The sequence below is a fragment of the Colletotrichum gloeosporioides genome (genome assembly GCF_011800055.1).
Source record: "Colletotrichum gloeosporioides strain Lc1 chromosome Unknown consensus_100, whole genome shotgun sequence".
NCBI classification, from domain to species: domain Eukaryota; kingdom Fungi; phylum Ascomycota; class Sordariomycetes; order Glomerellales; family Glomerellaceae; genus Colletotrichum; species Colletotrichum gloeosporioides.
The window spans coordinates 11,027-72,497 of NW_025544745.1; the positions used below are offsets into that span (position 1 = coordinate 11,027).

Genomic DNA, 61,471 nt, shown 5'->3' on the forward strand with positions numbered 1-61,471 from the left:
CATGTTTCTCCAGCCAGCTTTGAGAAGCGACGCCCAACATTACCAACGGCTAATACCAACAAATACGGGGCAAAGTTGGGATCGAACGTCGGTCGATGGATGATAGGTAAGATTTCATGAAACTCTTCGAAATAGAGCTGTATGAAAGCGTTCAAGGTGCTGAGAGGTGGGCTTGAGAATGAGTCGGCGGGCCTTGGAGCACGACTGATCATGCAGGCCCATGTACTCAGGCCCTCAAATGTCTTTGAGGTGAGCTCAGGTACGTGACCTAAGTTCTCCAAATCGGCGTCCAAGCTTGGAGATGCTGGACGGAGCGTTTGGTCGGACCGGTACTCGGTTGGAGATTGAAGTAAGAGAGTAGTGGACAGGGGGTCGATAGTGAAGGGTTCACCGGAGGTTCCCAGCGCTGGCCAATTTCCACACGGAAGATTTGAAAAGACCAAAGGACTTGCGAGGTTCGGCATTTGCAGTGCAGGATTGTTAACATGCAATTGTGCTTCGTCCCAAGTGGTGGCGAGTATCTCATCCCATGCAGTGGGAGAGGCGTCAAAGGTCGCGAGTGCCGCATCTGCCTCACCAACTGTATTCATTGTGTCAAACTCGGACAGGATGGGGGTTTCCAGTGAGCCTATTGAATGTGAGGATAAAGCTCCTACCGATGCCCTCTCCGACTCGGTGGCGGGTCTCGCGCTCGTTGATCTGAAGTCTCGTCCAACGTGAGACTTCAACCGCGAAGACTGAGAAGGGGCCATCAGTGATCAATGCTAAAAGATCGCTTTTGGGGGATGGAGAATTCTATAAGGCCTTACCTGTCGGGCGCGACGAGGTAAATATTGACATGGTCTTTCCTTTTGAGCACATCTAGTACAAGGTATGTGTCCGTCGCCATCGCATCTCTGTTTGGAGGTGCGACAAGGGACGCAAGCTTTGGCTCCCCTGCTCTTGTCGGCCACCTTCGACTGTTGGTTAATTGAGGGTTTGTGTACCAATTCGTGTCGCTCAAGGGTGTCTCTGTCAGGGTTCTCGCCTTCAGTACTTGCTTTAGATATATGGGAATACCTCTTGTCCCACGAAGTCAAACACACCTTCTAGTGAAATGACGCCTGCATTTGGAACAAGTGAAAGGCTTGTAATCCTCATGGAGGAAAACGTGCCTTTTTAGATGGTCTTGGCGCTGGAATTCCATGCCACATATCGGGCAGGGGAAAACCGATGTTGTTTTGTCCAAGGGTGACGCCATTCCGACACGATGACCGATGACAAAGAAGAGAACGGAGGATTTAACCAGATTAAGTCCAGTCGTGGGGAAGGAAATGCACCAGTTTACGATGAGGGCCGGCCCGCTTTGCATTGCCGATGTCCGTCACAGTGGGAGTTAGTGGCTTACTTGGCTTAGGAGCTCATGCACAGCAAACGCCAGGGACCTCCTTAACAGCGGAATTAGTTGACATGGGGCCTTCGGCGCGGGGGCGATTTAGCCCCCGAACGGTGGATCGTCGTTGAATCATCACCATCACAATTGGTCAGTTCCGACTCCATGTTCGCCAATTCAATTGTTCTCAGTCTATTTTTAACTTCAAGTTGCCTACATTATCCTATCAAACCAGCCGCGAAATAGCACTGAGTCCGAGGTCGTCGTAAACGGAAATAAGTTTCTTTGGTACGGTGTGCAGCATCCATGGATGGTTTTCACACCCCACAACTTCCGGGCCGAAATGTCGGTCTAAGGTCACTATTTAATACGGATTGTCTCTAGAATACGCTATACACCAAAGTATTCAGCTTCGTTGAATTGAAGCTTGGAATTGCCAGAAACAACGTTGCTGGCTCTATACAGCCACCGGCCGAGGGGTCAAGTGGACCATAAGAGGATGCTTAGCCCACACACTGAACGAGCGACCCTTCTGCAACCAGTCCATGCTCTCTGCCGCAAGTTCGATATCGAAGTTCCAGATCACACGAGCCAGGAACATGCGCATCTCAACATACGCCAAGCTAGATTCCATTAGCAAAATAATCGGTTGTTGAATACAACACTTTCCGAGTCTTACTTCTTTCCAATACAGTTGCGCGGACCAAAGGAGAACACATTCATACACTCCTTTCGGTCACTGGCGAACTGTGGGTCATCAAGCCACCGGTTGGGGATGAACTCGTCAGGTCGGCTAAAGTTGCTGCTGCTGTGATACATGGCCCAATGCGGAACGGACAGCACTGTCTGATGGATTGTCAGAAACAATGCATGTGAGCAATTTTGGTAATACTTCGAACTCACATTTCCTGGAATTCTCTTTCCCAGAACAAGATTGCCTTCCGGTGGGGTGATTCTAGGCAAAGCATTAGGTGCCGGAGGAAAGAAACGGAGGGTTTCCTCGAGAACGGCTTGGAGATATGGAAGATGCGCCGTGTTGATAGAATTCATCTCTGACTCGGAGGTAAATGCAGATCGAATCTCTTCGGCCAACGTCTTGAGGATCGCAGGGTGTGTCGTCAGCATGTAGATGGCCCCTGAAAGGGCGGTGGCTGTGGTTTCCGAGCCTGCAATGATAAGTCCTTCGGAGTTCTCATTCAACTCCTCACGAGAGACGGTCTGGGTACCACGTTAGCCTCAGGTCTTCAGTCGTGAAGTTTCAAATCATCACACATACCAGGCCACCTTTTCCAACGGTCATGCCATGCACCAGGTCAGGTCTGGCATCTGTCAGTGTCAAGCGCTTAGACACCTTCTCTCGTGTAAGTTCCTTGTGCTCAGCTGCCTTCCTGACAAGTTGAGGAGTCACGAAAAATGGAAGGAGATGGTTCGCGACTGGGAACCGTGCAAGTGCAGACCGCATGGCCGAAGTTTTGACATTTGCAAACACCAATTCGACCCATGGGTGCATAGCTGATTGTTGCAGACAGCCGAACGGCTCTCCAAAGGTCAAGTCTCCAATGATATCAAAAGTCGTGTAGTTGAACCATGCACAAATGTCAACCGCCTTACGGCCTTGTTGGCTGTTCTCATGGAGACGCTGGATCAGCAAGTCGATATAGCCCCTGATCATCGGTTCCTGGTCTCGAAGCGCTGCTGACGAAAATCCGTGGGACATGAGCCGCCGTACGCGTGAGTGGTCAGTTCGGTTGAGGCCGGTGATGAGTGGTGGGACAGCATAGAAAGGTGCCTTGCCGTTTTCCACTTCCCCAGACTTACGGTGGCCCATAATCGCTTGCCACGCCTCTGGTGAGGTGAAGGACAGCTCATTGGGACCAACTCGAATAACGGGGCCGTACTTTTCGTGCATATCGCGGAGCTTGACGTGGTAAAGCCCGCCCGTGTAAGAGCGAAGCCACGGGATTTGGGAAGCCGCCCATAGCTTTGGACCAGGATACTTCCGGAGAGGGTGTAGTAGTATGTTGTATAGCGGAAGGAGGACAATGAAGTATACGATGGCCTGTTCGAGGCTTCTGGTCAGCATGTATGATATGAATCATTGCGACTTGAGAACTAACCACACTGATTGCAGCAGAGACTGCCGCTACCACTGGGTAGGAGTCTGCGAGGCACGTGAGCCGTGTCGTAGGCAAAGCCATGTCCATATTTGTGAAAAGAGAATGAGTGAAGAAGCGCCTGCTCGATATATTTGGTGATGAGATGACACTAGAAACTTATATATCGCTTCTTCTCAGGTTCCATCTCCATCTCCATCTCGACCAAGCCCCCATCATGTACGGATAGCTCCAGCCTCCGAGTCAATATGCTTGCTTTTTCCCCACGACGTGAACTCTCGCTTCCACGTCATAAACAGGCCAATTGGGTCTATAACACGGCTGGCGAAGGCGGTATGTTGTGGTGCATTGCAGTACTATATGCGCCGAGGGTTTCAGTTACCACATAATTCCCCGTATCATAACGCGGCACTTGGAGCTGCGACGATCGCGGGATGGAAGGTGGGTGACATGCGGGAAGCATGCGGGCGTCATACGGCATCCGGCTGCAACGTGCGCACGGGTTTTCGGGCGGTTCGAGTTGCGTGGTCCACTGTAAAATTACTGGAGTGTCAGCTACCGCCACATTTTGAGCAGAAGTCGAGACTTCGGAGCTCCTCTTTCTAAGACGAACCAAGTCATGGGTGGTGAGCTTAAACGAACGGGGCAACATCGGGATAAAGCCGACCGGCAGTTGAATGATAGGCGAAAATGTGAGGCCGTGCCTACATGTTGGCAGATCATTCATGAAGAGGGTTCATATATCTTACCAATGTGAGCACCAGAACAGACGTCATTGTCGATCATGACTTCTTGTAGACAATCGGCAGCTCGAACAGCAAAAAGCTATCGCAAATTTGAGGTGCAACAGACAAACGTCAGCATTGTTCTCAATGGCAACGTGGCTCTACTGGGAAGATGTAAGCTCCCCCAGAGAAGCATCAGCATTCGCACTCCTAACCTTGCATCTACACAATGTTTCCACAATTCACAGAGCATCATACAGAGTGACAGGCTACAGAGTAGAAGGGCATGTTTTGCATGTGATTAAAGGCGTGGCTCATCAGTTACATGATGATAATCCAACAAGACATGAACAAGACATGTACTTTTACTCAGACCAATCAAATGGTCTGGAATCATCAAATTGCTTACTTTTCCGCCGCTCCGAATCCTTTCGGAAGCCTCGACCAGAACAGCTGTCGAGTGGGAGTGGGAGTCCCCGTGGTGGGGGCGGCTGTAAGCCACGGTTCCTCCCTAAAGTTTTGGGTACGCACAGCCACCTAGCATTCTATCCGAAGGTGTTCGGAACTTACAGTTCGTCGGAACGTTGACGCACATCCAGATTCACACACGCGCAACTTGGCTGAGATAAAAGCGAAGATATTCCCTATTTCCCAATTGCTTCTCCAACATCAAACTATATTACTAGATGGCTGGTTCAGACATGACAATCTCTACCTTGGTCCAATCATTTTCATCAACCATGGCGACTCTGTTAGCTCCTTGCCACATCATCTCATACGCAACTCTACTTGGCACAACCCTCTTCCAGACCTTCGTCAACACCAAAGTTTGTTATAACGAGCTTCCAAAGACGGCTTTCACAACACTTCAAAAGCGACTTTTCCCCATCTACTTTCGATGCCAATCTATGTTGCTCGTTTTAACGGCACTCACATTCCCGCCCCGTGGGCCAGCATCTCTACTGAAAGAAAAGCGGGATTGGGTTCCATTTGCCATTGCCGGCGTCACCGCAATCCTGAACCTGTTCATCTATGGCCCCAGAACGAAACAAGCAATGATTGATCGTATTCATCAGGGTAACAAGAAGCCGCATTCGTTCCGTCAAGACGGTTGTGCTGACACTCAATACAGAAACTCGCGACGCAAAACAGCCAGACGCCGTTGATGAAATTAGCCCAGACATGCAAGCTTGCCGGAGGCGATTTTCCCGAAATCATGCCATGAGCATTCATCTCAATTTGATTACAATCTTCGCCATGGTATGTTATGGCGTCAGGCTTGCATCCCGGCTGAACATCGAGATGGATTGAGTTCAGGGGCTTGTTGCTCCGTCAAACCCGACATGCACTTAGGCTACTCCAATTTCTTTTGGTTGACTCGCAGTCAACAAGGTGCGCGTCCAGGCGGCAAACTGCGAAGAATAAAAGTTAGAAGGGAAGAAATGTTTCTTTTTGGTTGGATAGACTGCATAAATACAGCTTCAGTACCGTTAGTATCAAATTCATTACTTCAGAATCGCCAGAAAGAACCTTGTTCAACCTCCTTTGGTCCACAATATGAATTATGACGGCGATTTCATCATAAACTCTTGCAAGATTTGAGATTATCGTTCTATTACTTCTGTTGTATCCAATATGTAATGCTTGAAGCTTTCACAGCTCCTCAAACTCTGGCAGCTGCCACGGGCTTTCAGCACCAATAGCTTTTCTATATCATTCATTATTCATGCTTTGTCATTGAACTTCAGTCACACATGACTCACGGGTCGTAGTGCAAGAGCTCCTGCGGCCCTTCGGATCCAATGTCGTAAAAGTCCTTGCAGTCCGAGAATGAAATCTTTGGCTGTCCGGCGTAGAAGTCATCGTACTTAGCATCCAGAGCATCGCGAAGGTTGTTGACTGTGCCATCGGGATGGATTTGACTCCAGGGAAGTCTGCAACTCTCCGCCTTGCAGCTTTTCAGGACTAGGAGAAGGGCATCCAGACGGTCCTGCACAGACGCCAAGGGCCTATCCAGGAGTTGGCCAGTTGCGCTTCCAGCCAGATTGTCCATCTGACCCGGGTCCTTCTGTTTTGGGTGTCAGTAACCATGTCACTTTTGTGGTTTCGGAGTTCAGAATGGCAACTCACCTTCATGTCGTAGAACTCGCGCTCATTGCTGCACCAAACGGAATAGAACAAACTGTAACCATCTCCAAGAACACGCATGGCTTTGTAAGTGTTGTTGGCCGAGACTGTAGAAACTCGTCAGCGAAAGCCCCATCTCGATTTCAAAGTTCTCCTTACCTCCTCCAAAAACATCATAACCGCGCTGCGTGCCCCAGAACTCGACGTTGACGTGATCATGCTTGGGATCATTCTGCGCCTTGGCGATACCGTCTTCCAAGAAAGGGATAGGTGACCCATCAAAGTCATCGCGGAGGGTAATGTTGGCAATCGAAAAGATGGTGGGGGCGATGTCAGTGTGGGTAGTGACGAAGTCTACCGTCTTTCCCTTGGGAACACCGGGTCCACGGATGAGGAACGGAACGTTGATGTCCTCCTCAATAGCGCAGGTCTTTCCCGGCTTCAGACGGTGCTGGCCAATGTGAAAGCCGTTGTCGGAAGTGAAAATGACGTAGGTGTTGTCGAGAACGCCGGCATCTTCGAGACGCTTGAAAACAGCATCGACCATTTCATCAACAGATTGCAGCGTCTGAAGGCGGCGGCGGTAGTAGTTGTCGCCGTAGGCAATTTCAGAGGAGTTGAGCTTGGGGATAATCAAGCCCCAGTTGGCCATGCTAGGCTTTTACATGAACAGGTCAGTATTCACGTTGCACCGAGGAATGGACCAGGATTCAAATCACCTTATCGGGGTTGAAGTTATATGTCCTGGGGACGGTGATGTTGGGGAAAAGGTTCTCATGTCTCTTGGCGGGGATCGGCGGCGTAGCTCCTGCGCTTGTCTCACCGCCGAGGCCGTTGTTGTGAGGCCCAATGGGTGCGATACCGACGAAGAAAGGCTTGCTGCCGTTGAACTTGAGGGCGTCATCCAGGAAACCAAGTGCTCTCTCGGCGACAAGATCATTGCTGTACTCCCCGGGGTACGTCTGTGGCGGGCTGTCGTTTCTTTGGAAGGTTGCGTTCAAGTAAAGGTAGGTATTGGGATCAAGCAGGACTGAGCAGCAAAGTTAGCTGATTTCAGAGCATATTTCGCTTCCCGAATGCTTACAATCACTTCCTGTCCAACCCTTAGGGTGGGGGTTGTTCCAGTTGTCGGTGCTATGGGCGTTGAAGAGCTTGCCCGTGTAGTAGGTGTTGTAACCAGCATCCTGCAGCCAGACAGGCAAATACTTCTCATTGTATCCCTGAGAGACGAACTTAGGATATCCACCTGGATAACATGCCGGTTAGAAAGTCTCGCGATGGGATGTGACAGACTTTGCTCACCATGAGGCGGAGTGACGTAGGTGACGTTGGTGTTGTGAGCAGCTTGACCTGTCAACAAGCTGACTCGCGACGGGCAGCAGATCGAAATAGTGCAGAAGTGCTTGCGGTAATATGTTCCCTCATTCACGAAGTGCTTTTGTACGAACGGCATGTAATCGAGTGAGCCGAGCTGTTCATCCTGGTCGTCGGTCAGAATGAACACGATGTTGGGTTGGCGCTGTTGAACGTTCTGCGCCACCACAGCGCTGGCGCTGAGCGCCGCGGTCAACAGCTTTGACAGACTGAGAAATGACATTGCAACGATCGACCTCCAATTCTGAGAGTGTCCAACGGCAGCAAAGATTCACGAGCAAAGCGCGGAAGAAAAAGAACCAAGCCCTCCCCTTTCAAGCTCGCCGTCGAGGCTACACCGACTACATATCCAGAATTTCATTACCATGCGCTAATTAGCAATGACGGACAAGTGCATCATTTCTCCGACCTCACACTCCCATCGGCTTCTACGCAGTACCTTTCGAATGTCACTCCAAAAGGGGGCCGGCCCCGACTCAAATGTGAACTAGACGGCGGTCCGGGGGGCCCCGTGGTAACGGGTGTGGATACTCGGCCGCCCATGCCCCTTCCATTGACCAACCGGGTTGACTCCATAGCAGACCAAATGGATACCAGAGCCATATCAACGGCTGTCGCCATCGGGTCTTTCGATTTCGTCATCCTGTCAGCTAGCCTAAAATCACTACGATCACCACTTTTTTAAATGGAAATTGGGAGATATTCTCGGACTTTGGCCCTGTTGTAGAAGAAAAAGCTCATGTTGTCAAAATGGGGCCCCCGCGGAAAACGTCCCTGGATCTAGCTATCTGTTCGTATTGACGTATGTCTGGTGAAAAGTCCGAACTCCGAGTAGGAATTGGGCCATGAGTCAAACTTGTTGTCTTCTCAGGGTCAGTCGGAGCTGTCCACCTCCTGGTTCTCGTACCGTAGAAAGTGCGATTTGATGCAGTTCATAGTTGACTCGTGTCCCCTACCCTCCTAGTTCCCACTCGAGGCTCAGCTGAGAGTGCTCAGAGGAGAAGGATTAAAGATATGGGTGCAGTCGCAATAGAACGTGCGGATAGCCCAGATCAATTGATTTGGGTCCAGAGTTCAAGCTTGCATGGCAGCTACGTTAAACGTATCACGACAATTAGTGTCCTATCGAGGTTTAAGGGATTTGAATTGCAAACGACTACAAGCATGACTTGCACGAGATGTGTTATCGGCACGGATACATTCGATATCACCGTCAAATGGGAAATGAGAGACTTCTGTGAAAGACTTCTGTTCATCATGGCGTTCAGCTTTGTGATCGAGGAGGTATCCGAAACATATTGTAATTGACTACTATTGATTCAGTGATAACAACTGTTTCTTAATCCAAATGCAAGCTTGAACATAGACTATCGATTCCTACTCGCGGCGTCAATACTTATGCTGGGGTTATTGATGAGGATATTACCAGCTACGTGTTGCAATATGTATGAGGGTTCTGCAAGGCAGCATAGAGCATGTCGACTCAGCGCCAAATCCAAAGTTTAAGAGTTCAATGGAAGGACGCAAGGTATGATCAATAGTTGTGTAGTCTAGATCGAGATGAAGTCTAAGCATTATGCATATCATCAAGACTCCCAATTTCCTATAATTCCCCCGGCCTAGGTACACCATCAAACAGAGCCAATCAGCTCAAACGACTCCACGCAACGCTGTGCCAACTCCCATCAAATGTAGACTCTTCCTCGGTTCGCTCATCCAGAGATAGCAAAGGTACTTCTGGCCCTCAACCTCGCTCCATAGAAGTAAAGCAGCCAGATTCCAATGATTCCAATCGTGCTCAGTCCACCGAGCAGACTCGTGCCCCTTGCGACACCAAGGTTGCCATACAACGGCCTCGCGAACAGGATGCTCGCAAAGGCCAGCGCCGACCGGAAGAAGTCGTTACCGGCAAACAGGCTGGCTGCATATTGCGGGTAGCTCAGCGGGACGTACACGAAGATGCACTGCATCACCACAAACACCGTGGCGCCGTAGACCGTGATTCCGATCGTCGGCGCAATCCAGTGGATCGCAGGCGATGCCGTCCACGCGAAGATGAATAGACCGATCGTGGGGCCAAAAGCCGCAGGCAAAGCAGGAACAAGGCGGCTCTCCTGCACGGGGAAGCCGAACTTGCGGATGCGCGGGATCATGTAGAAGGCGAGGTAAGACATGTACATGGCGACGCCGATCAGGCAGGCGACCAGGATACACAGGAAGACGAGACCGATCTGGCCGAGGGACATGTGGTAGTAGACCGGGTAGACGAGGGGGAAGACCTCGAAAAAGCTGTAGTAGATGCCGTAGATGATGGCCGTGTAGATTTGGACGAAGAGAATGGCCGGGTCCTTGAGGGTGATCTCGAGGGGCTTGATGAGGGCATCGATGACTACGGCCGAGGTCTTGAGATTGCGCTGGTCGATCTCGGATTGCGACATGAAGCGCGAGTTGCCGGTGAGCTTGCGGAGACGTTTGGCGCGGCGGAGGAGGATGTTAGGGGCAGAGGTCTCGGGAAGGAAGATAAACATCACGATGAAGACAGGGGCGGCGGCCCAGAGGATCTCCCAGAGGGACCAGCGCCAGCCCTTGGCGGTGACGGCGTAGCCTGAGAGGAGGGGGCCAAGAGCGGGACCTAGTTCAGGATCAGAATGATGTTGATAAGGAGTACGATCGGGAGTTGCTTACCGCAGTATGCAGAGCTAGTCCACATGATGAGTGCAAATGGGTAAGAGAGATTCATCATGGAGTAGATGTCACCCAGTGAGGCGGCTCCCGAGGCAAGGCATGGAGAGCCGAAGAGACCCTGCAGGAAACGGAGGACCATCAGGCCGGCGTAGTTGTCGACCAAAGGCGCAGGGATAGAGACGATAACAAAGAGAAGCATCGTGACAATGTAGATCGGGTTGCGCCCTATTCTAGGGATCTCGGAGAGGGGAGAGAACACCAGTGGCCCGATGCCGTATCCCAGGACGAAGAGGGCAAGGCCCAGTGAAGCTTCCGTGAGATTGACACCAAACTCGTTGACGACACCCTCGATTGAGCTCGTGTAGATTGCTGATGAGGTATACACAACAAATGTGTAGATGCAGATAATGGCGGTGATCAGGAGGCGCCTGTTGTTAGACCAATTCAAAGGATTGCTCAGGTCGTCGGAGAAGTACCAATCCACCAAAATAGCGCCATCTTTGGTCTTCTTTGGTGCGATAGGTATGCTCTTGGTCCTTTCAATCTCGTGAGCCTCGTCGACTTCCATGCGTTCCTGTGAGTACGGAGCCGTCTCCTCTCTGCTCCTCGTCCGGGTGGCCCCGACACCGTACGGTCCGGCGTCAGCTGTCTTCTCCTTGGAAAGGGTGTTCTCCTCATCGCTGTGGCTGGAAGCGGAGGAGCTGGCCGGCGCCGGTGATGTTACGGCTGGGGTGGCTTCGGCGGTGTCGTCCTTCTCATCGGAAGAATTCATAACGTCAAGCCATTGTTGCGGGAGCTGGAAGTCGGGCTCTTCTTCCGGGTAGCGGAGGAACTTCGTCCCTGTGAGGAGACGGATGAGCTGGCCCACCGGGGCGTCTATGATTAGGTTCGCCATTGAGACGTTATGTGATGATGTAGCTTGGGCGCTGGTATCTATGATGCAAATTGTGCGCTGGAGCGATGTTGGGTTGGTTGGTTCGCTGTCGCAGGCTCTAGACTTGGATGTGTCTATGCCTTCAGGTCAAGTATGCTTGATGTTGAAGCTGATGGAGTGGTGAGCAAAGAGAATTCTAGACATGAGATATTCAGGTCATCTATATAGCCATCATCATCTCGGACGAACAATGGAACAAGCCTCTAACATCAACACCAAAGGAACTAACATCGCGCCTAGCACGTCAATGATGACCGAGCAGGTGTCAACCCTTCGTCCGTCCGTGGCAGCCCGGGCTTACGAGCACCATTAAACGCGACGCGGAAGAAATCAAGTCCCCTTTCTAGCGCCTGTGAGCATCAATTATGAATCACACCGGATCGAAGCTTTCGAAGCTACCGGAAAGGGAGATGGCACGCATGCATGGTACCGCCTGTATGGGTTGCTGTCGTGCTCAAGCGGCGCAGGGACTAGGGCACTCGATTTCCCCAATGGGCAAATCTGATTACCACGTCTCAAATCTGCTGCGGTAAGATCTAACCGTGTCACCGGGCCATTGGACCCTCGTTTCGCGTCTGGACTTTGCGATTCAATCCGAGTCGTCTGGAGCAAGAGACAACATCATCTAGGGCTGACGTGACGCTGTGGGGAGGGAGATGGCTTGCGGCGGGCGCTGGAGTTTAGCACGCTAGGCCCGTGTGAGCAGTTGGCGGTCCCTGAATGTGTAGTGAGTGATAGTGCTGATGGTCGGACATTGGTGCTTCCGTGTAAGATCAGGATAACGAGCGGTACATGACAGAATCACTAATCCGCCCCACGGATTTTGGTGTATTTATCAGCGAGATCCGGCATCCCTCGTAAATCTGTTTGCAAGGCTGTCTGTGATTGGCTTGTCCGTAAGAAAGAAAGCTAATGTGCGGTTGGGGTCAAAAGTCTAAGCCCAATCGTCATCCCGCGCCGACTCACAGGTTACACCATTCTCGAATGGGAAGATGTTTTCCTCCGACTCTTATAAATCCGTATGCCGCCAAGCAATTAGAATGCCACTTCGATGTTGAAGCTTAGAGCCTGAGAGAAAGCCGTCGAGGTGCGCTGGTCTGTGGCTTGCGTCGGCAGATGGCACGTCAGGAACGTTTGCAGCATACAGTAAGCACCACTGAACAAGATCCCCCTGGCCGTTTGGAAACTTCTTCACGAGACGTGAGGTTGTTTGATTAGCTCTAGATGATGATTCCAGGTGTTCACGTCGTCTCATGTGCAGAAGCTTGATGCCCCTGTGGCTGCCGATAAGACCCTTCCTCAGGCACAATGGTCGAATTATTCAGCTGCGATGAGTCTGTCAGCAGAGCCTCGATTCAAGCCTTTAGTGCCCAAGCTACGTCTCATGTCTGCATCCCGGCAACAACGGTTTAGATAAGGTTGTTCGACGGCAGATGAGTCACGCTGGACCACCCTCTCGGGTTTCCGGTTGAGGTCGGGACACACGAGCGTTCGGACGTTGCACATGGCTCTCTGGTGAGCGGGAATAGTGCTAGTCTCCGTGCTTGCTAAGTCCGATGTTATGCACAGCTCTGGAATCATTTGCAGCGAGAGGATCTTCAGTGATAACTGTCAAGCTTGGTTCATCATCTCCCCAACTATCAAGTACCTATGACCAAACTATGTTTTACCCTACTAACACATACCCATATGCAACATCCGAAAGGCTTTTTCTGACGGGTTATACTCTTCTAAGATGTATCCTGCCCGGGCATCGCAAGATTTCGTTGACTTCATGCAGAAATGACAGAGTTCATGTCTTTATTCTACCACCCCCCTACTTCATTGACTTCTTGGGCAACCTGACTTCTGAGCAGTCACGTATGCTTAACACTTTAGTAACCATCACATTCTTTGGGATAACTCACTTTCTTTCTAGCTGCCCAACTTCAGATTCGCGACCTGTCATCAAAGCTTCCTGTCGCATGGCCTTCTTTGAGATTATGCCGCCTATGATAAGGCCAACTTGGTCGAGAGATTCAGCCGCGATACTTTGACAGACCCTTGTGCGTTTCTTGTATCTCAATGAAGAGTCTCAGAGCTATAGTCTGAAACTTGTCAAGAACAAGTCCGGTCTTCCAACTGCACTTTCATTGTGTAGAAGGTCTGAGGATTTCAGTGGTCTTCCAGGGGGGCCTTCAACGATGCGACAATGGTTACTCTTGAAACTGGTCTCGATCCAATCGCCATTTGATCTTACCCGTATTCAAGATGTGAGCCTTATAATATGTCCATCGGCCATAGCCCCTGATGGCTCTTGGGGCACCACAACTGCACAATACCACCATTCAGACACCGTCATTGCAACTTGTCATTTGCGTCCATCAACAACATTGCGAAAACACTCATCGCCTAGAGAGTCACATCAACCACATCATCGTCTTCAACCATCGATGCTTCTCCGCCGCAATGTCCTCCAACACCTGCCCGGAGTATGTCAACGACGAGGACGCCATGGCCGTGGACAGCCCCGTGGAGCAGCAGTCGCCTTCAGTAAGTCGAAACTTGGACCTGGATCTTGACGTTTCACAGGGCATGGCCAAACTCATGATCGAAGATGACTTGAACGCTGGCGAGCCGATGTGCCTTGACGAGCCAGAGACCCAGCACACCTCAGGTGCGGAAAGATAATGTACTGTGACCAACTGCGTTCTCTGCGGCATACTCGCTACCAGCGGCATCACTAGTTAGATCCCCTGGTACCATACGATGTGCATAGCTTTAATCTCAAGATTTTCATGTCTGATTAAGTAGGCATTGATGATGAATTCGAAGCTCATGATGAGGAGCTGCAGCAGGTATTGGGAGTTCGTGAAGATGTCGTGAGCAGCTGGCAAATTGGCTTTCATAGATTTGGTGTCGTGATCTTATTCTTTGTGTGTTTTCTATTCTCAAAAGACTTAAGGGGTTATCAAGTTCATCTGACAACGCACGTTTGATCCGACCTGTGCCTCTCTCTATGAACACTCACTGACATCTACCAAGATTGATTCAACAGCTGATCAACACCACGATAGTCATCACGACGTCCAAGGATGCCTCGTCTCAGAATCGTCCTCCAACCCGCCAGTCTCCTCGCCCAGCCCCGTAGTCCTCTTCACCTGCTCCGCAAACGACGCCATCAGCTTCGCAATGCCAGACTGGACGTCCATGTTCCTCTTCTCCGCCTGCTCCACCAGCCACCAGACGCGCTCATCCTGTGCATCAAGCGACTTCCTCACAAGCACCAGCAACGTCTGCTGGCTGATCCACACCTCGGGCTTGGCGCCCGACTCCGGGTCGGGAGCGTCGCCTAGCATCTCCACGCACTTGTACGCCATGTTAAGGTCGCCGGCCATGACGTGCTCGAAGACGACGTCCGCGAAGACCTGCCGGTCGCCCTTAAGCGCCAGCTCCGGGTCCTCGGCTACCAGCACCCGCCGCGCCTCCGCATCCTCGCAGGCCTGCAGAAGATACCGGACCGTGACGTGGTTCGGGGGAGCCTCCGTGTAATTAGGGGCATTCTTGTAAATCTCCAGCGCCTTGGCATACCCTTGCGTCTCCACCGCAGCCTCGACGAGTACATTGAGCGCCGCAATCGGGATCTTGTACTCCTTCTTCAACGTAGCCAGCGCCTCGAGGGCTAAATCCAGGCTCTCCGGCTCCTTCTTGACCCACTCATAGATCGAGCGCGCGCTGGCGTATGGCGCAACGGAGATGGCGTTGAACATGATGCACAACACCCTCAGCGCCCCCTCCAAGTCCCCGACGCCGCCGTAGCAATCAATCAGCGGCTCGTAGTGATGCGCCTGCAACTTCCCGCCCCGCTGCGCAATCAGCTTATTCGCGTTCGTGACCAGCTCGAAGTCGTGGTGCCGCGCCGCGGTGTTGATGATGTTCAGCAGCACGCCCTCGGGCAGGCTGTACCTGTCCGCCTCGTACAGCCGGCCCCAGACGTACCGCGTGCCCTCGTAGTGGTACGCCTGGCTGCAGACGTCGAGGAGCATGTGCCACATGGACAGCGGGCTCTCGGCGGCGTCGTCGGCGGCGGTGGTGTGCGCCTTGCTGTGCGCCAGCCGGACTGCCTCCTCGACGAACCCGCGCTGCGCGAACATGAAGATGAAGATGTCGTAGACCCACGGCTGCACGGGGACGTGATTGTCGATCATGCTCTCCAGCTTGTCGAGGGCGAGCTCGAACTGCCCGTCGCGGAGCAGGCCGAGGGCGACGTGGCCGTCTGCTTCCGGGTTGATTTCCGTCCAGGACTGTTTCATGGCGGCTAGGACCTCGTTTCGGACTATGTAATCGGGGTGGACTGCGAGAGCCTGTATTCCCACCGGTTAGCTTACGAGATCCGGCACTTTTTCTTCTGATATCGTACCGCTAGCGCTGCGTGATGAATTGCTGGCGAGGGCGCCAAGCGAAGCTCCCTCATCTCCGCAAACAGCTGTGCCAGCATCGCTGCGGAACCCTGGACATCTGCCATGGCGACGACCAAGTGCTCGTACAGCGCAGGGCTCAACTCGGCGTCGCGGTCAGTGACCAAGTGCGCTATGATCGTAGCCACCTTGTCGAAGCTCTTCGGCTGCCCGCGCAAGACTTCCAGTGCTTCGTACACAGCAGCCTCCGGGGCAGCTCGCAGGGCTTCTATTGGGTCCGGTTTAGAGGGGTCCCGCGGTCGTTGTCTCGCCGGCGGCTCGTCTTCAACGGGCACAAGTCGGCTTCTCGCATCTTCAAGCTCCTTCTGAGTGGCAGCTTTGCGGTATGCGCCGGCCCCGTACCGTCGACATTGTGTTCGGACTGCGCGGGGTCGATTGGTGAGGGTGGAGGGGAATCGGAGTCTCGTTGCGGGTGACGGACGGGCGATGGCTGGAGAGCTCAGTAATTTTGCTGCGGCATGTGCGTCGACGGAAGGGCATAGGCAGCGCCATAAGCCGTCGAAAACTATTCGGGATCCCGACATGGGAGTTCGCAATACTCGGGGGTCGCGTTTCTGCCGAAATTCTTGGAGCTGTACCTGGCAGAATTCGGAGCTTTCGTCACCAAACATCCTGGCCGGCGCGGGGTCACGTGACGTCCAATGACTGTTCCAGGAGGGCTCTCGAAGAGCAGCAATATGTACACGGGCAAAGCACTTGAACATGACACTCATATCATGGATATCTCTTGTTTGATTGTAGAGTACTTAAAATGATTCATTCGGCGTGCACGCGTTTCTAGGCTCAGGTAGCTGCTGATGATGCCTAGGGAAGTCTCCAACCGTCAGCCCAGCACCAGCACGCCCTGTCCCTCCGTCGCGAGACGCTCTTTGATGGGTTCCATGGGCAGATGCTTCTCTGCTTTGGTATTATTCTGGATTCTGGACCTCTGCGTGGCCCGTTGCGCCGTAGCTCATTCTCGCATTCCTCGCAGTCATGGAAACCTTCCGCCTCATGATGATGGGCCGCGGCCCCTTCCACGGCCGCCTCTCTGTCCTCTACCGCGTCCCCTGTCTCCGCCGCGGCCGCCGTGGTCGCCTCTCGATTGTCCGCCCCTGCCTCCGCGGAAACCTCCCTGGTTGTTTTGCTGGTTCTCCTTGACCAGATCGATAATATCGTCGGGAACTCGGAGGTATTTAATCTGTTGCAGCGCGTCAGCGTTCCGTCTCTCTGGATTCAAACTGGGTCGCAGGCCATTGTTCATACGTTGTTTCCCTTCACGTAAACCTCGGGTATCTTCACAAACTTGTCGCCTTCCTGTATCCACGTCAGTCGAGGGCGTCCGGTCGGGAGGACTGATAGCCGTCGCGTACCGGACTCGTCTGCACGACCTCCTTCAACGTCAAATTCATCCAAGTGTCGCACATGACGAGGTGGCCATTGAGCGTTTCGCCGTTCTTGAGCTCCACGAGCATAGGGTGCCCTTGGGCAGCGTTCAAAAGACCGAGGGGTAACTGCGAGACCGGGACAGCGTTAGCGAAACATGCGGCGCCAAAAGCGAATAAAACATCAGAATCGCAGTCGCCTCTGCGTTCTCTGGGCATGAGAGCCGGCGCGGGCATACGTACCATCTTGCAATCTGGGCTGCGTGAGCTTGCCTTGAGAGGAGGAAGCTGGGAGCTCGACGCGGCGGTTTGCGGTTATGCGACCACCAGGAATTTAGTGGGGCGTTTTGGTTTCGGTGAGCTTCAGGTGTGCAACAAGCGAAGACCAGCGGCGGCGGACCCTTTCTCACCTTAGGCCACTATGGAACGCTGAATGACGTAGCTGATTCGTGGACAAAGGACCCTTAGAGCTTCAATTACACCGTCTACAAAAATCATATCCTGAAGCACGCAAGCCATCTTTGTAGAAACTGCGGCCCCTTCCTCTTGCCGGAGCATCTCACCAGCAAAACTCACAAGCCGGCAGGCCACGTAGATAAAAGTCGACGTCACAAACATTACACGACAATGCAAAAAGTTGACCAACGCGGGGCTCGAACCCGCAGCCTTCAGATTGCTACACCGCTCAAGAGCGGATAGAAGTCTGACGCGCTACCATTGCGCCAGCCGGCCAGGTTCGGGATCTCCAATTGTTGATTGGAGGCGTTACGGGTCCGGACAAGTTTGCGGCTTAAGTAGCGCGATTGCGGAGCATCCGTGTTCGCCCGACCCACACTTAAGCCCACAGCGTGCGACACTGAGATGCGAGTTGACGGCTTTGTTTCAATCAGTCGCGATGCTGATCTTTCTTTTACTCTACCTATATTCTCCTAGTTTCAGAATTCTTTCTTGTCTCAGCTTTAGACGCGCGCGGTCGCCCTCAGCACGTTGCCATTCCAATCAATTGTTTGTTACGAGGTCTACCTCCGGTAAGAGCAAATGCTGATTCAACTTACATGGTTTTTGAATGAGAAATCGTTCGGGACACCGCGCTCAAATATCCCGCGCCAAGTATTTAAGTCAATTGACTTTGGCTACCATGTTAATGTCAGATATACGATTTTAAAGAATACTGCAAGCGGTAGAGGTTTGCTATTTTCCCTCTAACCTTGCTGTCGATGCCTGCTATGTTTCCTTCAGAAACCAAAATCAGACCATACCCCTGAGAGGCCTATGTGCCGGCATTACACAAACAAGCAGCTGATCAGACCGGACGAGGTCATGAAGATTAAAAGGCATAGATTAAGCGCTGCGTCGGCGCCTGGCCGGTTTATCTACGCGTCTCGAAGACATGCCACAAGACAACGTAGTATAACATAAACGCCTACCTCTAGATGGGCACTCCAGCTTATTGAAAGCAGAAACCAACATCCCTCGGATCAGATTTAACCAGAATTATCGTCTGTTCACTTACCTGCTACACTAGACTGCTTGCCACTGCCGAGGTTCTCTGCCCAGCCGTCGTTCGCTCCCCGGCCGGCGACCCACCAACTCCGACTCCGGCCCGCTTCAAAATCATCACCACATCCACCTCCGCCCACCGCCCCATACAGTAAGGGCTAGGGCATCTCCCTCCAACAACAGCTGGTCGGTTAGCTCAGTTGGTTAGAGCGTGGTACTAATACATCATCAGATGTGTTGAGTAATGCCAAGGCCGGGAGTTCAAGCCTCCCACTGATCATGGTCACAGTCGTCCGCGACTTGCAATCTTTTTTGGACCGTTGGCTGATGTTGCTGCGTGAGCAGCCTCATGATGACATTACTCATGTACTGTCTAGCTGGACATATAATACATACACATAATCATAAGAGCAATTCACTTGCGTTTTTCCCAGTCATAATACATAAAGTCCTGCCCAAACGCCCGCTTTCCCTTTCAGACGCTTTCCTAAAAGAAAGAAATCATGCTCTCGAATCTCGGCGCAAGAGGTTTCCGGCATCGTGCAGCTTCACGTTCTCCATGGGCTGCGCACCGCGATCGATTCTGCCCCACCCAGCGCCCCAAGTTGGGACCTGTTCAGGTGGTATTTCGTCTGCGTTGGCCGTGGAGGGACCGTAGGAAGAAGATACGCCGCTATTTCGGAAAGTCATGGCGTACTCGTCCGAGCTACCGGTGCTATTATTTGCACCCCTGTCCTTCCTCCTCTTCCGCCAGAACCTGGTTTGATTTCTCCTCCTGCGTTCTTCTTCGGCTAGAAGGTCCGGAGACGTCATGATGCCGACGCGGACAGCCCGAATGTTGCTCATACGGGGGTAATGGAAACCAGCAGGGTGGCCGCCAGCGAAAGGGTTCCATCTGCCGCTGTAGCGCGGGTAGTGTGATATACTGCCGTTGCGACCGCGATCGTAAGAGGTTGGGGTCTCGCCGGCCAATTCTTCGAGCGTCATTCCTTTCGTCTCGGGAATCAGGAGGGTGGCGAGCATGCCCAAGAACATGAACAAAGCGAACAGCTCGAGAAGACGGTCAAGCCATGGCGAGCAGGCATTGCCGTGACAGTCGGCAGGCGTATCCTTCGACAACAACGGGATACTAATAATTTGTGCAAGAATAGCGCCGACTTTGCCCATCGCTGCTGAGATACCATGGCCCGTAGATCGATAGCGTGTCGGGAAGCACTCTCCCGGAACGATGAAGGTTGTCGTGTTCGGGCCTGTCCATGTTAGTTTGGTCAGCGAAGACGGCACGTTCCAAGCACTTACCGAAGTTGAAGAAGAATTGTCCAATAATGTAAAGCGTGAGGAAGATTGGGTGCGGAAGCTGATGAAGCATGAAGCCCAAGATGCAAAACAAGACGGTCAGAACGAAGAACCCCAACATCTGCAGGGGCTTGCGACCCATGGTGTCGATGGCGAATACACTGGCCCAGTACCCTGAAATGACAATGTCAGCGGAAAGAGTTCCGAGGCATATTTGCAAGAAAACCCATACCAGGGATGGCTCCAGCAGATGACAAAATGATCATGCCGACTGCTTGATTGTGTAGCTTCTCGTAGAAATTGGCTCCGTCGCCGTAGCCAATGGCTTGGAGCACAGAGGTGTTGTTTAATCCTAGGCCATAGAATGCCAGATCCTGCCTCGTATGTCAGCGAATTCACGGTGGTCGAGGAGCAGGGTGACTTACAAGGAAGAACCAGGACAAGGCAGTGCCCATCAAGGTCTTGAAGTTCTTCCACTGGGCGAAGAACGCAAACGTATCGCGCCACGAGGCACTCGGGGTGTTATATGCGGGTCCAGCCTGTTTCTTCATCCTGAATTGTAGTTCTGGGTCGACTTCGCCTTTCGATTTGCTAGCCATGTACGCCTTGATGTCGGCGTCAGCCTTCTCGACATCCTGCTCCACATCAAAGGTATAACGGGGCGTCTCGGGAATGGTGACGCGGTAGTACAAGGCAAGACAGGCTGGTAGGGCACCGACTCCGACAATGATACGCCATGAACGGTCGGCAGCAAGTTGACAACGTTCATGGCAGCTGGCGATCGTGGTGACGTCGAGGTAAGATTCTTTAAAGGCTTCTGCCGTAATGAGGGCGACAACTGAGGCACCAAGTTGCCCCAAACCTTGCATGCTGAAAACTGCAGCAATCATGGCTCCTCTCCAGCGGGTTGGCGCAAATCTGTTGCGAGTGTTAGCTAAAGTTTTCCCCGGTTATAATTTTGACAGGAGGGATAACGTACTCTGAGGTGATGACCGAGCTGAGCGGATAGTCGCCGCCAATTCCAATGCCCTGCTCGTTGTTAGTTATGCGGGCATAGAGGAAACCCATTGTGTCCCTACCATGATAATTCTCCAAAAGATCATTAGCCCTGTGAACCCAACGGACTGACTTGGCGAGACAAGTGCAGCGCTCAGCGTCGCCAAGATAATGATGCCAAGCTCCACCCCGTACATCCTCCTCCTGCCGAAGACATCCGCAAGCCAGCCAAATACAAGCTGGCCGATGATTATTCCAGCACTAGTCGAAGCCTTAAGAGCGGAGTTGACGGAGCCCGGTAACTCTCCGTGGTTACCGCCGTAGCCATGCTGAATTTGATCCGGAGGCCCTTGCCAGAAAACAACACCCAGGAGGGTGATAATGAGGTTGATTGCAAAAATATCGTACGAGTCGAGGAAGAATCCAACACCTGCTACCAAAATCGCTCTCACATCTGTTCCATCGTGTTAGTGAACACGCGTCGGCAAATGGGCAATCATCTACTAACGGTATAAGCCAAAAGGAACTTTGTCAATCTCGCTCAAAGCCAGCCGCCTCCGTAGGGCGGGGTCTGATATGTGCGAATAGTCGTTGTAAAAGTTGTGAAAAGCATTGTTGCCTCCGTTGGTCCGCCGGTAACCCCCTCGCTCGGAGGGGGTCATCGGCGGCGGTAACATGTCATCCATCTTCAGAAGTCTAGCGGTTGAATGCTCGAGCGGTGAGGGCGATTGATTACGACGGCGTTGTGGCCCGATCTATAACTCGATGGTTCGCCCGGCAGCCATGATGAAATCGGAAGTCGTTCGTATACCAAGATGCGTCGTCCTCCTCCGGTGATCCTCCCCTCCAGCGTCAGTCCAAGAATGTCGTCGTCACAGGCGGTGTCGGTCGACTCGATGGGGTTCTCCGGGTTATTAGACTGGTACTCGAAATACAAGTGATTGCGGCGAGATCTCTGGGCGTTGAAGATCAGGGGACTAAGTTCAAGCGGCTCGGATGTAGGTGCGCGGAATGAAGGGGTGTGGGAGAGTTTAAAGGGAATGTGCTGCAAGACCGTCTGGGCCGCAGAGGCGCATGCCACCTACGTCCCGCAGGATCCGTTCTGCAGGACGTTCGTAATGGCACACCTGATGGGGCGAGCGAGGGGCTGAACGTGGGCGACAGGGTACGACAAGGCAAGCTTGTCGCAAGGGGATGCCTGAACCAGGGATGAGGGGGGCGCCGGCCGCGAAGTGACCGATTGGATAGGCGGAATGGGACGGGGAACGTTATGTCCGTGTTAACTGTCGGCCTTGTCTTTGCCTGTAGCATCAGCAAAGACGTGGACTGTGCTTGATGTGAGGTTAAATGAGGCAGGAAACGACAATGATGTAGGACGATAAACAGATGCGGAAATGGACTCGTTGGACGAAGTTTAGGTTGAAAGGAGCCTTATCGTGGTGGTGGTTCGCATGCCTCCAAGGTTAGGGGGGTTGTTTATTGACTCCCGGTGGGAGTTTGGGGGCCACACAGTCCAGGAACGGCGAGCCCCAAAGTCAAAATGATGAGTGTGTCGGGATGGAGAAAGTATGCAGTCATTTTGGGAAGCTCGGTGTCTGATCCCAAAGGGAGAGATGTCTCAAGTTGTTAATGTGCTGCGCTAATTGGAGAAAACTTGGAATGAGACTGGAGATTGAGTTTTTCGCACTCTGCCAGAATTAGTTGAAGAGACGAACAAGAAACGTACTTTAAAAGAGTAAACGGCAGCGGGCGACTGTGAGTGTAAGAGGATGGATGCAATGAGTGAGTGGTACGACGTGGGCCCAGAAGGCGCAGGTGAGATTAATCCCGGGCCACGTGTTGGCGATACCGCCGTATGTTCACTCTTCTGCCAGGGGCGGGGCTTTCTGCAGCGTTCGAAAGGCTGGGCAGACGACCTAAGGAACGTTGACATGGCGCTAACGCAAATATGAACAGAAATGCAGCAGAGAGAGACACCGAACGCTGAAAAAGAATTCGTTCTCGTTGTCGTAAGATGGCCCCGGCTCTCAGCGGACAAGCTTTGGTTGGCCATACGTACGCTTTGTGGAGGGAGATGGGATCGGACAGATGTGAGGGCCAACTGTTGGTCATTTGAGACGAGGAACAGCAGCAGTGCGCGGCCAGCCAGAACGGAAATGGGGGAGAGGGACAGGCCAGAAAGAAGGGACGGGCAGTTGCCAAACTGTCACGGAAGCCGGACCTGGCTGGGCTCTGGGTCTGAACGCACCAGGACTTGACTGCAGGATAAGGTGCCTTAGATACCAAGGCAAGGTAGGTACGGCGGAGGTATCCGTGCTCAGGTGAGGTAGTGTATTAAGACAAGGTACAGTACCATGGATACGAATAACTTGGGAATAAACTTGAGGAGGCCAGACGCCAGCCCGTGGATCTCAGACATCAGGGTGCATTCGCATCCGGAAGCTGGAAATGGGCACAGGCAGGCAGGCAGGCAGGCAGGCTCACAGCTGAGGAGTGAGGAAGGCAGGCAGGCAGGCATGGATGGGAGACAGGGCAACACAGGGCAGGTGCCAGGTGCAACCCCACGTTGCCTCAGTCATGGAAGCCCCCACCTCGCTTGCTTCTTGCCCGTTGAATCGTTGGTCGACCCTGCCCTGTCTTCACGCCTTAAGAAAGTGCTTCAAAGTGCTTTCCTCCAGCGGCACTCCTTCCCTTCGTCCTTTTCCATGTTGCACTGTTACATTCAGAAAAGGCGCGTCCGTGCCGACCGCAACGTCCGCAGGACACTCGTGGACCGGCAGGGAAAGTACCCTTTATGCGGTGGCTCCTCCCCACTGATACCAGGCAGGGGTGCTCCTTCTAGAAGGGCGCTGGAACACCCTCCACACGGAACCCTCTTGACGCAGACCGGCAGCAGATCTGTCCCGATTGGGCCACTGTCAACCTGAACCCAAAGCCTTTCTTCTCGCCCACGAGGGGTGGTGGCTTGATGGCGGATAAAACACGTTGAAAACGCGCTCCTCTTTGTCTTGTCTGCTGTCCAACCATACGCTGCCGTCTTGACCTCTCTCTCGCCCAGCCACGGCGACACTGGACGCCTCAGCACGCCGCATCAGGTTTACCTAACCAATTGCCAGCACAATAGCCGTTCCCAGGTGTTCCCGTCCGCCTTGCTGATGACAGGACCACCTCGAACCCCCCACAGTCTCCAGATCTGCCAATGCACTCGCCTGCCTCTTCACCGAGACGGACAAGGGTTCCCCGAGCCAATGGCAAGGATACCCTCTGACACGTGGTCCTCGTGGGCCTCGAGACCGAGCCTTCTCCGGCTGCTGACGATGTGCGGTAGGGGGGTGGTCGCATTTCTACACTTCCATCGTCGATGCTTGGCCAGGCTGTTGCTGGTTTTTTTTTTTTGCCAGCCTGAGAGAGGCAGGAAAACGACTGCACTCGCTTCCGCTCAAGCATTACGCTGGTGGCAGGCAAATGATTTGTCGAGTCGTGCCAATAGCCGGCTGACGTAAAACGTCTCAATGCGCCCTACTCCCGCCCGTCTCTCCAACCACGAAGCAAGCTCGTGGTCTTTGCTCGCGATTAACTTCCGTTTCACTTCTCTGTGGAATGATTGGCGAGTCATCTTCTGACCTCATTCTAGCTTCTTGCCCCGCGGAAAACCTCCGTCGCTGCTGCTCACGCTGTCTTTGCGGCGGAGGCTGGCAGATATGAGTTCAGGAATTTCCGAACGGTTCTTCATCTCCAGTCTATCTCACTCCGCGTGGCAACTTGCCGCAGGATCCTTATTCATGTCAACAATTGCGGGCGTTCGACAACGGGCTCGGCTCGACGACGGCGGACCATTCCGCCGGCATTCATAATTATCACATTTGCACAACAAAGTTGACCAAACAAAGTTGGAGTCTCACGCAAGAGACAGCTTGAAGTTGACACACGTTTGCGGCATCGTTCGTCCCTCGTACGGACGGTGCCAGATACGTCGGCCATACGGTGCCCCCCTCCGTTCTGCCCTGCGCTGAGATAACCTCCGCACCCAGATTTGACGTCCGGTGCCCTGTCACATACCACAATATGGGCCGGCGGGGATCTGAATTTCCGGGCGTCAAGTGGAAACTCTCGCGCTGGCTCTGCCTATGACAAGTTAGGAACTGAAGTCTGGAGATTGCGTACGGGTACTGGTTCCGCTTCATTGAAGGTCTGGTCTGACACGTCACGTTCGAATCGTCCGCTTGAGCAGAGGCATCCCGACTTAACGCAGCATGAAGAGTTCCATTTTTTGCACCGTCTATTTCCATGATCGCTGACTTGTTGAAAGAAACCAGGCCTGTTGAAACAAAACAAAGACAAAAAACTCCACTGAACACGACCGTCATATCTTTTCTACCAGGCCGTAATGTCGTCTACTTCGGCCTCTCCAAAGGTGCTACTCTTGGTCAGCTGACCCACACCGACTTCTTCGACTTCCTCGCCCTGCTTGCTCATGATATCAGGCAACGTCTCTTTCAAGAAGCCCAAAACGTAGTGGTTGACTTGCTCGAACTGCAGCAAGAAGGCGTCGTGGCCTTCGGGACTGTCGATACGTTCGAGCCTGGCATTCTTGATGTGCTCGGCGATTTCCTCCTGCTCAGCAAAGGTGAACAGGCCGTCACTTTCGATACCGAGAACCAGGGTGGGTTGCTCGATGAGGGCCAAAGCCTCAGCAATCGTCGGCGCGCGGTCACGAGAGACATCGTGTGTGTCCAGCTTCCTCGTCATGGCAATGTAACAGTTGCTGTCGAATCGCTTCACAAACTTTTGTCCCTGGTAGCGCAGGTAGGATTGCGCGGAGAAGTATGTCGAAGTCGGGAGCTTATCGCCGCCCGTAAGGCTATCAGTCTGGGGACCGTGGAATTGGGGGTCAGACGCGTCGGCAACTGCGTCGGCCGTTGCGCCATTAACAGACGTCTCGCTGATGCCCCCCTGGCTGTTCTGCCGTGAGATGGTAGCCCGCTTGACATTGTGACCGTCGTTGTGAATGTGGAAGTGGGCCTCTGACGGCGTGCTGGGCCGGGGCTTCTCGCGGATAGTCTGCCGCCTTGACGGGTCAGGGATGTTCCGTCCGAAACGGGACTCGAAGGAGTTTCGGCTGCGGTAGGTCAGGAGAGCGGACATGCGAGCGGCGCCTAGACCGGTCGACGGCGGGTCGTCGAATGGGTAGTAGCCGTCGTCGTACTTGGGGTCGGCATAGATGCTCTGTCTCTGTGCCTCGCCCCAGCTGATACCCCATGCGCTGTGTCTGCTTGAGGTCGCGATGGGCACAATGCAGCGGATGTAGTCCTTGCCCAGATACGCCCACTCCAACACAAACATGCCACCAAGAGATCCACCGATGACAGCGGCGATTTGCTTTACTCCGAGCTCGTCCAATAGCAGCTTGTGCAGGCTTGTTTTCCGTATTAGTTGATGTAGCTATCCCCTGGAACGAGTTTACTCACTTTACATCATCACGGATTGTCGTGAGAGGGAACTCGGGCCCGTATCTTCCTTTGGACGGGTCGCCGTCCTTGGCAGTGACTGGGCTTGCGGTGCCGTAAGGGCTTCCGAGAGCGTTCATGCACACAATGAAGAATCTCGAAGTGTCGAATGCTCTTCCGGGTCCACCGAGGAGGGGACCCCACCAGTCGCTGACATCTGCGCTGCCAGTCAAGGCATGGCAGATGACCATGGCATTGTCGCCGTTGGCGTTGAGCTTGCCCCGCGTGGTGTAGGCGACGGGCACATTCTGAAGGGTGACTCCCGACTCGAGGGTGAAGGAGGGGATGGTGGCGATTTGTTGCTCCGGAATCAGGGTCGCAAACGGGTTCTCAGGCTGCGTCTGGGTTCTTTCTTACAGGTATTCAGTCACCGGTCTTCTCATCTCATATTCGAGCGCGCGCGTGTGTGTTAACAGTGGGGAGGGACAGAAAGGTCGTTCAGGATATTGAATGATAGATTGGTGTAGACGAGGATTATGAGCCACTTGACTCATAATTCCAAACGGATGACACTGAGACGGGGTCGCGTTGGACGCGCCGGGGCAGAGGTTATACTGACCGTATCTCGGCTGAGAGCCGTTTTGTAAATTTTGTTCCGTCATCCCGACTTCGGAACCAACGAGGGGCAGCGCAAGTCTGGCAGAATGAGGTACAAAATCCTGTCAATTGGCGATGCAACACAGAGCCGTGAGCCAAATGTGACAAGGGCAAGGTTCCTGGGGACTTGAGGGTCCTCCGCGATGGCGAGATATGCGAGATATATGAAGAATCTGGGGTTGGGACTTGCTGAGAATGACTCTTCACTGGCCGGCGTTCAAGAAGAAGCCAGAGACCAGTCCCAAAAATGGCGTAATCGCTCCGGGGGCTTTCTTGGGTAGGTAGTAGGTACGTACTTCCCGGCAGTTTTTTTTTTTTGCAGTGTGATTCATTGGCTCCGCGGGGTCGATGAGTCAGCCAGCAGCTCTAAGTCCTCGCAACGGCGGATTTTAGGGGCACCCCTGCAGATTTGCATGTAACCGATACATGCCGCCAGCCGGTACAGAATTCGCGTCTGGTCCGCCCCACTTCCAGCAGAGCCGCCCCAGAAGGGAGTCGTGGTCAGAGCCGACGGACGCTACCTGCGCTGACAGCCTTGTCTTTTCGTGAGGCTGCTACCTACCTACCACCCGTTTGCAGTGAGCCAAGTGGATCTGAAGCTCTGTGTCTCCGGTGGATCACATTGCTGCAACTGCCTCTTCACGCGAGAAATCGTCCATCCTCACCATCCCCGTCGCCAAACTCGAAAAGTCACCCAAGTCCAGCCAAACGGCGACGACATTTCTCTAATCATTGCATCGTTTGTTTCGGGTCTCCGAATTGTTCCTTCCGCAAGACACGAGTGCGCCTACCTTTATTTCCTTTGTGCACGTCATTCCTTGATCTAGCTATCGACACGCGACGAGAGCTCCTTCCCTCCGCCTGGTACTTCATCTCCTCCTCCTTTCACCAGCCACGCGCGCGCAAGCGAACGACAATGAACTGACCAGACATGCCGACAGGAGAGAAATACAGAATCGACGCGCGTCTCCAATGATACCCTGAACGAAATCGCGATCCGAGAGCAACATGCCTCCAAAGCGCAAGGCTCGCGGCGGCCTCGCCAACGAGGGAAGCAGGCCCTCTCCTCATCGGCCCGGCGACACAACTTTGGGCCAGCGCGACAGAGACTTCTCCGAGGGAGGCGGAAGAGGCGGCCGCAGTGGTAGAAACACTAGACGAAATGACCGACGAGATTCAACACAGGGACAGCAGCAATCACAACAGCCGCCCGCGACTAGCTCATCGAACCCCTCCCGCGTCACGTCACCGACCGTTCCCAGACCTCCTTCGGCGCCATCTCAGTCGCAGCAGCCGGCGCCGGCACCAGTCACAACCGATCAAGCCGCGGCTACCACTGCTGCCTCGATATCCCACCCGCCCTCTCCGGTGCCGACAAATTACTGCTACGAACACATCACCGACGATGCGATCGCTTCATGGACGGCCAAGAGCCGACAAGAGCTGATCGAGCATGCGAAGCAGTCCAAGGTTGATGTTGACATTGAAGAGCTGACCAGCATCTACCAAGAATTCATCCATGCTGTCTTGGAGGGCCGCCTGTCGCCCGCCGACGCTGGCGCGTGCATGAAAGAGATACTCGGTTCGGAATCGCAAGAAATGATTAAGGAGTCATTTTCGTTCGAGCCGCACACTCTCTTCCTCGACACGCTGTCAATCATCTTCGACAATGATCGCGGGCTTTTCAAGCCCCAGCTTCGCGACTTTATCCAGAGCAGCGGCATCTCCCCTGCCCTCCTCCGCCAGGTCCTCGATGCCCAGCTCTTGCAGGATCTCGGCCTCATCCGCACCACCTTCGTGAAGCTCGGAATTCGCCACGCCACCAACCTTCTTTACCGACAAGCCAACTACAACCTGCTGCGCGAGGAGACCGAGGGTTACTCTAAGCTGATGACCGAGCTTTTCACGACCAGCAGCTCGGAACCCCCCACAGCCGAGGCAGCCCACGCAGCGTTCGAGCGTCTCAAAGGCCTCATCGGAACTTTTGATCTTGACGTTGGGCGTGTTCTCGACGTTACGCTTGATGTTTTCGCCGCCGTGCTTATCAAGCAGTTTCGGTTTTTTATCAAGCTGCTCCGCGTCAGCTCCTGGTGGCCTCGCAACCAAAACCCGCCCTCATCCATCTACGTGGGCGGTCTACCCAATTGGGCTCTGCCCGAAAACTCACACTGGCAGTCGAGTGATGAGTCCGAAGCAGAGGCGGTTGAGTTGAGACGTCAGCGTGATATCGAGTTCTGGAACAGGGCTCGTGAAATCCACCTGGACGCCTTCTTCCAGCTTGGGGGAAGGGAGGTCACAGAAGAGAACCTCAAACAGTTGGAGGCATCCGAGTCAACATCCGAAGCCGAAGTCAACGCCGCCTCGGCGTGGATGAAGGCAACAAAGACGCTCCCGCCTCAAGGCAACCGCACTGCTGCCCAGCTCCTGGGCTTCAAGTTGCGATTCTACTCTTCCGACGCCCGAGATGCCGCTGACGTGCTGCCGGCCAACCTTCTCTACCTAGTTGCGCTTCTCATCAAAGTCGGATTTATGTCCATCACTGACATTTACCCTCATCTCTGGCCTCTGGACGACGACATGGAGACTTTGAGGGAGAAGCGCATGAAGGAACTCGAGGAGAAGGAGAGACAGAGTCGACCTGGTGCCGCACAGAATGCGCTCCTTATGGCGGGTGCTCTTCCTGATGACACAGCACCTGTGCCGACCACACGCACACGGGATGCCTCTGGCAAGGTCGATGCGGACGCGAAGACCGATGCCGGCGCGGATGAGAAGGAGAAGCTACCGGAACCTATGGAGCAGAAGGCGGCATTGCTCATCTGTCTGTTGACGATTGGCGCCATTCCGGAGTCTTTGTTCATTCTTGGCCGGTTCCCCTGGCTCCCCGAGGCTTTCCCAGAAATTCTTGACCGCGTACACCGCATCCTCAACCACAGCATTGAAAAGGTCTATCAGGAAAGCCGACCCACACCCATGTGCTTCGCTGAGTGTCCTGCCAAGTCGATTGCCGACCTCGACCAGAGCGGCGTTCCTAAGGGCACTGTCAAGCTCACTACTACGCCGACTAAGAAGTCCATGAAGTGGCCTTTCCCCGACGGCTTCGACCCAAGAGACCAGCATTACCGATTCTACTGGGACGAGTGGGCCGACAATGTCCCTGTTTGCCAGACCGTCGAGGATGTCTTCACCCTTTGCGATACCTTCTTGAACATCTCCGGCGTCAACATCGGCAAAGACCCTACTCTACTAGCAAAGTTTGTCAGTATCGGAGCTAAGAGTCTTGGACAAGATCGGTCCCAGGATAACCTCGACCGCTGGCAGGAACTTCTCCGACGCATCTTGGTTCCTGCCCTCAGCATGACTACAGCCAACGCGGCAGTCGTGAACTCCGTTTGGGACCTTCTCAAGCTCTACCCCGTCACAACCCGCTACTCAATCTATGCGGAGTGGTTCGAAGGCCAAATATCCAGACTTCCAGCCATGAAAGCGGCCTTTGCCCGCACTCGCATCGAGACCAGAGGTGTGATGAAGCGCATTTCGTTGACCAATCTGAGCGAGATGGCGAAGTCTTTGGCAAAGACTAGCTACTCATCCCCAGGCATTGTCTTCAAGGAAGCCTTGAGCCAGATCGAATCCTACGCCAATCTTATCGAAGCTTTCGTTGAGTGCGCGAAGTACTTCACTGACTTGGCGTACGACGTTCTGGTGTGGTCATTGATGAGCTCCCTCGGCGGCAAACAAAGAAGTCGCACCCAAGAATCTTCAATCCTTCTTACCAGCAAGTGGCTTCAAGCTCTGTCCAAGTTTGCCGGCAAGGTTTTCAAGCGATACTCGATTTTGGACCCGAGCCCCATCCTTCGATACGTCGATGATCAGCTGTTCAAAGGCAATTCTACGGATCTGATCATTCTCAAGGAGCTGGTAGCCTCCATGGGAGGCGTTGTTCAAGTCCTTGACTTTACCGACGAACAGATCTTGGCCATGTCAGGAGGTGAGGTGTTGCGTCGACAGACCCTGCTTGGTCTTCAGGACAAACGTTTCGAGTCGGGGCGCAGTGCCAAGCGTCTCATGCAATCATTGACCGAATCGAAGCTTGCTGGACGTATCCTCATCAACATTGCCCAATACCGCCAGTCAGCCATCTTCAAGCTCCCTGATGACGAGGCCCATATCAAGTACATTGGTTCCGTTATCGACGACAGTCACCAGATCTTGGTTCAGTATCTCGACCTCCTGCGAACGAACTTGGAACCCCAGGAGTTTGATGCGCTTGTCCCTGCCATCGCGCGTCTCATGGATGACTTTGGTCTTGATGCCAGTCTCGCTTTTCTGATAGGCAGAGAAGGAGTCTCTCACTCCATGTTTGCGAAGAAGCCGGATGCTCCAGCTATCGCAGATACCGACGGAGACGTGTCAATGGTGCCGACTGGCGAAGAGACGATTGAGGCCGAAGAAAAGACGCTCACGCCACAAGAAATCCGGGAGAAGGCGAAGAAAGACGCCATGCGTCAGATTCACGAAGCACTTGAGCCTCTCATCGCCTCCATTCAGTCCATCACGCCCGAAGCTTCTTGGAGCAAGCTCAGTTCCGAGTTCTACGTTCTCTTTTGGGCACTTCAACTCGGCGACATCGAAGTACCCGCCGCAAGCTACAACAGTGCCCATAAGAGAATCGCCAACTTGGCCAAAGATCTTAACAGAGACCGCTCGGACATGAGCCGCAGCGGTGTCAACAAGAAGAAGACCAAAGAGGCCGAACTTCAAAAGATTGGCAACGAACTTCCGAAGGAGGCTGATCTGCAGATGAAGAGGGCACGCGTCGTCAGGGACTACATGTCTGATCGAATGGGCACGTGGTTCACAGGATCGGTTACCAAGCTGAACGGTGTTTCGGACGCAATTCTGGAGCAATGTTTGCTTCCCCGACTCGTGCTCTCCGCCAGCGACGCTGAGTACTGCTACGCCCTCATCAGAAAGATTCACAGCTTCGGTGCACCCAACTTCCGCTTGAAGGCTTTATACGACCGAATTTTCAACGTTAACCGACTTCGGTCGATGATCTTCACTTGCACCGTTCGTGAAGCCGAGCACCTCGGGAGGTTCCTGAACTGCATCTTGAAAGACCTCGCCAAATGGCACCGAGACTCCAATGTCTTTGAGAGGGAAGCCGTCGGCAAGCGTAGCAATCTGCTTGGCTTTGCATCGGAATTTGATGCGGAGGGACAACCGACGGCGTACTACGACCACGCGCAATTCCGAGATATTCTGTACGGTTGGCACAACAAACTCAACCTCGCTTTGAAGTCCTGTCTCGGCGGCATGGAGTGGATGCACATTCGCAATGCCATGACGGTTCTCAAGGCTGTTCTTGAATTCTTCCCGGCCGTTACCTTCATGGGCAACCAGTTCATTGAGCAGCTCAAGACCATCACTGAGCGTGAGGCAGCCTCCAAGACTGCGACAGCCGGCGAGGAGGGCCACCGCGTTGATCTTTCAGTTGCTGCTCAGGGTGCATTGTCCGAGTTGCAGAGGAGGAAGGCAAAGTGGGTATTGCCAGCAGGCTTCCGCCCAAATATGGTGGGTCGATCAATCACAACCCAGACAACAAGTATGCTGACCACGACCCAGAACGGACAAGCCCAAGGAAAGACGAAAGATGGCGATGCGGCAGGTCTACGTCCGACCGCTGCCGAGTTCAAGCCTGGCACTGCGAAGAGTGCAGCAGAACAGGAGGATGGAGAAGTCAAAGATGGCAAGGATGCCGAAAACCGACCGTCTGGTCCGTCGGCACCCGCCAATATCGGTCAGAAGGATGCCAATCTTCCCCCCAAGCCCTCTGGTGCGCAGAGAGACTCAGCGAAACCCGGTGCTACCCCTTCAGCCAACTCTGCCGCCTCAAGCAAACCGTCAACGCCGAAGCCCCATGTCGGTACCCCGTCCAATAACGCACACCAGAGAGACGGCCCCAAACCTATTCCTACGAGCGCGCCTTCAGGCCTGCCCAAGAGGCCCGATGTGCCTATTCCAGGCCACTACCGCAATCACTTTCCTCCTGAAGGCCTGCCCGAACGCCGGGATCAGAGAGACAGCCGCGAGCCACGTGGCCCCAGAGATTCTCGAGAACCCCGTGACTCTCGGGATCATAGGGAATCACGAGACTCTCGAGACCCTCGGTTTGTTGAGCCCACTCGCCCTGACCGCAGCCGCGAATTCGCCAGTCAGGAACGCCGTGGACCGGACGGCCCCAGAGAAGTCGGTCGCTTGTCGGAGAAGGACTGGCCCGGCAGACCAGAACCTCAGCGCCGCGAACACAGTACTCATGATCGTGACAACCGTCAGTCACGGGACAGACAGCCTCAGGCTAATGGCCGAGCTTCTGAGCCTGGTCGACTTTCGAGAGACACAGTCATGTCCACGCCACCCCCTCAAGCAGCGCAGCCGCCACCTGAGGAGCCGCCCATCAACTCTGCCCGGCTTGCTCTGATCCAGGGTGACCAACCAGACAGGCCCAGCCGTTCAGAAAGACCACCACGTTCATCCGAGCCCGATCGTCGTAGTGGCAGAGGGCCTCGAGGAGGCGACTCGGACCGCTCTGACATCATCAATCCGGAGCGTGCCGCCTTAATCGGAGAGACTCGCCCAGAGCCGCCATCGCGCCCAGCACGGGATGAGCCCAGAGAAAGAGGCACGCCTCGCGGCCACTCTCCCAGACGCAGTGGACGCTTCAACCCAGATACCCCTGACGCCGGGAGAGATGACAGACATGGTCGCTCTCATCACTCAGACCATCGGTCCTCGAATCGGGATGCACACAATGAGTCCCCAGCTACGCATCCACGAGCCGATCGAGCTGGCGACCGTGACAGTAGCCGGCCTGGACAAGATAAGGGCAGGGAGGCATTCCTTGGCCCCAGTCGGGGCTCTGATCCGGATCATACCCGCCAAGACCACAACTATGGTCGCTTGAATCCCATCCAGTCTGTCGTTACGAACGAACCGCCCTCCGGACCTCGTGGTCGTGGCCGAACATCCGCTCGAGGTGGCGGTGCCATGAACACTCCCAATTCAAGATCCGATGGACGTTTTCCCGGCACCGATAGCCCGGCGGCGCCTGACGAGAGGCATCCACCAACCGGACCGGCCTCGGGTAGAGGGCGCAGGAACCAGTACGACCCGAATCAGAATCAGTCCGTGAGCTCGCCCACGACAGCGACGCCCACTCCCAGCACACACCCCGACCGCGCTCGTGTCATTAACTCTGGACCGCCTGGCCCCCCAACTCCGGGTGCCGGAGGCCCAGCCACTGGAGTCCACCCTGATCGCTTGGCTCAAATTGCGCCTCCTCCTCCACCGCCGCCTCCGGGACAGCCGCCCAATCATAGCCATTCCCGGCCATCGCTGCCTCCTCTCAACACCCCTGACCGGCCTTCTGGAGGCGGCAACAGGAACGTCCAGACGCCCACCGGCAACTTCCCTGGTCCAACCGATGGTGCACCTTCTGGACCGGCGTCAACTGACAGAGGTCGCGGTGGCAGTCGAAGGCAACTTGCAGGTATCAACAATACTTTGCAACAAGCTCAAGCTAACATGCCGGACACTAGCCGCGGCACTACCATCCGGGGACGTGGAGCAGCTCGCGGTAGTATCGCTGGTTCTGACGCTCAAGTGTTGACCGGCGCGTCTCCCATCTCGACTCCGACCCAAGAACGCCCGGACCCAATCCGGCAAGATCGCAGCCAGGCTAATGGAGAGGATCACTCACGCAACGAACATGATCGCAGCAGGAAAGAACACCGCTCGGACCGTGGCCGACAGTCAAGACGAAGCAGCCGGGAACGAGAGCAGCGCAGTCAAGAACGCGAGAGGGAGCCCAAGGAGCCACGTGAGTACAGAGACCGAAGGTCCGGGGCCCAAGGCCACTCTTCGAGCAACCGAGAGGAACGCGAGCCCAGGCGGTCGGGGCGGGATCCTTCCGGTAGCACCAGGGACTCTCACTCCAATGCCGCCCATGGCAACAGCCGCGAGAACATTGGAGGTGGACGTGAGCCACGTCACCGCGGCGATCGTGGCGATGGCGTGCGTGCGGATGGAGCACGAGGAGAAGCAGGTTCGGGAGGACGTAATGAAGAATGGGGTGGAAATGCGCGAGGGGCGCCCAGACCAGGACAACGCGATGGCGGATCGAGGCAGAACGAAGACCGACGTGAGCCGCGAGAGGAGCGCGGCCGCAAGAGGAGAAGCGAGGACGCCACCGGTCTCGGGAACGATCGCGAGAAGAGGCAGAGACGTTAGGAGAAGTCTCAACCTTGGAGCAATGGCGGGGGATGTTTCTGATAATCGACAAGAGGGAGGGAGAGAGAAGAGGCCATGTTTGCGAAAGAGGAAAGAAAAGATTATTTGAGTCGATACGACGACATGCGGCACAGAATGGGCAAAGAGGACCACACACATTCCGCGACGAGCATTCATTACACTGCTACTATTATTTTACTTTGCGAGTTTTGCACGACTGGTCAAAAAGGATGGCCGAAATTCCAAGTTCAGATACAAAGACAATCCACTCCGTGTCAAACCCCACAAAACACATCATACACATACATCGTCCTCGTCGCTCGGACACTATCAGGGGCCGGCGCTGCGCAGTCGGGAGGAGGGGACAGATACATCTCGGTACCCTCTCTTGCCCGGTGTTGCGTATGACGACGCTGCGACCGCACCCATGCGACCTTTATTAGACTTGCATCCGCCCACGCACTACTTAATGATTCATGTTCACCTCGTCTACAACGTTTTATGATACCCGATACTTTTTTAAACAAAAGCTTTTGCGCGTAGAAATCAGGGCAAGGCTGGTAGATGCTTTTCATATTGAAGAGGGGTGTGGAGGCATTATAAAACAGCTTGAGGAGCTTTCGTAGAGATGGAGGGCTTGAGAGTGTACATCAGGCATTGAATCAAGGGGGTTCAGGTATGAGGGGTTGTTTGTATCTTGTGAGAATAGTAGGAAAGAAATTCAGATTCATTGGTTTTACTTTATGGTTGAAGTATGGCTGTCCGCTTGGATGTGAGCGGGGTTTGCGGTGGGATGGAAATGAGTTGGTCTGACACGCCGAGATGATGTGACTTTTCAATGTGACGTCTTTGTAATCTTGGATGAGATTTTCAGTATCTGGAGCATCTTCTCCCCTTACGCGGTATTGGTTTGGTGAAATCGGGGTCGTGAATACGAGTTCAGCGGCGTCGTCTCTGAAAACGGGGGCCTGGCCAATAACTCATTGTCTACTTGTCAAAACTCTTTTACATGCGCATCCCCATCGCGTCTACCAGATCACCACAAACAGAGAGCATGATCACCCCTTAAGCGAAGTGCCAGTTGCAACGGGGGCTGATGTTGGCACGGCCCGAGGAGCTCGCAAAGATCGGGTGGTAGTATGTTCCCGAGATGTTGACTTTGAGGGACCATGGGGCTTCGCATGTCTGCGTGTCGTCGTGCCAAGTGCCTGGCTCTCGGCCGTTATCGTCTGACCCGCAGTTCTGCTTTGCGTAGGCTTGGAGGCTTGCTTGGTACGCGGCTGGGACCGCGGGCTCGCAGTTGAGCTCGTACTGCGGGTTGCCGGCCAGGCCGAGGCCGACGAGAGCGAGGAGAATGATGGCAATTGGGGAATGCACTGTAACTTTGTGAATGTTGGTTCTTGTGAGCGATCTCGGGGACGTCGTTTTCAAGAGAGAACAAAAGATGAGGCAACGAAAGAGCATAGAAATGGCAATGACAACTTACTGGTTCGCGTCTGATACTGGGCACTTCCCCTGTGTGGAGAGCAAGTCTGTGTTGGGCGGTGCCAAGAGAATGTGTACTTATAGTCAAGGGCGAGCTGCAGCTTACACGAATATATGCTTACCTAGGTATTGGAAAATATCGGGGAAGGAGTACTTCGGCGGAAGACCGTCTTTCTTCTGCACAGGCGATGGCTTGTCTCTCCGGGACGTACAAGCTTTATCAAATCAAGACATGATATATCAGTACACCCTCGAAATATACGCTATTCATCTTCTACTTTGAGCCTAGCCACATCCGATTTGTGTAGGTTTGCGCCACACTACGAAGATCCTGTTTTTACTTTGATAGAAGCCTACTTAAAATCGTGATACTATTCAGGAAAGCTTCGATCCAGGTTCGCAAAAGTGTACGCCATTCAATTAGTACAACGAACTACGTAGAGCAAGCGATTCATTCTCAATTAAGCAGGGTTTGTCAACAACAGTAATATTAGACTGATCATAGTTCTTGACCTCAAACCAGCGCCGATATCCGGACTCGAAAACGTTAATGGCAGAAAAGCTTAGATTGAAAGGGAGACAGAGCCTCACAACACAGAATACCCTACCAGTTGATTCATTGCTACTGAAATGATTCAGTGCTAAGCCACACTTCACTCTGATGCACGTTGTGTTCACGCCAGTTGTCCTAACCACAGCAAGTCACTCAACCTGACATCATCATCATGGTAATGCTCGCAATAACAGTTTCGAGGTAATTAGCAACGTTCTGTTGTACTTGGCGAAATAATTACAATGGCATGAGACCGAAGCACGACTTCAGAAACTCCATATGGTCTGGAAAGTCTGTGTTGATGTGTCGTTGCGTGTCACTGTGCAAGGACAAGAGTTGGCAGCCGAGATACGAGAACCACATCGTCAACACTGAGTATGTATGGGGTAAGTTGCTGGAAACTTCATATCGATCCAGTGCATTACCATAATACTTTCTCACAAGTCCGGAGTAGCTCGGGTGCTAGCGGGCGTACTCATAGTTTGGACCAGGGGTAACAAGTAAGAATCTGCGAGGCCCGAAGCCCTGTGACGTGGCTAGATTCCCTGACTTGCTCGCAGCAGATATCTGTCATTTATTGACCAAGATGTGATATTTATGGTTCATCAAGGGCCTTTCCTCAGGTCGGTCAAAGTGGAGGTCCGTGTTGCCTTCACCGCCATCACCAGGTCTGGTATCTCTTCGATTGCGGGTGGACTACGACACGCGCGATCCGCGGATAGCTCCGTATTTTCGCTACTTTGCTCAATTACGAGATTTTCTATTCGCTAGAACAACAAGTCGGTCAGTTTGGAGAACGTCTATTTAGATGGAACCCCGCTGAGCATGTAATGGCACCCGCAAGCGATGGGACATTATTGAACTTTGTGTATTCGGCATCCTTCATCCAGACATAAGCACCAATCAGCACCAGGGAATTACACTGCTTAGTGCATTCAGCTGTACATTCGATGGGCATATGTAAATGATCAGCACTGATATCCGATTAAGGTACGCTCGGCTATTTATAATTTTGACGTGCCATGAATGTATGGGACGAATCCCACTTAAACGAGGATATCCTAGCTCTGGCGACGATTATGAAGCTTTGCCAACCGGAGCAAAATATCGCTCTCGGTCTCGCAATCGCTGAAAGGAGACATCGAAATGCGAAATGTGCGGTGTTCTGTATTTAATCATGGCTTCATCGTGCCTGATAGTCGAAGCTGTGCATTCGCCCGGAACAACAGATTTAGTGACCTTTTCTAACAAAGCTTGATCCAATGGCTGCCTCAACTCTTCCCGTGGCGGGTCTTCCGTTGACCCCAGGAATGGACTTTGGAACCCTTTCATACAGCGACCCCAAGGCACAAGAATTCGACTCACTTGCCTCGGACGTACTTGAGACTATCAAAAGCAAACTTTCGGTAAGCCTATCTCGCCACCAACTTGAAGTGCCATCCCAACTAAACATCAGTCAGGCTTTGAACGAGGCCGATACACTGGCCGAACTCATCGTGACTGACATGATGCCCCGCGGTGAGCTCACAAAGACCATCTACATTGACGCTCGGCCAACCGGCACCCGCCTGCTCGAGTCTCCGCCTCCGGGGATGGGCGTTGACGTGACTATTTCTCTGCGTCCGGATATGTTTTTCGGCTTGGCCAATGGCAACCTAGACGTGAACATGGTTGCCCGTATCGGCTTCAACGCGCAGGGCGCCAACCCTCCGAAGTCACACGATCTCTTGGATCGCATGTCTCCTCGGCCGTCCAAAGTCATGAATCCCAAGGATTACACCTTCCCTGAGGACGCGCTCCCGAAACCGACGACTGACATCGCGGAGATTAAGCGCAACATCAAGAAATTCGGATACGGGTATGAATTCCATTCACGGCGATTGCTATTTCGCAAGATTGCTATTTCGCAAGACGACAGCAGTGACTAACATGAGCTCTCAGGTTGGTTAAGGACGCCTTGGCGCCGGAACAGGTTCAAATTTTGAGACGAGCGATTCTAGAGCAAGCTGCCGGTGAGCGTAAGGCTGGCGTAGCTGACATCGAGGGCGGAACCAACCAGCGGTTGTGGTGCGTAAACGCTTCCATATCAAATCGTATGTTGCGCACGCTAACGAGAATTACGAATGAAGGAACGTTGTCAACAAGGGAGATGAGTTCTTAGACCTTTTGAACCATCCACTGTTCGACGAATTGCTTGCCTGGTTTTTGGGAGATTACTCGTACCTGTCTCAGGCTTCAGTCAACATCTTGGGGCCCAACAACATGCCGATGCCTTTTCACCGCGATCAGATTCCTATGAATCCTTTCACGGACGACCCTATCGGTCTCAGCTTCATGTTCTACATGGAGGATTCCAGCAAATCCAATGGAGCCACGCATGTGATTCCGGCCTCTCACGTTGGCCATGTGCGCCCATGGGATCCAAACAGCTTTGTAAGTTCTCTCGCAAGCTGATACGAAGCAAGATAGTGACTGGAATGTCATTGTTCTCAAACTTGACTAACACATGGTGTCGCAAAGGATGGATCCATCCCGGCATCGGCCCCGGCCGGCACTTGCTTAGTGTTCAACACTACAGTTTGGCACTCAACTGGTGTCAATACCACCAACGCCGAAAGACCCGCCCTCATCTACGCTTTCAACCGTTACTTCATGGGTTCCACTGTGAACCCGTATCTGAGCTTGGGGAAAGATGTCTTGGACAAGTTGACTTTGCGGCAGAAGCAGTTACTTGGTTTTGTTGTGCGGCCGGCATTTAATTGGGTTGGTAAGATAAGATCGGCTGGCGAGCCTGTTGAGCGGACTGAGGACGTTGGTAAGACGAGGGCAGAGTATGTACCAATTGGTGGTAAGGCTACTGGCATAGCCAGTATCTCAGAGAGATATACCAGGTAGCCTATCTAGGTCACTTGGGCGAGGGGCATGGGGACGGAAATCACACCGATGCGATAGAGAAAACTTACTGAGCTGGCTGTCTATCGCTCGTTGACAGAATGAAAAGCTGGTGATCGAATCTAGGCCTATTTCGATTGCTACAGAAGACTGGACCTGGATCAAACGTTTTCTTTACTAAGAGTTTTGGCGCCTATCTCTTGAAGGCTAGTGCGAAATCAAGGATTGCATGGTCACTCGATGTTGAGATTCCTGCTGTTCATGTAATCCTTGAATTTTTTAGTGCGTCTTAAGTAGGATCTCGCTTGTGTAGCCGCTCAAAGCCTGATGGGACACATAATTGATATCCTTGCGCAAGGGGTATGAACAGTTTGATATCTCCGCAAGAACTCAGCCAGCTAACGTTTGCACAGATACATCATCTATGTGGTCTTTGATGGAATAAAACGAGAAATACAATTTGCTTGCTACGCAGCCGTCGTTAAGTTAAAAGCATACATTCCCGATGAACCCCTTTTTTGAGCAGCACGACAAGAACTGGCTGTTCTTGTCGGTTACGCATTCCAGATTCAGTCCACCTCCCATCGTTCCAAGCCCTTTGCAGCAGTCTCTGGTAGCTGCAGTACTATCACACTGGCATTGTTGTGCCCGTTTTGTACTGAGTCATGCGTGATTAGGGATGTATACATATTTGACGGACATGACTGGAGATGATCCCCCTTGCGGAAGTTGACTTACAGAAGTTGAGAAGAATTCTCTGCTTCACCGTTGCTAGGCACAGCAATTGCCGTCGCAATACCGAGGTAGGAAAGAAAGATGCATAGTGATACTGAGACTCTCATTTTGATGGCTGATAATACGATGGGTAATAGCTGGAAGGAAATTCGTCGTCAAGACCGAGATAGCATAAGAAGATACTCTAAGCGCGACATCTGACAATGATCGCAAGGAAATTCATTGGCTTTTATATGCATACGGTTTTCATTTTAGCTGATGAACTTTAGTCCTAGTGACGAGTCAGACGGTAAATCATCCATGGGTTATTAAGTTTCCATAGTGTATAAGGCGGTGGAAACATGCGCATTTCTCGGGTCTGTTGGGCCGTTACTTGTGTCACATTCCGCGTAATCGCGTTTTTGTGCGGGTTGGTAGGTAGAATCCCTCTATTGGAAGCTGTACGAACATCCCGACTGAAGACAAGCTTTGAGAGCTACTCAACATGCGACGAACCGAATGACTCGCAAAACCTAAAGAAGGGCCGTAGGAAGTGTCTCAAGGCCTATTCGGGTTTTGGCCTGACGCTTTGAGCGAATGCGACACCAAGCGAGAACAGGTGTAACTGGTTTGTAGATCGTTTGGGGGTCTCAAAAGTGTCCGTCTTTCAGGGATGCCACTTCGGCAGCCCCGGCCGGCGTTGACCTTTGACCACGTCGGGCCCATACTCCGACACGGACTTCGGCGATCCAAAAGACATGTACTTATCGCTAGTTATAGCTTTTAAGGAAGGTAGTTGGGAAAATGGAGGAGTGCCTTTACGCGGCCAGCATCTGTAACGCGCAGAACCCGAAGTACCCTCGTCTTGTTGAACGCCTGGTAATGGCTTCTCGTCTGTTGTCAGTCAATTGTAAGGGCAACAGTTGATACAGCCGGTGGTTTGGTAGGCCACGTTGTAGCTGGAGGTTTAGAGGAACGAATGAAAGCAGAGGTAGAGAAAGAAGTCGTGACTGTTTAGTTGGTGATGTCGGCGCTCCTCATGCAACTGACTGTGCGAATTTATGTAGTTTGAGTCTAGGAGATTTCTCGAAAGGAGCTTTTCGATCGAGATGGCCTACCTAAGCCACGTACCCATGGAAAACCATGTCATGGTCTTCTGACAACCTAGGTGTCGGTCGACCACAAACAGCAATGCGAGTTCAAGCATACCGCAACGCTATCTAGTTCCTGTTCATCTCTCTCCATTATACATTATCAAAAGAATACAAGCAAAAATTCGTCCTCCCCCCGTTCATGAAGAATTCTGCAATCCTTCCAGGCTTGTCGCACCTCGTCTTCTTTCTCTTTGGCATCTCTAGGCTCAGGAGATTCGAGGGCCAATAGCAGACGCGCTTTACGCCCCGCCTACGAGTCTTCTATCAAAGAGCTACTCGATAAGAAGGCTGACACGAGTTTGCTAGGCTTTTCGCCGAGGAACTTTGTGGGTTAGGAACTGAAGTATCTAAATGGTCTCAGTATTACGACACCTTGTACCAGCAGCGCTTCATGCCGTACGGGCGTATAGAACAATTTCTCTATCGAACTAGAGTTCAATAAACATACATACGTGATTCGTTCAAGGCTGGGTTGGCGGAACTCCCACGGATAGTCCAGGCCAAGAAGTTAAGAGGAGCCAAGATTGATGGTTGCTCCCGCTTGTAAGAGACAGGGCCCATGACTGCTGCAGATCGATGGAAGTCGTTCGGTATGACGGTGAAGAGTAAGTTCTGGGGCCATCGAACAAGGCGATAGACAGGAACAATCAAGACGACCACTCAAAACGAAGATCAGAGACAACGACCGGGGATGACAGCCAGAGACGACAATCGAGGTGATGTAATGGATGTTGAAGAAAGACTACTGAAGGGTAGAAAGAATGAACAAGCTTAAATCGAATTAAATCTTGAAAGCGCAAGAACTGATGGCATAAAAGACTAAATACCATGGCTTTACGAAATTGTCAGACAGACAGTCTGAACGATAGCGCTGCTTAGCAATTCACGTCTTAGCTGGCTCATAAGATAAGCTAAAGGATGCGATAAAGAGACTATGACAAGCATTCTTTTGAAGCACACAGCGCCTGCTTCAGGCAGGTAACTGACAATTCGTCATCGTGGTGACTGGGCCCCCAATCGTATGCGCATTGCCCCTTGAAATCAATGATTGTGAAGGAGGGTCTAGATTTTGTAACTTTGGAGATTGTATCTTATGTGTCATGAAGACTCAGAACGTGCTTCAAGATGAGCTTGGTATCTTAAGCACTAAAGCTGTTGCGCTTTCTCGCCAAAGCAAAGAAGCCAGGATTCCTTACGGAGGACAGAATCATAGCGTCCATTATTACAGATGTAGCGTCCTTCAGTCATTTCAACCTGGACGAATTGAATTATGCGGAATTATTTGAGAGATGCGTAGAGAAACATAATGATAGATCGTCTACAAACAACTGTTTCTCATGACAAGGTCATAGTTATGGTAGCATCATCGGAACATTGAAGGATGGCCTGAGAGAAACACTTCTTCGGACTTTTGGTCTTATCTCGCAGTTGATCTCATATCCAAGCAGCCACCTTGCCGGCCGTTGCAGTCAGGTGATAACATTCGCAATTGGTGCCCTCCAGGCACCAGAAGAAGCTTCCGGATTGGAGATATCAGGAGACGGACAATCCAATCGTTTCAACGAGTGTTATTCCATTAGCAGGACTCTATTCCGTCCCGAAACAAGCAACGCCACGAAACTCCGAGCCATAAAGACAGACCATACCACCCGATACCCAATACCATGACTCTATGTGCACAATCCCAATTATGTGTATCCCCAAACCCAAGTTGAGCCGCCACCCAACTCTCTGTTCAGTAAACCCTCAAAGTCACTGACGTCAACGCCAGCAACGGGTCTCTCTTTGTGCGTGTAAACCGATGTACTCTGATCCACCTCTTTAACCAACTCTTCTGGTACGCTCCCCCCCCCCCGNCCCCTCACATCATTACCAACAAGTTCCCAAAGATATTCCACCGCCGTGCGACCGGGGTTGTCGCACAAGGCAACCAGACCCAAACAGCACAACCAAAGTCTCTCACATAGGATGCGATCGTCTTCAGCTGGATAGCTCCCAAACCCCTCAGCCGCCAGCCCTGTTTCTCCGCCACCCCGGGCAAACCCAGGAACCCAGGAACCCAGGAAACCCAAATTACTCGCGTGCCTGCCCTTGCCGCTTCGCCTCGAACGAACGGCTAATGAAGATCCCCTTTTTTCAGCTCCATAAAAGTTTCCGATGCACCCGTCCCGGTACCTGACGATCAAATTTTCCCTCATCCCCCAAAACATGCAGTTTTGGCGAGATGGGCAAGAGAAGCTGAAACCGCCACTTGCGTAGTTGGCGGCGGCAAGGGAGGGTTGGTGGGTGAGGGGCGTGTGTAAAAGACGCTAAGAGAGATTGGAAACTGTGTGGGGGCACAAACGCGAGGGGAAAGGGAGAGCAAGCAAGCAATGAGAAGCGACCACATCCGCCGTAGAGAGACCATTTTGGTGTGACACTGTGACTAGTAACGTCGCTTGCGTCTATGATCGAGATCGCTTCCAAGACACCAAACGAGATCCGATGGATCCTCCCGGATCCCGAACTAAAGCAACGTTTTGAAAACACGCGAACGGAGAACCACGCGTTTCCCTCGCCTCAACGGCCCGATTTCTAGAACGAATAGCGACTGGGTATCGACAGAGAAAAAGCCGCCAGAGGAAAAACACAAACAGCCGCCCGGATCTAGTCATGTCGGCTAGTGAGCTCACGGAGAAGTGTCGTCCGACGAACGAGCGGTTGTGAACACACCAACGGGATAAAAAGAGGAGCACCAAATCGAGAGGGAAAAAAAAAAAAAAAAAGAGCGCGCTGCGCCGGCGCCGGCGTGTTTCGGGCTAGACGCGGATCGGCGGGCATCCGACGCTAAGGTGGCCGCCCCTCCCAGCCCGGCCGAAGATCCTCATCTCGGCGACGCGTGCGTGCGGTCGGGGGACGGACCCGCAGGCCGCGAATCAAGGAGGAGTGGGAAGACGACCGCAGCAAACCGACCAACGCAGTCCGTTTTCCGTGCCTCCGAAAATGACATGGCCGGTGGGGCTTTGATGGTTGTAAGAGTGCAACAGTCGCAGCGTCTCTTTCTCTAGCGCGTGCAGTGGACGAAGCGTGGTGGACCCAAGGGGGTGTAGATGGATGACGACAACGACAGCGTGATGATGACGACGGGACCAATTAATGATGAAGCACACGAATTCGCGACTGGGATTTTGTTCTTTTTTTCTTGTTTTCGGTGTGTGTTCACTGCCAAACGCCGGCCCCTCACAACTCGGCGCTACGGTCCGCCAGCGCCGTGTTCCGCGCCAGGACCTCGTCCACCAGCGCCCGGCCGGGGAAGTCCATGATGACGATGCCCGTCTTGCCCGCGTCCGCGCCGCCCGCCGTCTCGGCGAGCCAGTCGCCGGTGCGGTCGTTCATGCCGGCGACCGTGTGGTTGAGGTTGCCCGCCGCGGCCTCGATGGGCAGCACGCCGACGGAGGCGCTCAGGTGGGCGAGGTAGAGCACGCGGTTGTTGGGCTTGGCGGTGGCGGCGCGCTTGAGCGCGTTCTCGATGGCCTCCCACTTCATGTAGAGGTGCTCCATGCTGGGGATGATCCAGAGGTCCTCGAGGACCATGTCGGAGGACTCCCAGATGACGCCGTAGGGGGACTTGGGGCCCTTGGAGGGGAAGTTCTGGAGGAGGAAGATCTTGGAGCGCAGGGTGCCGAGGGCGGGGAAGGGCTTGCGCGGGTTGTGCTTGTGGAAGTGGGCCTGGGCGCCGGCGGAGGTGAGGGTGTCGTTGTGGAGGTAGATGTTGAAGGCGTCCTCGAAGGTCATTGTGTTGTTGCCGAGGGGGCGGCCTTCCTCCTTGAGGCGCATGACGACGGTCTCGGAGGGGTGGGCCTCGAGGAAGTCAAAGAGGGTGAGCAGGACGTTTGTGTAGGAGTAGCCGGTGGCCATGGAGGCGTGGTAGATCTGGATGGAGTCGTTGACGAGGCGGCCGCGGATGTCGAGGTAGCGCATGCCGGCGTTGAGCTGAGCGGAGAGGTTGTGGTTCTGGCACTGGAAGACCTGGTTGCGGAGAGAGTAGGTCATGGTGTCGTGGGTGCCCGGGATGGAGAGGGAGGTGAGGTTGGCGTCGTCCGGGATGGACTTCATCCACTCGGCGTGGAGGGCCTTGTCGACGTCGAAGGAGTGGTGGGATTCATAGCCGCGGTAGCAGTGGTTTTTGGACTTGACAAAGCATGGTGCCAGCGAGAGGAGGACCGAGAAGAGGGCTGACGCGAGCAGGAAGAAGGAGATGACGTAGAGAAGGGGCATGCAGTGGAAGCGCATCTTGGGCGGTTTGATGAGATGAGCCTGGGTGTGTGGCCCAGTTCCGTAAGAGTGAGTGAGGGATGAGGTGATGTGAAGCTGACCGGAAGATCCGGGATGTCCGCGATGAGCACGGCGCGGCAGTGAGGTCTTCGGTGTAACGGCGGAGTTTCGCGGGCGTGGTCTCCGGCACGGAGGGGAGCGAGACTTTCCCCCCGATGGGCAAATGGAACGACAACAGTCTAGGGCGAACCAGCAAACGCAGCCCTCCCCCTTTCTATCTAAGCAGACGAGAACAGGAATATTAGAGTAAGAATGATTGCACTCGCAGTCGGAACATTTACAAACAGCACAACTCTCTCTGGGGCAAAGGGCGGATATGTTGAGCGAGGTCAGAATGAGATGTCGCGATGAGATGCCGTGGCTTGAGCACGTGGGCATTGACGGCGTCGCGACGGTTGAAGCACCGCACCGACGTTGATCCGGAATTAAAAATGGTGTTCCAGGTCCCGGGCCGGGCTTGTTCAGGACGCGGGACGTTCATAGCGTCCCCTTTTTTTGCCCCTGAATCTGCTGTGTGGAAGTTGAAGCATCCTTGCATCATTTCGATCCAGCATGGCCTTTGTGGAGAGGTAAGGGAGGACAACTTCATCGAGGGAGTCTGTTTGCGAACTACGAACTACGCAGATTGAAGGCCGCGATGTTTGTCCAAGGGTCGCATTGAAGTTTGACGTGGGACGTGTTGGTTAGGGAAATGGTAAAAGAATGGCATGGCGGGCGATCTGATAGCGCCCGGTCCTTTGCGGGGGGTTCAAGCGCCGTGAGCAGGGCCCATACCCCGCGCTGGCGGCTTCGGCGGGACAGCGCCCCGTGGCCGATCTGCCTCTTCTCCAACCCGACGACAATCGTGGGAGCCTTGGAGAGTCTTGGAGATAGATGGGTGTTTTCCAGGCCGCGAATGCCGAGACTCCAGAAGCCTGCAAACCTATGCAACGTTCTTTGATCGTCATGTATCAGGGATCCTCTCGCGGTAGCACAGCATGCAAAAGCAAAACAGCGGTTGACCACAGGACATGCGGTGTGCAACACTTACACAGAAACCCATATCTCTACCGAGAAAGAAAACCGGTTCATGGAAGTTTCGGCAAGGATGGATGTCTTGGACGAGTGCTTCCCCCCACGTTTTGGATAAGGCATAAGGCAGGTGGTTGGTTTTGTTGGTGATACGTCGGCAACGCCTGACCTGGTCGCGCATGGTCAGGATGACCATACACTTGCGTCTGCGTTGTCAGATCTTTCGGCCGATAGATTGTTGTTCGATAGGGCGCTATATCTGGCGCTCACCGAGAGTTTCGAGATGGCACGCGGGGAGCATGTGCGCCATTCAAGGCGTCTATGGTAGACTATCATGTGGGCTGAGAGTTCTGAAGGGTCTCGGTACAGCTTCAATTTTGAGACAGCCACTTTTGCTTCACGTCGAGTGAATCCAACCGCCACCCTACGCTGCAGCAGGCTGTCACCCATCACAGACATCACAAGGCCGCTTCCCCACCCGCCAATCCTCGCAGGCAGCGCGTGAACCTTGTGCTGCAGTGGGATTCCTGCAGGCGCCTTTGGCCCCGCCCTCAAAAGATGTCGTGAAGCCTCGCCTGCGCTGCAAGATAATCCGCAGAGGTCATCCGCGGGTACTTATTAGTCGTGTGTGGTGGAACATGAGCCAAATAATCCCTGGGAACACTCTTTTTGGGGGAAAGTCTACGGCGGTGGCAGCGGGGTAAAAAGTAGAAAGGCGTCCGGGGATCGCTGCTGTGCCCCTCAACTCTCTTATATCGATGCAGAAGTGGCGCGAGGGGAGGTTGGGAATCGACGTGTAAGTGTGGAAAGCGGGGTTGAGATTTGACACCGCCGATGCCAGCACGTTGATGCAAGGCATGGAATACTGGTCGGCGATCGAGGTTGGCGTTGTCAAGAGATAGAAGCTTTGGGGGCGATGCGTTGTGAGGCGATGTTTGATGGCGATATGTCCCAGGTGTTATTGCTTGAGAAGAAATTCCCCAGGTTGGTCGTTGGTTCAGCTGGGATTTTAGAGTTATGCCTACCGAGCGGGCGGATCTATGCCGGCCACGAACGACACGAAGGCGATGGAACTGCTTGCTGTAATTTTTAGCAGGTTGTATGCTGCTGTTGCATTGACAAGCCTCTTCAGATGCGTGGATACGAATGTTAGTAATTGCTGTTCTTGTGCCTCTGCTGGCTAGACAGCTGGAATCCAGAGGTGTGTTATAGTACCTACACCGAGGCAAGAGCTCTCTCACCGAACTTCACCGAAATGCCATAGGCACGCAGTTCACTAGATGAGGCCTCTGCCAGGCATCACCGGCAATACGGCCATGGCTACCGCAGTACGCATACCGCTACAAACAGGTCACATCGGCATCTGCGACCCGTCACGGTTGTACGTGCCGTCTGGAGGCCCCCCCTCCGCAGAAACACCAAGTCGAGGACGTCAGCGGGTGGTTCGTCCCCCAAGGTCCCCCAAAAATCAGCTCACATCGCGCGTATCTGGGTCCGTGTTGCGGGTGCATCACTAGCCTCCGCGATGGCGACTTTTGGAGTTTTCTGTTTAGTGTGCCCGTAGCGCGGTGCACGAGCCGATGAAGAGGCTCCATAGATATTGACGGGTCACGGGTAAGAGCATCGTTATCACCTCACAGTTGGTCTCAGTCCTCTCAGCATCAACACCTACCGTGATGAAGCTCGCTACGAACCTCAAGATGGGCATCACTCCGTCAATGGATTAACTTATCCGCCGCAACAACGTGACTGACGAGACCGCCTCGTAACCGCATACTGGGAGAGGGGGGGAGTTCCGCCCAGCGGCTTCATGTGATGGCCCTGCGGCCTCGTATCCTCTCTGATCCCAACCCAACCCATCCCATCCCTTTCGTGTGCATGCATGCATTACCACCCACCCTCTCGCAGCTTTGCCCCTCCTTTCTGTCCCCCTCTACCTCTACCGAGGGACCGCGCACCGTCACCCTCATTAACCCATTCGCCAATCGCGCGACTGTCCCTGGAGGTGGTCAACAACAAAGAGCCTCCACGTCGATCGTCGTCGTCTGTCGTCGTGCGGGTGGGCGTCTCGCTCGGCGGGGCACGGCCAAGACTTCACCAGCGGCCGGCACGATGGCATTCCGAGGTGAGGTCGCCCTAGTGCCGTCGCCGTGCGGACCTCATTTGCCTCGCTCTCGTCTTCGATCGTCGCTTTTTGCAGATGCAGACCGTCCAGAAGGTCGGGGGGGAGAGTGGCTGAAGATAAAAACTTCGTCTATCAGATGCGGGTTAAACTAAACACTGCTGCGACCTGGCCTGTCCCCTGCTGCCGATGGAGGAGACCACCACCCCCAGGGGAATCGCTTACCTATCGGGCCTTTGGACGCCAAATCTTGTTTTTGGCCGTCGACCTGCGGTATGCTTGCTGCCACCAACCTCGAACTTTTTGGGCCTGGCTGCTCCGCTTGGAGTTGGCTTGCAGATGGGCGAATTGACTTTTACCAGCAACACCATGACCACTAAGTACATTTTTTGCTTTTTCGCGGGAGCGATTCGGCGTGCATGCGATGACAGAGAGCGAAACCCAATTGACCGCGCGGCGGGTGGTCAGAACAAATGCAAGCCAAGCCGGCATGCTCCTCATGTTGAAGGTATTCTTTCAGTGGGTGAGGAATCTCAAATCTGAGAGAGAGTCAGCCGGAGTCGCCTCCGCAACCTTCTGCAAGGCGTTACCCGTTGCAGCATCGCGCATGCGCTCTGCGGCATGAGACTGAAAGTTTGCATCACCTTCTCCGGATTGGCCCTTTTTACGGGTAAGGCAAGAGAAGCTGCGTGATGATTACGAACGTTCGGCGTCTTGTACATGTGGTGTCTGGTGACGGTGCTTCACGATGTGCGCCGAGCTTAGTCACGGAGCTGCTGGAACACTAACACGGCGCCGGAGAAGGATCCAGAGTCTCCCCCGACCGGAACATGTCAATTGGACGGCGCACCACGGGGAGTGGCCAACAACCGCGCTGGTCGCCAACTCTGACGGAGCTTCCCCAGAGTTAATCGGATTGTCAGATGCTTGCTTGCGAAGGAGAAGAGGACGCGTGAATGGCTACTCTTGTGAACTCTAGCCTTCTCCCGCGCTGGACTCTACCAAGTATGTTTTCGGAAGCCCGGGGTCAGGCAACGGGGAATATAGCGGCACGGCAGAGACCTCTCGCTCTGCCGTCATTGACCAGGTGAAGCGAGTGATTATTTCTCCGGAGAACTGCTGAGGCCAGTAAAGCGTCCGCGGCCTGTTCGTAGTGTATGTGCGTGTTGCCTCGGCAGATTGTCTGCTTTGGAAATGGCCAACACGCTGGAATGCATATCAAGATTAGGCTGCACCCCCCGCGGCTCCGGTGTTGGACGAATGCAACCATTGCCACGAGCACGCCTCCCGCCCACGCCAAAGAAAGGGGCAAGGCCGTCATCGAGATATGTATAATCGCTGCCGCGTCCGAGCGGGCAAGCATTTCGTCCGGTCTTTACGGCATGATGGCTGCGGGCTTTTTGGGTTCGTTTTAGTGAGCACGGCAGCGCAAGGATGACGGGAGCAGAAGAAGAGACGACGATGGAATCGATGGCAGCGGCAAGCAGGCACACAGACCAGACTAAGAGCTTACAGCCCCAAGACCAGGGCCGAGTGCGGTATGGTCTGCCGCGTGTTTGGCGCCGGCGCCGTCGTCTGCCCCCTGGCCGAGGACGCTTAAAAATCAATGGTTCCAACGGGCAAAGGGCAAAAGGGCGATTGGGGCCGCAAAGGTACTTGTTTGTAAGTTTGGCGGGTGATATTGAGGTGAGGGAGACGTTGAGGGTGTAACCTGATGCGGCGCCTCAAACTTGGGACGGGCGGGGGCCTGCTAGAACACGGGGAGGCGGCGCGCGCATCTGAAGCCAGGTTTCAATGGTCGCGGGCGAGCGAGATGCCAAATTGGCAGCGATGCTAGGCTGCTATCGGCGCGCGCGCGAATGGGTTAGCTAGGGGGGACTGCAGCTGCGCAGTCGATGTTGTTGATGTGAGTGTGTGTGTGGGACGTGGGAAAGGCACGAGAAACAGTTGCTTGACCAGAAAGAGGGATGAGACTGCAGAGGATTCAGGTCCGGGGCCTCGCCTTTGACGGGTTCGAGACGGCCGGGGCGGGTCGGTGGTTCATTGAGTGAAGCCGAGAGAACCGGGAGAAATGGAGTTTGATGGAACGGAAATGACTCGACGTGCCAGAGAGAAGAAGCGGTGTTTTAGTGACGATTCCCGCCCCGGGCAACGATAGGAATGATCGTGAATGCGCGCCGTTGCCAGCAGCCTGTTTTTGGTGAGACCTGGGCGTCAGGTCAACCCGACGGCTCTAAAGAGAGGTGGGAAGGGCAATAAGCAGTAAAAGTATCAGATAGTAGGGTCCTCGTGCGATTTGTCTGCTTTCGCTGACCGAGACGACCGGCGGTCCCGGCCATGGCTCGTATTGACGCCGCGAACAATGGGAGGATGAAGCCCTCGAGGGATCCCCTCGTACAACTCTGTCATAAGGCAAAGTCCGGATGGGGCCAAGAAACTACGTTTGACTGGATTAGCAGCGGGAAGGACGCAGGGGACCTTCATAAACCGCAATTATTCCAATAAAGCGAAGGAGCACCACCACCCATGCCAATGGGTGCCCTTCATAAGCTGAACAACACGACAACCCGGGCGGCGGGGAGTCGGGACAGAAAACGGGCAATTGCAATAGGTCACTGTCGGGTGTGTTTGAGCGTAGGCGGGATACCAAACAAAACGTGGACGCCCTGCACTCGCACAGGAACAAGCAAAACGAAGGCAATAAAGAAGTTGGGTTGGGGGGTGAGAGGTGGATGCATCACGACTCAGACACGTCTTGGACACAATCAGCAGAGTGGGCAGAATTAAAATAAGCAAAGAGATGAAAGGGGCAGATTTCAGAGGTGAAGATCCAGCCGCCAACAACATGATTGCTGCCGCCGCCGCCTTGGAATTTTCGATGTGTGTCTGTCGTTGCAGTGGCATCTGTCGGAGTTGTAGGATTGCCGCATTCTGGATGATGTGAGGATGGAATAGTACGGAGTACGAAGTAAAGGTTGGGTGAGGTGGTAGGCGTCGTGTCGTTCGCTGCAACGCCTCTAGTGTAACGCTGGCGACTGGATGTGCTGGACTGCACGCTGAGAGGCTGCGGCGGAATTCTTCCAAAATTGGGAGGGGGTGGCCCCCCTGGTTGCCTGTGCAGCGAGATCACCGCTGTGGGGTCGAACTCTGTCGTGTTTTTCAGCGCTTCACTTTTTTCCAGCGGCTCCATTGGGGAAGATTTGGAGCAGCGGACGAAGGATTTGGAGAGTCTTGGGGATGGTCTCGCTTGTTACCGCCGCGCAGCTAAGGTTCGCAGCCGGGCTACGGCAAGGAATGCGGGCATCATGCCTGCTGAATAAACATTGGCCAGGTACACAGATACACGTACCCGACCTCGACTTTGTCAGATCCGCCTATCAGGCTCGTTCAGCTGTCATGGTGGCATGGTCTGTGCATGTCCGCTTGGCGATGGGGGAGTGACGACATTCGACATGGTGTCAGGGGAACAGGGGGGTAAAGAGGCAGGATGCTGCAGCAGGGGGCACTGTGTCTATTGTGGTCGTCTCGCGCCGCCGGTCTCGCGCAGTGGCAGCCCTGGACAATGACAGTGCTCTCTGTGCTTTCGGAGCTCTCTCGTCAGATCATGGTGGCCGACGGCATGGTGTCATGAAGTGTGTGTGTGTGTGTGTGTGTGCGTGTGCTGTAAGGGAAAGGGGGAAACGGACAATAGCGGGAATAGGGAGTGAGGTAGGTACTCTAATAAAGGCGGCTCAATTGACGGAAGGAACAGACGGCGTCTGTCTATCCACTCATGGCTCGCCATTTCAGCGACAGCCAGCGCACTCGGACCTGTCTTCTCGGACCGTCCGCACTCTGCGTTTGATTTCGATGTTCATCGAGACCCTGCACGGCTGACAAGTGCTAAACTGCTTCAGGGCAGCTCGGGATGGATGCGCCGGCCGCGCGGGCGGACTCTTGAGTGGCTGCGCCCGGGATGTCGTGTCGACGTTGGCCGCCCATCTATCTGGCGTCGCCGCGTATTGCTCAATTCCCTGCCCATGCGCCGTAGGGCAGTGAGATGAAGAAAGGGAGTCCAGGTTGCCCGGGCATGGGGATTTGGAGAAGGCGATACGGATAAGGCCAGATAAGGTATGCCGAGTCTTATGTGCTGTTTTATGAACAGAAAAAAAAAAAAAAGATTTCATAGAAGCGGGCAGAAAAAGTCCATCGTAGAGAGGCAGGAGACGAGGACCAGGACCAAATGCTCCCGATAGCAGGGCTCCTGTTCAATGGACGTGTGCGGTGCCATGTCTCGAGAGAGGTCCTGGAGTGGTTATCGTGGCCGCCACCGCCAGTCTTCTGTCGGCTTTTGACGAGTGAGAGTGCACAGTCATCGTGGTGCATAGTCATCGTGGCTGCATAGCACAACACAACACAATCCAGCAACATAGCACAATGCCACCGAGATGCCTCAGTGTTGGATTGGATTGGATTCTCAAGACCCGTAGAGTTGCCCGAACCCGAAGGCAGACGCAGAGAGCTGGGCAGGCGCCAATCCCTCGAGCAATGGGCTAACGCCCTGAGGACTCAGGAAAGAAAAGCCAATGGTGGTCGGGTCGTGTTGCTCTCTCAGTCCTGGTCCTGGTCTTTGGTCTTGGCTTGTTCGTGACCCTGGCCCTGGCCCTGGACAGTCTTGGAAGCACCCCGGTCACGTCAAACCCACTCTTTTCTGCAAGCTCCAACCACCCAATGGCAGCGCCGGTGGTGACTGTGACTGCCCCGTTCTTTTCCCGGGCGTCCATCCACTGCTTCCACGTCCTTGCCGTTTTGCGCTTGCCTCCCAGTCCACGTCCCAATCTCCAGTCACGGTGAATCAGTGAGGTAGGTGTTCGGTCGTTTCCTTTCCCATGCTGCTAGCGTCGACTTTCGCACCAGCCGTCATTTCCATCCACAGCATCCGTCTGCCCTGCCCTGCTTCTGCTTGCCTGCCTTGCGTACTCGTAGGTGCTAACCTGGAATCGAATCGTTGACTGAGGTGAGGTGAGGTGCAGCTGCGACCCGGCTTCTGCCTTTTTACCTGTAACTTCCCTCTGCCGCTCCACCTCTGCTGCTCTGCTCTGCTCTTTCGATTCTGGGAACGTTTTCTTCCTCTCGCCTCTCGTTCCCTTCTCCCCTGCCTTCTTCCGCCTTTCAACCAAGCTCCATTCGTTTCTTCGGCTTTTTTCTTCCATTCCTGCCCCCCGAGCACCTCTAAATTTTTACCTTTCGACCTTGGCTAGTCTGTCCAGCACCCCCTGGTCACCGTAGAGGGAAAAACACAGAGAACACACAGAGAGGAAGGAGGGAAATACCCAACACCACCACACAATCGCTTTGCTGCAGCAGCCAGCATTCGTCTCTCGCTTCCCTGTCCTTGCCTGCTTGCTTGCTCGCTTGCTCGGGGTCTTACTCTGCTGCTGCTTCTACAATCTACATTGCCTACACCCGCTGCCGGCGCCGCTCTTCTGCTACCTTTCCTGTGGCTGCAGTCTGCAGATACCATCCGCAGTAGCTAGCTAGATACCTTCCAGGTTACTCCACGGATACCGGATCTCAGTTGCGTCGCTGCTGCTGCTGCTCGGCACCAACCACTTCGCTCGCTTGCCTTCCTTGCCTGCCTCTTTCGCTTCCCTCCTCTTGGCTCCTGCTTCTTTTCTTCCCAGGACTGCCTGACCATCGACACCTCTAACCTTTCTTTACCTCACCTCACTCCTCCCTTCTCACCACCCAACCGAACCGGCACCTGATCCCAAGGACGCCTGGTAACCCACGACGGCATCATCCTGCCCAGCCTGTCCGACCTTGTGTGCCCTTCTTCCACCCCCAGGCGCCAGGTTACTCCCTCGACGACACGCACACCCGGCACTTTCACCAAGAAGGAGCGCCATAATATACCTCGACCACGCTTCGTCTGCTTGCGCACCCGGCGGTCTTGCCTTGTCTCAAAGGTCCCCAATTCTTATTCCTAATCCACGCGCTAGTTGTCTCTAGGGGCAATCATCCAGTCGCTTGGTCGGTGCTTGGCTTGCTTCTGCTAGTATCATTCCGCGCCTTCACCTTGATTTCGCCCACTTTCATCATTTCTGCCCTCCGTCCACACTTGGCGCCAACAAATCTTGTACGAACGCCACGGCCCGGTCGACTTCCCTTCCTGCCCTTCTCCCAGAACCCTCCGCTCAACCGGCCACATCCTCGCTCGAGCAGGTACGCACTGGAGGCTCTTATCGCTTGCTCGTAAAGAAGACCATCTTCCCTTCGACATCCTCGCCAGTTCGACCAGTCGAGACGTCTTCGTTGCCGTCTTCGCCACAGCGTCGACTCCCGTGCGGTTTCCCGACTGCCCTGCGTGGTCGTGTAGGACAAGCAACGGATCACACCTTGGAAGTGGGATTTTAACCTTTCCTCCCGCTGCCCACCGACCGATCCAGACGTCAGATGTCAGCTTTGTGAGGCCTTGACTCCGGGAATTGTGAGTCCTAAATCTCCCCCAGTCATGGGTTCCGAGCCTATGCCGGAACCTAAATCATTCTTTCCCCTCAGTTGCGAACCCCGACGCTGACTGCTACTTTCTTTTCAGACTTGCCCATCGCAAAATAGAAAAAATGGCATTCACCGATCGATTCACGAGATGCTGGGCAATCTTTGCCCTCATCATCCTGTCATGGCCTGCGCTGGCCCACGCCACGCCCGACCCTAGAATGCTCGATTCCAGGATGTTGGAACCAAGACAGCTGAAGCAGACGCTCTGCTCAAGCTCGAACACGGCATCAATGAGCGCAAGTACGTCTAAGACCTCCCCAAAGGCAATGCGGCGGTTCAATGGCTCGGCATCGACGTCGTACTCCCTGCCAGCCGATACGAGCCTTCGTATGAATTATATTTGAAAACCCAATACTAACATGGGGCCACAGATCTCAGTATATGGCAGACTAACGGTCTCTGTTCCGACTTTTGCAGAGGCAAGAACTTTGCCCTCGCTATTGTCCAGTACCAGTCATGCTGGTGCTCCGACGTCGCCCCGGCCGCGTCCTCCGAAGCCGATGTCGAAGACAAGTGCAACGACATTTGCCCCGGCTACGACACCGAGAAGTGCGGTTCACGGCCGAACTGGTACGGGTATATTCAGTTGGCAAAGACCCCTACTAGCACCGCAGGCGGCGATGCCGCCACGACCTCCGCTGCAGCGGCGTCAACAACACAAGTTAGTATCCCCCCCTTCCGACACTTCGTGAAGCATATGCATGATTTCTTGCGTGATTTTCTTGGCCGATGAATTTCGTCACCTCACCAACCCATGTGATGCCCTGGCTTAATCGTCTGGAACCAGGCCCCTCCGGCCCCTGTCCCAACAACCGTTCAAGTCACAGTAACTGAGACTGAGACACCTCAGAAAACGACAACCTCCGACCCAACAACGTCGACGACCTCGTCAACCACTTCAGTACGCCTCAGCAACCCCCATCAACACGCCGTAAATCGATTGTCAATTTCGTAGATGGCAATGTGCGTTTCTCGAGAGTTGATGCTGACTTGTGTGCTAGACAACGACATCGAGGAAGCCTCAGACGTCTGTTCAGACCGTCACCGCCGATGGAACCGTTAGGACTGTTACTGTCACTCCTACGGCTACGGGAACCGATGGCGCGACTGGGGCCTCAGAGCTGTCCCCCTCGAGCTCGGCATCGTCATCGAATGGACTGAGCACCGGTGCAGTCGTTGGAGTGGTAGTGGGAGTTATTGCCGCCGTGGTAGCATTCGCAGGACTGGGCCTCTTCCTGTTCTTCCGACGACGCAAGCAACACCAGGAGAACTCAAAGTACGACGAGCCCAGCCACCGTGGCAGCTCAGCCGGTATGACTGGCTCACCGCGTAACCCCGAAATGGTCGTGACAGTTGATGGTGGACGATGGGACGCCGACTCGACCAGCGACCACCGCCGCAGTCGCCTCATGGCACACGATCCTCGCATGGAACCCCTCGGAAGGGGCCTGTACCTGAACAACAAGAGCGCCGAGAGCATCAACACATTGCGCGACGACCAAGATTATTCCCGCAAGGTTCATAAACCAGTCTTGCGGGCGACCAACCCCGATCCTGAATGAGGGGATGGGGACATCGGGCGGATCCGGATGACAACACATCATCATTAACGACGCACACGATTTCGGCCCCATTACAAATTTTCGGTCTTTGCATTGCGCTTTTGAGATACCAGGGCGGCGTTTCGTTTTCATTTCACAGAACAGAATAGGGAAGGGCATTGGATGAGGCGCCCTCGCTGCAACACCGGGCACGGGAGGGCCCTCGGGAGAAAGTCAGCGACACCTGCAGCAACACGGTACGGGCATCAGACCACTGAGTCACGGACACGAACGCACATCATCACATGGGCAACACGAGGGCCACCGGTTGATGGTTGGCATAATTTAGATTCGTTTTCACCCCCTTGGATTTGCGGTTTTCGGCAACATGACGGGAGTGCAAGATAAAAAGCAAGGAGACGAAGAATAGTACTATAATCTGCACTGAGTGGTCGCAGAAGACGGGACTTGCCATCGGTATGAGATTTGGCCATAGGTCCACTGGCATAATGATGGACGGCATCTGTACATACACGAGCGAAACGTGGACTGGACGCCAGTCAGCCACGAGCGGCTGGGTGGGAGAGATTGGTTACAGACGGTAACAATTGACACCATTACGCGTTCACAGGACACAGTTCATGGGTGACGGTGCTCAGAAGACACGTAGTAGGCCATTGACAATGCGGGGAGGGTCGCACGGCGGTTGTCGAGCTGAGCTGCCGTGGGCACTGGTCGTGTAGCCACGAGGGTCTCGGCCAAGGGCAACGTGCAAACGGCGTCCTCTCCATGATCGTCATGAGCACCGGCAAGCGCACGAGGAAAAGTTGTATTCACTTCTAGTCGCGAGGATCATAATAACACAATAGACACGTAAATGATGTTTCAAGAGATTCGGTGTCCTAACGTGTGCAACAGACGTGACGTGATGTTCGGATCTGTCCTGATGGCCGCCGTTGTCTCGGAATCATGGCCTCGATTCCTTCCTGGTTCGGGCCGGAGCCGTTTTGGGGGTGTCAAGCCCGTTTGCCCCAGGAAGGGATGAATGGATGAATGGGGGGACTTTGCGCCGCCGCCCCCCTTGCGCCGGTGCGGTCCCGGGCGGCTCACGGACGCCGGTGTGCGTATTCGATACGGCGGACGGGATGATCCCCTTGCCGGCGTTGTGAAAGGCTTTGCGGCCTGTGAATGATATGATCTGACGACATGGCTTACCCGACCCACCGAAATGCAATGCGCGCAGTAACAGCTCCATCCTTCGCGTAGGGTGTGGTGTCGTGTGCACTGATTTTGATGTTCATGGAGGGTCGGGGCCGGTGCGGGTAGCGAGTTCCTGCCGATCGCCATTTGCAAAAAGTTTGCGTGCGTGCGTGTGCAAGTGTGAGTGAGTGAGTGAGTGTCAAGAGCTGATGTCATTTTCGTAATTTTTTATTTGAGTTGGGTGTGTTATGGACATGGATCATGGCCCATTTTGCGCAGCTGGAGAAAAGCTTGGCTTTTAAGATGAGTGTTTTGAAACGTTGAAACGGACGGGAAGGGAAAGGATGAGCTGTGATCTGATTGTGTTGGTGGACTGGGGATTGGGATACGGGTTGCGTGTGGGATGGGATTTAGGGGTCCTTTGGACGATTGTAACTGGTGAATGTCGCATTTTCACTGTTCTCACGTTGCGTTTGCAGTCTTAGTCACCTTGTGATATCACTCAAGAGGATGGCAAGATGTTGCCGCCCTCGGGCGATCGCTGTCAGCCGCATCGTCGAAGCGCGTTCAGGGGTTTTCACGAGGGAAGAGGTTGGAGATCGCGACGAGGCTTTGGGCTAAGGACCGATTCTGTCTCGATGACGCGACGCGGAAACGAGTTTAAATCCAGTGGTTTTTGCAGATTTTGCGGCTGGGAAATTTGGAGGCGTTTGTAAGTAGCTTCGTCGTTCCGTGGGGAAAAGGGGGATGCCGCGAGCTAACGGAACGTCCGTCTGTTGTCGGCGTGCTGCCGCCAAGGGGGTTCGGCACCGCACCTGTGTTTGGTTCTTTACGTTGAGGTCAAAGTCAAAGTCCTCTGCCCTGTAGAGTGCTGCTGTCGTTGACCAGTCTGAACATCTGCCCTGATAAAACAGTGTTCAACGGCGGCGATGCTTCGAGTGCGGATTGATAACGGCCGAGATAAGAGCAAGATTTGACGCGGAACACAGGAAGGGAGAGAGAGACACGGGAGCGAGGGCCAGAGGAAAGTCGCATGTTTCGAAACAGAGTTGGGGCTGTGGGAGATTTGATGCTTGGGGCAGATATTTGGTAGGGTCCTGAGTGTAATTTCAGACGACGGTTGTACGGTGGATGTTGCGAATGAAAGATGTTTGGGGGTTGTTGAAAAGTATTCCAAGGGATGATGTCTCTTGTGAAAGAATGATGCACGTTTGGGGGAGATGGCGATGTTGGTTTGACTCGTAGTTCCGCATGTCAGGATCCACGCTCTCTCGTATTGTTATACGGGCGGGTTGGGATTGTCGCTCACTGCCTTGGTCGGGGGCTGCGTGTACGAATACGCCGCATGGTGGCTGCCTTTGGGTCGCCCACTGTGGCTGAGGGCTGGGAATAGCTTCAGCTAATGTTTTTTTGGAGCTCAGCGCGGCGGAAAGTGGGCGGGTGTTGTGGCGCCGGGACTTGGGCGGGCGATGCTTGGCATCATATTTCGGATGCATTGAGTTTTTTTAGTCTCCGGTGTAAGTAACCCGTCCACCAAGTCGCGATGGGAGTGTTTGCAGCGGCTGGCTTCTGAATTGAAAAGGACGTGCTTTTTTTTTTTTTTTTTTTTTTTTTTTTTGNGTGTTTTTTTTTTTTTTTTTTTTTTTTTACATTGCGATTACGTATGTGACGTCGTCGTCGTTGTCGTTGTTGTCGTCGGGCGTCGCTCGCCTGCCAAAATGTCAAACGCCCGTAGTGTTCGTCTCATCAACAGTTTTCTCGCGTTTGATCACCCTCCTTCGTCCGAGTTTGCGAGGTGTCGTGCAACGACAGGGACTTCAGGAGGTCCCGGCTTCGGCGGCGTGGTGGTCGTGGTCGGCGGGAGGAATGAGAGAAGAGACCCTGCATAAGGCGAGGTCTGAGATTCGTCCGGGGAATTTTTCTTGGTACGGACACTTGGTATGACTTGGTTTCCGTTTGGATCTGTTTTGTTATTCGTTCTCCGTGTGAGAAGTGTGTGTGCGTCTTCTCAATGGACGTCTTCATTAAACCCGGGTGCTGGCCGCGACGGCCGCGCGGGAAGGTGAGGGAGGGAGCCATGTTTCCTGTCCCGTGGGCCCCTCCCCTTGCCCGCTGCCCCCCTCCCTGGTTCCGAATTGCCAGGGCCTTATTTGGAAATCAAATAAGATGCCCCGTAAGTGTACGCGTTCCCGTAAGTATGCGACGGACGATGTGGTGCGCGGTGCTGCTTGGTGCGATCCATGGCTGGCAGAGCCTCTCTCTGGCACTCTCTCTGTCTGTCCGTGACCTGCGCGGTTCGCGATGGTGTCTGTGAGGTGAGCGAGGTCAGCACTAAAGTGCGTCATACCAGATGCTAGGCCACTTCGTGGTTAATGCGATGGGTGAGAAGTTGGGACGGTTTGGAAGAAATCGGCAGCATGATGCAAAGGGCGAATGGCGTCTGGCCATTCACATGGAAGGAGAACCCCTGAAGGAGGGTGCTGTGCTGGCCTGGAGGCGGAAGGGAGGTCGCTGCTGAATGGACGGTGCCTTCGTCAGCGGCCCTGTAATCTTAGCGCGCCGCCTTAGCGACCCTTGGCACAGCCACTCGACAAACGGGGGGCTG

General features: G+C 53.9%; 12 protein-coding genes across 12 annotated transcripts; 5 read left to right on the forward strand and 7 right to left on the reverse strand.

Moving 5' to 3' along the window:
- Positions 1-1,829: 1,829 nt before the first annotated feature.
- Positions 1,830-3,576, reverse strand: GCG54_00008124 (Isotrichodermin C-15 hydroxylase; the record flags this gene model as incomplete). Its single annotated transcript, XM_045408096.1, has 5 exons — positions 1,830-1,995; positions 2,052-2,218; positions 2,276-2,590; positions 2,649-3,431; positions 3,490-3,576. The coding sequence occupies 5 exons, from the start codon at positions 3,574-3,576 to the stop codon at positions 1,830-1,832; spliced, it is 1,518 nt and encodes a 505-aa protein (XP_045257401.1).
- Positions 3,577-4,951: 1,375 nt separating this feature from the next.
- On the forward strand, positions 4,952-5,522 carry GCG54_00008125 (uncharacterized protein; the record flags this gene model as incomplete). The annotated part of the gene is made up of 2 exons (XM_045408097.1): positions 4,952-5,288; positions 5,344-5,522. The coding sequence occupies 2 exons, from the start codon at positions 4,952-4,954 to the stop codon at positions 5,520-5,522; spliced, it is 516 nt and encodes a 171-aa protein (XP_045257402.1).
- Positions 5,523-5,864: 342 nt separating this feature from the next.
- On the reverse strand, positions 5,865-8,079 carry GCG54_00008126 (Arylsulfatase; the record flags this gene model as incomplete). Its single annotated transcript, XM_045408098.1, has 8 exons — positions 5,865-5,919; positions 5,975-6,279; positions 6,342-6,445; positions 6,498-6,996; positions 7,058-7,368; positions 7,423-7,584; positions 7,641-7,956; positions 8,077-8,079. The coding sequence occupies 8 exons, from the start codon at positions 8,077-8,079 to the stop codon at positions 5,865-5,867; spliced, it is 1,755 nt and encodes a 584-aa protein (XP_045257403.1).
- Positions 8,080-9,424: 1,345 nt separating this feature from the next.
- GCG54_00008127 (Transporter mfs1) lies at positions 9,425-11,292 on the reverse strand (the record flags this gene model as incomplete). Its single annotated transcript, XM_045408099.1, has 2 exons — positions 9,425-10,344; positions 10,398-11,292. The coding sequence occupies 2 exons, from the start codon at positions 11,290-11,292 to the stop codon at positions 9,425-9,427; spliced, it is 1,815 nt and encodes a 604-aa protein (XP_045257404.1).
- A 2,487-nt stretch (positions 11,293-13,779) lies between these two features.
- On the forward strand, positions 13,780-14,001 carry GCG54_00008128 (uncharacterized protein; the record flags this gene model as incomplete). Its single annotated transcript, XM_045408100.1, has 2 exons — positions 13,780-13,863; positions 13,903-14,001. The coding sequence occupies 2 exons, from the start codon at positions 13,780-13,782 to the stop codon at positions 13,999-14,001; spliced, it is 183 nt and encodes a 60-aa protein (XP_045257405.1).
- A 389-nt stretch (positions 14,002-14,390) lies between these two features.
- GCG54_00008129 (putative U6 snRNA-associated Sm-like protein LSm4) lies at positions 14,391-17,398 on the reverse strand (the record flags this gene model as incomplete). The annotated part of the gene is made up of 5 exons (XM_045408101.1): positions 14,391-15,674; positions 15,731-16,293; positions 16,809-16,968; positions 17,034-17,084; positions 17,141-17,398. The coding sequence occupies 5 exons, from the start codon at positions 17,396-17,398 to the stop codon at positions 14,391-14,393; spliced, it is 2,316 nt and encodes a 771-aa protein (XP_045257406.1).
- A 1,755-nt stretch (positions 17,399-19,153) lies between these two features.
- On the reverse strand, positions 19,154-21,630 carry GCG54_00008130 (Repressible high-affinity phosphate permease; the record flags this gene model as incomplete). Its single annotated transcript, XM_045408102.1, has 7 exons — positions 19,154-19,902; positions 19,952-20,122; positions 20,181-20,322; positions 20,374-20,866; positions 20,928-20,977; positions 21,028-21,398; positions 21,453-21,630. The coding sequence occupies 7 exons, from the start codon at positions 21,628-21,630 to the stop codon at positions 19,154-19,156; spliced, it is 2,154 nt and encodes a 717-aa protein (XP_045257407.1).
- Positions 21,631-25,318: 3,688 nt separating this feature from the next.
- On the reverse strand, positions 25,319-27,053 carry GCG54_00008131 (Homoserine O-acetyltransferase; the record flags this gene model as incomplete). The annotated part of the gene is made up of 3 exons (XM_045408103.1): positions 25,319-26,360; positions 26,413-26,803; positions 27,011-27,053. The coding sequence occupies 3 exons, from the start codon at positions 27,051-27,053 to the stop codon at positions 25,319-25,321; spliced, it is 1,476 nt and encodes a 491-aa protein (XP_045257408.1).
- Positions 27,054-28,056: 1,003 nt separating this feature from the next.
- Positions 28,057-35,340, forward strand: GCG54_00008132 (THO complex subunit 2; the record flags this gene model as incomplete). Its single annotated transcript, XM_045408104.1, has 1 exon — positions 28,057-35,340. One exon carries the CDS (start codon positions 28,057-28,059, stop codon positions 35,338-35,340), a length of 7,284 nt encoding a protein of 2,427 aa, XP_045257409.1.
- A 3,300-nt stretch (positions 35,341-38,640) lies between these two features.
- GCG54_00008133 (uncharacterized protein) lies at positions 38,641-40,273 on the forward strand (the record flags this gene model as incomplete). The annotated part of the gene is made up of 5 exons (XM_045408105.1): positions 38,641-38,784; positions 38,839-39,236; positions 39,320-39,445; positions 39,508-39,811; positions 39,899-40,273. 5 exons carry the CDS (start codon positions 38,641-38,643, stop codon positions 40,271-40,273), a joined length of 1,347 nt encoding a protein of 448 aa, XP_045257410.1.
- Positions 40,274-45,357: 5,084 nt separating this feature from the next.
- Positions 45,358-46,410, reverse strand: GCG54_00008134 (1-phosphatidylinositol phosphodiesterase; the record flags this gene model as incomplete). The annotated part of the gene is made up of 1 exon (XM_045408106.1): positions 45,358-46,410. The coding sequence occupies one exon, from the start codon at positions 46,408-46,410 to the stop codon at positions 45,358-45,360; it is 1,053 nt and encodes a 350-aa protein (XP_045257411.1).
- Positions 46,411-56,187: 9,777 nt separating this feature from the next.
- On the forward strand, positions 56,188-57,687 carry GCG54_00008135 (uncharacterized protein; the record flags this gene model as incomplete). The annotated part of the gene is made up of 4 exons (XM_045408107.1): positions 56,188-56,365; positions 56,497-56,790; positions 56,976-57,076; positions 57,127-57,687. The coding sequence occupies 4 exons, from the start codon at positions 56,188-56,190 to the stop codon at positions 57,685-57,687; spliced, it is 1,134 nt and encodes a 377-aa protein (XP_045257412.1).
- Positions 57,688-61,471: the final 3,784 nt, after the last annotated feature.